This window comes from Hibiscus syriacus, unplaced genomic scaffold, assembly GCF_006381635.1.
Source record: "Hibiscus syriacus cultivar Baekdansim isolate YM2019G1 unplaced genomic scaffold, ASM638163v2 tig00110415_pilon, whole genome shotgun sequence".
NCBI lineage: Eukaryota > Viridiplantae > Streptophyta > Magnoliopsida > Malvales > Malvaceae > Hibiscus > Hibiscus syriacus.
This window is the reverse complement of record NW_024062729.1, coordinates 193428-264774: the sequence shown is the minus strand read 5'-3', so window position 1 is coordinate 264774 and position 71347 is coordinate 193428. Positions and strand designations below refer to the sequence as shown.

General features: G+C 33.4%; 7 protein-coding genes and 2 pseudogenes across 11 annotated transcripts; 4 read left to right on the top strand and 5 right to left on the bottom strand.

The window, feature by feature from the left end:
- Nucleotides 1-1124: 1124 nt before the first annotated feature.
- LOC120124266 (casein kinase 1-like protein 3) lies at nucleotides 1125-6283 on the top strand. Its single transcript, XM_039142968.1, has 13 exons — nucleotides 1125-1426; nucleotides 1516-1556; nucleotides 1697-1766; nucleotides 1871-2019; nucleotides 2118-2284; nucleotides 2405-2466; nucleotides 2551-2614; nucleotides 2696-2780; nucleotides 2870-2996; nucleotides 3389-3529; nucleotides 4451-4578; nucleotides 4791-4975; nucleotides 5569-6283. Exons 1-12 carry the CDS (start codon nucleotides 1351-1353, stop codon nucleotides 4965-4967), a joined length of 1287 nt encoding a protein of 428 aa, XP_038998899.1. The 5' UTR covers nucleotides 1125-1350; the 3' UTR covers nucleotides 4968-4975; nucleotides 5569-6283.
- Nucleotides 6284-7570: 1287 nt separating this feature from the next.
- On the bottom strand, nucleotides 7571-10876 carry LOC120124265 (probable lactoylglutathione lyase, chloroplastic). The gene is made up of 11 exons (XM_039142967.1): nucleotides 10710-10876; nucleotides 10131-10320; nucleotides 9869-9993; nucleotides 9632-9696; nucleotides 9291-9503; nucleotides 9149-9196; nucleotides 8821-8928; nucleotides 8538-8678; nucleotides 8373-8410; nucleotides 7830-8000; nucleotides 7571-7724 (listed from the first exon to the last, which is right to left on the bottom strand). Exons 1-11 carry the CDS (start codon nucleotides 10837-10839, stop codon nucleotides 7613-7615), a joined length of 1341 nt encoding a protein of 446 aa, XP_038998898.1. The 5' UTR covers nucleotides 10840-10876; the 3' UTR covers nucleotides 7571-7612.
- A 4510-nt stretch (nucleotides 10877-15386) lies between these two features.
- On the top strand, nucleotides 15387-16335 carry LOC120124200 (ethylene-responsive transcription factor TINY-like). Its single transcript, XM_039142921.1, has one exon. The coding sequence runs from the start codon at nucleotides 15546-15548 to the stop codon at nucleotides 16329-16331; it is 786 nt and encodes a 261-aa protein (XP_038998852.1). The 5' UTR covers nucleotides 15387-15545; the 3' UTR covers nucleotides 16332-16335.
- A 15509-nt stretch (nucleotides 16336-31844) lies between these two features.
- LOC120124260 (dolichyl-diphosphooligosaccharide--protein glycosyltransferase subunit STT3A-like) lies at nucleotides 31845-39455 on the bottom strand. 2 transcript variants are annotated; one of them, XM_039142960.1, is made up of 23 exons: nucleotides 39219-39455; nucleotides 38899-38961; nucleotides 38731-38786; nucleotides 38559-38630; nucleotides 38338-38443; nucleotides 38193-38243; nucleotides 37884-37979; nucleotides 37629-37688; nucleotides 37436-37549; nucleotides 36859-36945; nucleotides 36266-36369; nucleotides 35759-35854; nucleotides 35276-35396; nucleotides 35098-35178; nucleotides 34876-35007; nucleotides 34539-34766; nucleotides 33751-33894; nucleotides 33184-33370; nucleotides 33010-33107; nucleotides 32751-32830; nucleotides 32570-32657; nucleotides 32253-32342; nucleotides 31845-32138 (listed from the first exon to the last, which is right to left on the bottom strand). In XM_039142960.1, exons 1-23 carry the CDS (start codon nucleotides 39357-39359, stop codon nucleotides 32070-32072), a joined length of 2364 nt encoding a protein of 787 aa, XP_038998891.1. In that variant the 5' UTR covers nucleotides 39360-39455; the 3' UTR covers nucleotides 31845-32069. The 2 variants fall into 2 exon arrangements, with proteins under 2 accessions (XP_038998891.1, XP_038998892.1); XM_039142961.1 differs by having other exon boundaries at nucleotides 31845-32135.
- A 1508-nt stretch (nucleotides 39456-40963) lies between these two features.
- On the top strand, nucleotides 40964-42090 carry LOC120124213 (SNW/SKI-interacting protein A-like; the record flags this gene model as incomplete). Its single annotated transcript, XM_039142928.1, has 1 exon — nucleotides 40964-42090. A coding segment is annotated over one exon (1038 nt), but the record flags the coding sequence as incomplete, so codon positions are not given.
- Nucleotides 42091-43125: 1035 nt separating this feature from the next.
- On the bottom strand, nucleotides 43126-45648 carry LOC120124263 (protein phosphatase 1 regulatory inhibitor subunit PPP1R7 homolog). 2 transcript variants are annotated; one of them, XM_039142966.1, is made up of 7 exons: nucleotides 45283-45648; nucleotides 44748-44978; nucleotides 44408-44554; nucleotides 44173-44315; nucleotides 44000-44114; nucleotides 43323-43450; nucleotides 43126-43283 (listed from the first exon to the last, which is right to left on the bottom strand). In XM_039142966.1, exons 1-6 carry the CDS (start codon nucleotides 45577-45579, stop codon nucleotides 43370-43372), a joined length of 1014 nt encoding a protein of 337 aa, XP_038998897.1. In that variant the 5' UTR covers nucleotides 45580-45648; the 3' UTR covers nucleotides 43126-43283; nucleotides 43323-43369. The 2 variants fall into 2 exon arrangements, with proteins under 2 accessions (XP_038998897.1, XP_038998896.1); XM_039142965.1 differs by having other exon boundaries at nucleotides 43126-43450.
- Nucleotides 45649-48465: 2817 nt separating this feature from the next.
- LOC120124262 (senescence/dehydration-associated protein At4g35985, chloroplastic-like) lies at nucleotides 48466-50450 on the bottom strand. 3 transcript variants are annotated; one of them, XM_039142962.1, is made up of 5 exons: nucleotides 49805-50446; nucleotides 49583-49683; nucleotides 49305-49471; nucleotides 48712-48796; nucleotides 48466-48617 (listed from the first exon to the last, which is right to left on the bottom strand). In XM_039142962.1, the coding sequence occupies exons 1-5, from the start codon at nucleotides 50420-50422 to the stop codon at nucleotides 48479-48481; spliced, it is 1110 nt and encodes a 369-aa protein (XP_038998893.1). In that variant the 5' UTR covers nucleotides 50423-50446; the 3' UTR covers nucleotides 48466-48478. The 3 variants fall into 3 exon arrangements, with proteins under 3 accessions (XP_038998893.1, XP_038998894.1, XP_038998895.1); XM_039142963.1 differs by having other exon boundaries at nucleotides 49583-49680; nucleotides 49805-50444; XM_039142964.1 differs by having other exon boundaries at nucleotides 48511-48617; nucleotides 49309-49471; nucleotides 49805-50450.
- A 369-nt stretch (nucleotides 50451-50819) lies between these two features.
- Nucleotides 50820-53050, bottom strand: LOC120124212 (annotated as a pseudogene).
- A 3680-nt stretch (nucleotides 53051-56730) lies between these two features.
- On the top strand, nucleotides 56731-58203 carry LOC120124210 (annotated as a pseudogene).
- The last annotated feature ends 13144 nt before the right edge of the window (nucleotides 58204-71347 follow it).

Here is a 71347-nt window from a genome sequence, read left to right as displayed (position 1 = left end):
ATATACACAAGGACTCAAACTCTATACCATACTCAATCGATATAAAGCTATTTATCACTTAAACAAACCCTTATTGGTTCTATTTTATAATATTTAATATGGTAAACTATGCATTTTAGTACCCTATTGTTAAAAACTTGAAGCTTTTAGTACCTAAACTGTCAATTTTGATACATTTTAGTACCTAAACTTTCCTTTTTTTCAAAACTTAACATTAACTTTTGAATGAGGTACTAAAATGAAACAAAATCTAAATTTTGCGTATGGTTTTGAAAAAAAATTTAGTACCAAAATGGATAAAATTAATAATTTAATTACTAAACACGTAATTTACCCTATTTAATAAAATACAAATGTAACGAAAAAGTATACTATAAGGGTGCGTTTGGTTCACGGAATGTAAAATTACCAGTGGGAATAAAAGATTACCAGAGAATAGGATTACTGAGAATGTTGTATTTTGTGTTTGGTTGGATTAGCAGGAATGTAAGATTATCGTGTTTGGTTAAAGGAATAAAAAATTATTGGAATGTATATTTGACTAAATTGTCCTTATTATATATTTGTATAATATTACAAATTGTAAAATATATATATATTTTCTTTAAAAAATTAAATTCATAATATTTATATAATTTTTTTACAAAATTAAAAATATAAAAAATATTTAATGAAAGATTAAATTTTTTTAACTCCTGAACTTCATATAAAATTTTAATTATAGATTTTTTTTTTGTAAATTTAAAATAATTTAAGGATAAATTTGTAATTTAACCTTCGTAGAATTTTTATTATTCAATGACAGAAGAATGATATTTTTGAAAAAAATAAAAATTTAAGGGCATTTTAGTTCAAAACGCCGGTAATGTTACAATACGTAAGGGAAGGGAGGTAATGACATTCCCGATAATATACCAAAAACATCTACTATTGCTAAAAAAACATTATCGGAAATGAAATTTTCGACCAACCAAACATGAAAATATGAGATAATACTTGAAACAAATACCCTAAGTATAATTAAGCTGATATCGAATAGTTTAATTTTTTTCGCATCACGAGAAACCCAGGACTTTACTCAACAGGCAAACGTTCTTCTTTATCACATACGATAAATCCCCGAACTACCCTCCACACATTTGTTTATCTTTTGTTTATCCGTTCTTCATCATTCTCAAAATCCACGCAGTTCCTTTCTGGTGTTTGTTGCGAGGCCTCTCTTGTTTGTGGTTTCAGATTTTTCACAGGAAAAAACAGAACAAAAAGTCATTATCAAAGCCCCTTCTAAGCTCGAGCTCTAGCTTTAATGATCTGAATCTGATCTATCGGAGTCTTCGGTCCTGTTGAAGCATGGACAGAATCATCGGTGGTAAATTCAAGCTCGGCCGTAAGATCGGTAGTGGATCCTTCGGTGAAATTTATCTCGGTTCGTCTCATCCGCTTATTTTTAGTTCTTTATATTTATTTTTTTGTTTGTGTATGTTAAAGTGATTTTTTATGATTTTGTTTTGGCAGCTACGCACATCGATACGTTTGAGATCGTCGCTATTAAGATCGTAAGTGTTTCTTTAGATTCGTGAATCATGATCTGGTTGACGTTTATAGTTCTTAGCCTGGACATGTGAGATTGAATTGATAATTGCTTGATTTTTAAAATTTAAAATTATGTAAATTATTTTAATTTTGGCTCTTACAGGAGAACAGAAGAACAAAGCATCCGCAGCTGCTTTACGAAGCCAAACTGTACAATATTCTACAAGGAGGAAGTACGGCGTACTACTACTTAGAATATATTTGTTTATTTGATTTTTGAAGCTTTTAAGAATTGTGAATTGACGAGTTTGTTTCGATGATTTTGATTTATTCCTAGGTGGAATTCCAAGCATAAAATGGTCAGGTGTTGACGGGGAAGAAAATGTACTTGTTCTCGATTTGCTTGGACCGAGTCTGGAAGATCTTTTTGTGTACTGTGGCAGGAAATTTTCGCTGAAAACTGTCTTAATGTTGGCTGATCAAATGGTGAACATAAATTTGTGGCATTTTCATTTTGATTTTATTTTGGATTGGTTGTGTAATTTTTTACTTACTTTTGTGTTTTAATTGTTTAATGCTTTTAGATTACAAGAATTGAATATGTTCACTCGAAGGGATTTCTTCATAGAGATATAAAGCCTGATAACTTCCTCATGGGACTTGGTCGCAAAGCAAATCAGGTCTACATAATTGATTTTGGGCTTGCGAAAAGATATCGAGACTCTGTTACTAATCGCCACATTCCCTATAGGTATAGTTTTCTAGTGTATTTTGTTATTTCTTACCTTTGTGTTTCTTTGAATTGCTGAATATATTCAGTTTAGTTATGCAAGTATTAAATTGCTGTTATGACAACAAATTCTTCTCACAGAGAAAACAAGAATTTAACTGGCACTGCACGTTATGCAAGTTGCAACACACATCTTGGAATAGGTAATCCTTTTTGGTGATTCATCAAAGATGGATCAAGAACTTATTCATTTGCTTGCTTATTGATTTATAATATTTTTGTTCCAGAGCAAAGTCGGCGGGATGATTTGGAGTCACTTGGCTATGTACTTCTATATTTTCTTAGAGGAAGGTAGAGAATCTTTTTTTAGTGATTTTATGAATTGGTATATGTTGCTGTATATTAAATCAACCAAAATGTTTCATGCTATAGCCTTCCATGGCAAGGTTTGAAAGCTGCCACAAAGAAGCAGAAATATGATAAAATAAGTGAGAAGAAAGTGTCCACTCCTATTGAGGTGTGTTTGCATCATTTTTTCTTTGAGTTCCATGTTGTTCAATTATGATTTGATTAACATGGTTTCTGTTTACTCCTCTGTTTATCAAGGTTCTTGGTAAGTCTCATCCGGTGGAGTTTGCATCCTACTTTCATTATTGTCATTCTTTGACATTTGATCAACGACCTGATTATGGATTCTTGAAGCGCCTGTTCCGTGATTTATTTGCTCGTGAAGGTAGTTTTGTATACATTCTACCTATTATTTCTGTAAAATGCAGTTTTTGTCTTTCATGTATTCCCGTCCCCTTGCTTGGAATTGTCAAATGTTTATATTTCTTGGCCATAACATTTATACAGTTGACATATGCTATATTCTTACATCTTATATTTTCATATAAGGACTCATTGTTTCAAAGTGCAAGGTTTAACTAATTGTAATGAGCTAAAAGATAGTGAACTAAAGGGATGACCTTTGACATTTTTGTTTAAAATATGCTAAAAGCCCTAAGCAATTTGGCTTGTTGGTCTAAGTATCAGGATGTTGAACTAGAAAATGATGATGAGTATAGATCAAAATTTCTGTATATGCTTTGCTACAAAGTAATTTGTTGTTCTTTTTTGTGTTAGGTTATGACTTTGACTACATATTTGACTGGACAATCATCAAGTACCAGCAGGCCCAGAAAAGTAGATCTCATCGCCAATTACAGTCAACTCCTGGAGGTAGCAGTAGTCGGCCATTGCCGGTTGGCGCAGATAATCATCAAGGTTAGCTCCTGCTGATGAGCTTTGTGCTCAAATGACTGAATGATGTTTTGAGGACTTTATCTATTGGATAAAAGAATCCTAGAAGACCTGTAATAAGTCAAAATCAGAGACCTCCTAGGTCTTAATTCGAGGAGTATGGTGTCTTTAGTAACTAAGTTACATCTTCATGGTTGAAAGAACTTTAATATCGTGGTCACCTTCTTTTTTCTTTTCTGCTTCGTCTATCAAAAGTATGCATTTGTTTCTTTTTCAGTAAAGAAATTTTTTAAATGGTATGGGTTTATTTTCCCTTTTGGAAAAAATATTGAAAAGTTAAATCTTGGACATAACAATTAACTAAATAATTCACCAATATTTACTATCCCTTACATTGTGGTTATCATAGCAGTTTCTTTACAAAAACCCGTACAATTTCAATATCCCTCTCTTTCTTTCTCAGAATGTTTGTCCTTTAAACATCTTCTTCATCGTTAGAATATATATATATTCTAAATTCGCAAGTCAATGGGTCTAGTCTAATCCGTAAAGTACATTTTTTATTGTCTTTCTTTGTGGGAACTGAATTTTATATATCCATAAGATTACATTGGTTAAAAAGATGACTTAAAGAACAAAATGGCACACTTCCATGTAGTTACTATTTCTGTTTTTGGTTACTGAAGCTAGGTAACAGTATCTGATGGTTTTGCTTTCTGTTGGGGGCAGAAGGTAAGACACAACACAAGTTGCCTGGCCACTTTTAATAATGGGATTGTTTGAATGTTGTTGAAGCACGTATCTGATAATTTATGAAATTGATAGATAATATGAATCATTTATGTATATATCATTATCTTTAGAATGATTTCAAAAATTCTACTATTCATGATGTTTGTTTTGGTTGGAAATAACATTAAGAGTGGGTCATTCTTTAATTGCCAGGAGGCATCAGTGCTACTTATTCAACGGACATCAATCGATCAAGCAATGTTTTGGGTCATGGTGTCCATATGCAATTTAAACCAGCAACAGGAAAGAATTTGATTTCTGATACTACTCTTGATAAAAATGTAAGTGTGGCCTTTCAAATTAATATGGAAAATCTATGCTACCTACTCTTCTTTACATCTTAACCAAACTCTTGTTTGTGTAGATATTTGTCGATATACCTCTTTGTTTTCGATTTGTGTTATTTAGGAAATATTTTCTTACTTCTTAATTTTGTATTGCATTGCATTATAGCGTCTTTCCGTTGTTTAAATTTTAATGTTTATTTTGTCAGATTTTCCCCTCTCATTCTCCCTCGTCCTCATTTTCACCTGCTGGCACCTCAAAAAGAAATGGTCAGAAATCAACTTTGCCCCCTGATGCTGCTAATTCCGGCCGTGGACAAGGAAACAAAATCGGACCTTCAAGTAGTTTGATTTCATCATTGCAGCGCATTTCTTCTGCCAAATGATGAAAATGGTAATTTATTAGCTCATAGATCAGTTTCTAATTAAATGGGACATCTATCCAAATGCAGTTAATTCTGGTATTCTTGCATCATGACCAAACATGCAAAACATATTTCAGCGACCTTTGTATCTATGGTGGGGAAAGTTGGGGAAATTTATATGATATGATCTATTTGTATCTAAATCATCAATTCTAGATATTGAAAACAAAAGGCGAAAGTCTTTATTTTGAAATACTTTGATATAAGAGATGAAACCGTCTACTTTCATGTAAATTTAATCATGTTTAATGGATTATATTGCTGCCCCACGGGATATTTTTGCATGATTTATGGTTTTATCTGCTGCCTCCGAGGGACTCGTTTAGTTCGTGGAGTTTATTGCTTTTCTCCATTACAAAGTCTTTCCGATTTCTATTTTGTTTGTGCGCATAACTTGAATATCTTTGTGTTTGAACATGAGAAGACCAGAATACTCTCTACGTTGTCGTATAAGAATGATGATAAGTTAGCTGTTCTGTGCTGTCAATGTGCATTACTTCAATATCTTTTGTTTATGTTCAGTTCCTACGTTCTAATTCGCAGTATGCATTTCTGCCTACAGTGCCACCACGAGGGAAGATTAGGAAAATCACAATTCAGGGACGCATTTGAAGACCTTAAGACAAATATTTATCTACGTGTTAACCATGGCAGATCTAGTAAAGGCTGCTAAATCCCGCCCGGTGAACACTGAAGACGCTAGTGATGGTAATATCTTTCCCTAAGTCCTTGATTCTGCTACTATCTACATTTGAGCCGTGCCTTCGGTTTCAACTAGATTGGGTGGGATTGGTTAGTCTAACAGGGTAGTATGCCGACAATATGTAACCACCAAGCTTGTCGTATCATGTAAAACCCCAATAGAAGTTGTTCAGGATAGTCGGAGAAGATAGACAGTAAACTACAATTTGCTTTTCACTGTGGCCACTCGGATTTCAGAGGTCCGAGGAGCTCTAAGTGGCTAAGATTGGACTTTAAGCAATTTCATGTCGTGTATGAAGTTCCGAACCAGGTGGGGGGATAAAACATTCCCCATTCACCAATTGTCAAATTTAAGAATTCTTTTTTCTGTTTATTGACTCAAGTATTAGTCAGGTCTCGATCCTGTGCAACCGAAACCGGTTGACGGTAGCATTTGCTTCAAGCTCCTTCAGGTATGTAGAACTACTGAAACCACCGGTGATTAAATATGCTTTCTCGAAAACTGATGCAATTTATGCCTGTAGTTGGTCTTAAAATGTCGGGAAAACTGGCTAGCTTTGTAATTAGTATGAAAAGGGAATGCTGGGAGTATTGTGCGTGTAAATAATATTTATGAAAGTTGTTAATTCTTTCAAGAATATATGTATATATGCATGTAATACCTGTTTTTGAGTTGTTTTGAAATCAGTTTGCCGTGTGAAAATTAATCTAAATTCTACCCATCAGAATTGAACCTAATTTCCAGGTTAGCTGAGGTCTACCCATGTGATTTGTTACCGGTAAGATTCTATTATGGGTAAACAACGCATTTAGTATCTAAACTATCAGTTTTGGTCCGTTTTAGTACTTAAACTTTCAGTTTTTAAAAAAATCATATTTAAAGTTTAATTTTTGTTTCATTTTAATATCTCGTCGTTAAAAATTTAACGCGTTTAGTACTTAAACTATTAGTTTTGGTCTGTTTTAGTATCTAAGTTTTTAATCTTTTCAAAACTTAATGTTAAATTTTGAATGTGATACTAAAATGAGACATAAATTAAAGTTTTTAATGGCAGAAACTTTAAGTATAGTTTAGAAAAAATTAAAAGTTAATGTATAAATAGACTAAAATTAGTATTTTAAATATTAAACGCATAAGTTACCCTTCTATTATTAATCTCTATACTATGTGAAAGTTATGGATTTAGTCGTCACGAGGTCCCGAAGTTAGTCCTATGCAATTGCGGACTTCCTTCACTCGTTGATTATTGGTCCCGATACTAGTTTGTTTTGTTTTGGACTTTAATTTCATAGTCTTTACGTTTTTTATATTTTGAAATTTCAGTTTTAATTTAACTATGGTCATTTTATACTTTTTCACAACGTTTTTTCACATCATTTTTGTTTTGGAAAATGTTCTTCAATCCAACCCCAAATGGTTCATGGTTTTTATTCTTCAATTTATTATTTTAAATCTCAGATTTCTATATTTTAATTATATTATTTAGATTAAGATTGAAATTTTAAAATTTGAAAGGTATAAGAATGAAAATGATTAAATTAAAATATATAATTAAAATATAAAATTTATGGATGGAACACAGATTTGATGAAAAAAATTATTAGTCTAACCGATACGATGAACCAAGACTTGGAAAGTGCAAGCATGTTATATTCCACATGGTATCATTTGTTTGTACTTTTTTGTTTTACGATGTACTTTTTTTCTTCCTATTAATACTTGATTATAATACTTTCAGAATATATACTTTGAGCACGTTTATCATTATCTTAAGACCACTAACAATAATTTTTAATGATACTATATCAGACATACTAAACCCTAAATCATTAATATTATAGTTTTACTTGTTTTATCAGACATACTATCTTAAAAATCTGATGTATATCATCAAACCACAATATCATTCTTCAGATTCATCAAATTCCAAAGCTTTGAAGTACTTACCATCTAAAAGATAGGTGCCAATAGCCAGACGAACAGCCCATACATCTTTGGGTTTTCTTGAAACAATTCTGCAACACACAAAGGTTAAAGTAGCCGCTCTATTCAATACAAGCGAGGCATTAAGTATTTGTTAAAACAGCTTATACGTACTCACATACGCAAACATACAGTACCTTCCAACATCTCCGGGCTTGACGAGGCCCGAGTTAGCTCTGAGGCATGGAACCGATGCTGCAGTCTTTATCACCTTGGGCGCTTCGACGACGATTATCGGAGACCCTATCTCGAGTCTTGAACTTCTGTTCGGTGCCGGTACCCTTAACTCGGTCGAGGGTGTTTCACACCTTGTCCAAGTATTAGAGCACAGAATCAGAGCACAGAAATGTCCAAGTATAAGAAAGGGTGACATGCATGAGAATTGAGGTATGAGGCAGATTGTTTTTATGGCTCCTAAGAGACGGAGTGTCCTACATACTGCTGTATTTTTATAGCCGTTTTGTGAAATAATTAGAGGAAAAAACAAAAATTCCGATGAAATAATAATTTTATATTATTGTTAACTATAAGAGAGTTGAATTTGACTGAAACAAAAATAGAAGAAAAACTAAACTGAAAATGGACCTGACAGAGTTATAAAGGAAATTTCTTCCACAAATCGTTTGAGCTTTTGAATTTCAGTGTTAAGAAGATCATATGAGAAAATGTTCAAAACTCACTCCAATTCCTTGAGAAAGTCGATATTATCAACAAAAACCTGAAAAATTAAAAAGCAAAATTAATCGATACACAAACATTCTTGATATTCTTTCTTTCTATATACGGCGGTGATACTGTCGAACGATAAAGAACTGAAAAGTGTATAAATGCTTTGAGAGGCATACCGTCTTCCAACCATCAGGATCTAAGCATGCTGTGATCTGGGTGTTAATACCAGGTAATGGCCCAGGTTCCCGGGTAATTTGTCCACCAAAAAGTTTGACTCCCTCTGCAGTTTTGTAAACATCATCTGTGCCGATCGCAATCTGTAGAGTTGAGAGTAACGTGGCTTTAACTTTTTGTTCCCGTATAGAATAAAAAAACATACTGCGTGCTGTAATATGTTGCAAACGAAAAATGAAAAATCCTTTCGACATATATGTGAAAAGAAACCATAAATATTTGTACCTGAGCATAGCCATTTCCTTTAACATATTCAGTGACACCATAGTTGTAAGTCAACTCAAGCACAGCATTTTTATCTTCAGGCCCGTAGCCCATCATGGCTATCGTATACTAAATGGAAATTCATAAATGTAGGTCAGTGCTATATCCGACATACCAGTTATTACATGAATACTATCGTCAATCAAACTAATCAAGACAAAAAGCACACATAAAGTATACGCACTTGAATCCTTAGTTGCAACCCTTTAGACCTAGTCTTCCCAAAAAAAGGAATTCTTTAATTTTTCCTATTCTCTGACCGGAATAAACATAGAGGATAGTTACTTACCTTGTACTCTGGATTATCTCGTGTGCGAAGAAGCTCCATGCCAAAGGCCTGCAACAAAAGAAGATAGAGACTAAGACCCATTACAAGACTCAAAATGTAGTAACCCTCAAAGAAAATTGCATTGCTTCTGCAGCAATCTCACCTTCTTGTAGTAGTTAATGGAACGCTCAAGATCACCAACACGTAGCATTACTTGGCACAAAGCTTCAGGAGTAGGCCACCTTTCAATCAGTTCAAACTTGTAACCATCAGGATCCTCAACAAATGCAGTTACAGTGGAACCACCTTTCACTGGACCAGGTTCTCTGGTTACTTTTCCACCCTTAGCCTTTATAAGTTCCACAGTCTTGGTAACCTAATCAGAGGAGAATATAAGCATTCAGCTTTGAATACTCGAACCTAGTGGTTGATACAGCACATCCTATCATCTTCATTAAAAATGTAAAAAGGTAAAACAATTTGGGAAGCAAAGTTCAAACTTACATCCTCAACAGCAATACCAAAATGACCAAATGCAGTTCCAATATCATACTTGTCAACTCCGTAATCTGGTGTCAAGTGTCAACAGCAAGGAAAATGAATATCCAAAACTGAGCTCATATCTAATACTACTCTATGGGTGAGCAATATTTTCATAAATAGCAATCATTTGCAAAATTCAAGACTTATCAAAGTTTAGAAGAAGAAAAAAATAAAGCAAAGAGTAGTATGATAGGTTACTGTAAGTGAGTTCAATAACAAAGTGAGAATCTTCTGGCCCATATCCAAGAAACGCATTGGTGTATCTCTCGTCCGGTATGTCTCGTTTCCTCAGCAGTTTCATTCCCAGGCACTCTGTATGGAATCTGCAACCACATTACATTCGAGTTTGGTTCAAAAATTCTAACCACAAGATTGTTCACAGAGAAAAATGGATTCCATCTAGCAATCTGCTAACAAGCTTAACAAATAAAATGAAACAATATATCTTGAACAGACATACTTGATAGTCCGCTCCAAATCCCCAACTCGGTAGACAACATGAAGCATTCTTCTTTTGTCCTTTTTAATCCACTCCAGGGCAGTTTCTAGCGCCACAGCCGTGCTTGCCTGTACAGCATGAGGCGCCCTTGTTCCTGCGGTTTTCAAAAGCTTTGAAGCTTTCAAACCAAAGAATTGCGCCTGCGGAACCGCTGGATAAAATTTCAAATAAAAACATATACCGTATCAAATCTATCCGAAGTCATTTCTCCAATACTATAAAATTCAACGTAATCTCCAAATATTGGTACTTACTTTTACAAGCTAATGATATTTTCTTCCAAACAGATATTATAATTGCATTACATGCAGAATGCAGATGCCTCCAAATTTCTCAAGAAACTTATATATAAAACTATTCAAAATAAAATCTAAAATCAACTCCAGAAATTCAACTATAAACCTCAATTCGATCTAATTCTTCTCTCGGAAGTTAAATTAACTTTAAAAAACAACAATTACAATATAAATAAGTAAATTCCAAGGCATATAACGGAAACGAATTGATTAAAAAAAAACTAAAAAAGAAGAAGTTTCTTACAGCTGAGATGCGAGAAAAGGAGGTGCCGATGAAGGCGAAGGCCGTGGCGCGAAGCCGTTACGCTATCGGAGAACCTAAACGACGAGAGCGAAGGTCGTATTGAGGATGCCATGGGAATTATCCTCACCATCCACGTGAATTGGTGAGTGACTTAGAGAGTGAGGTGAAGTCGTTAATTTGCGATGATTATAAATTGATTTTTTATGGGTAAAATACACCTAATATAGTTCTATTATTAGTAATGTTACAAATGATTTATAATGTAATAATTTCTTTTGTCCTTTTGTATAGGTCGGTCCATAATCAAGAGTGATAAATGGAGTTAAAAAGCCCATAAATTGGCTGACAAATCTAACTATCCAACCAATAAATTTGGTAGACCCAAATGTGTCCCAAGCCTATTAATTATCCATCTCTTGAAAATGGCCTAATTCAAGCAGTAAAATGGAATGATTTCAGTTTTAGTCCCCCTCAACAATCAATAATATAATTTAAGCCTTCTGAAAATATAAATTATAGTTTCGGCGCACAAAATTTTACAATTTTATTTCGGCCATCGACATTAATTTATTGGATTCACATCTACGTTTGTGGCACACAACTTGAATTTTGGTCTATGATGTCAACGAACAACCATTTATGTTTCACAGACGATCAAACCTAACAGTGGAGTATCAAAATTACAAAAAAACGTAAAACTAAGTATGATTTTAAAAACCAAAGCAGTTAAATGACCAAAATAAAAATATTAAAATAGGTGGAATGTCAAATAAATAATTCATCCTTAATTTTTAATAAGAATTTTGAAAGCATAAAAAAATAAACGGAATAGCCTTATGGTATCTAAAAAAATCTAGGCATGATGTCAAAAAATATCTTTAATGTTTCACTAAATATTTATTTTGGTTTCTATTTTTCCTCTCTTTTTTTAAATTATTAAGAACCAAAATACTTCAAAATTAAAAAAATTAAAATTAAAATGATTATTTAATTATACATTAAATTATTTTTTATTGAAAAAAAGGCAAACAAACACTAGGGCACGGTATTTGACAAAATGAGGCCAGCTAAGTTGTCGACCGAGAACGTGTTGCAAATGTGTGGATATTGGTCAAAAAATCTCTTTGACGATGGAAAGTTGCTTTGGACGGACTTATTGGTTTCACCAAATTCCATTAGACACCTCACAATTATACTATTGCCATACATATAATTTAAAATACTTTATTCGTGATTATTTTAAATAATTAAATTTTATAATATATATTTAAAAACTACTTGATCGAAGATTTTTAAAATATATTTTATTAATTATAAATTTTAAATAATTATTGATAAAAATTTTAAAAAAAATGACCAAAAAAATCAATAATGGATAACTTTTATCGAACAGAGCGAGTGATATTTATCAAGGACGGTCCCGACTAAATTCAAGTTTAATACTATAAAATTTTTAATAAATTTTTTATTTAAATTAATTGAAATAAACCATCACGAGTCGTTGATTTTTTTTATCCACCAATAAGTAAAATCTTATAACATTTTGTTTTATATGAAATAAATAAATAAATAAATAAAGTTTGAACTTTAATAAGAGAGTATATGTCATTATTATTTAGGGTAAACTACACCAATGGTTATTAGTGCTCCTGTAAGTTTTCGTTTTCCCCATTAAAGTTTTAAAAGTGATTGATTTGTAATAAAATAATCACTAACATTATCGATTTGTAATAAAACAGTCATTCCACTGTTATCTCTGGTTGATTGATGCCGTGGCGTCGTTAATACAAAGGTTAATATTTAGTTTTACTCTTAAACTATTGCTAAAACATCAAATAGATCATTGAACAATGGTTTTGTATCTAATTTACCCGAAAAAGTTTCTAATTTTCCTTTTTTTTAAACACCCCACCATCTCAATTATATTCTAACTATTTTACTTGCAAAATGAAAATCATCCCAAAAGCATTATTTTTTTTCATTAAAATTAATCAAATATATGGTTTTTTTTGAATTAATCATTGATATCCGATTTATTGACCGACTAATCCAGATCGGGTATTGTAGCGGCGAGGGAGACCCTCCCAACCCAGTTTGCTCCATTTGCAAACGCCAGGATTTGAAACCCTGACCTTACTTAAGGGACATAATGCCTCATCCCATTAAACCAACTGGTTGTTGGTAATCAAATATATGGCTTTAAACACTCATGTATTTGTCTTTAATGGAAAAAATCTATTTATCTATGCGGTCTGACCAATTATATATGAATAGTATTAATAATAAATTCTTTACTTTAGAAACATAAGTGAAAAAAGAGAAATTTTCTCGTACTTCAGTCATTATTTGTCCAGTTTACCGTTCTATTTTGATAATATTATTTTCATAGGAATAAGGCCAAATTGGACATGTGAAAAGGAAAATTCGGAAAAGATGATTATTTCTTATAGTGATACTTTCCCCATACCATACGCTGTATGATAATCAAAGTCCAAAATTCATAATTTAATAATATTAACATATGTTACTATTTTTGAGTTGGTGATGACTTCAGAATTTATGAATAAGTTCGAATATCCATCACGTCAAAAATGTATATTAAAAAAATAATCTTTTTGAAAAATGATTGTTAGAAAATAAGTTTAACAATCAATGTTAATATAATAAAGCATTTAGTTTAATATAACCATCGAACTAACTCTCGCCGATTTTTTTTTTTTAATTTTATTTCATTTATTTCAAAAAGCCTCGTACTCAAACATTCGTACTTATATTATAACTAATGTTCAAGTAAAAACCTAAGTACCAACGACTAGTTGATCTAGTGGGATGAGGTACTTGATTATTTAAGTAAACTTATAGGTTCGAATCCTGACAATTGTGACTGGAGTAAACTGGATTGAGAAGGTCGACTTTGCTCCTACAGTACCCGATCCAGATTAATCAATCAATAGATCGGATAACGGTGGTTATACAAAAAAAAAACCTAAGTTAAGTACTCAATACAATCTAGCCATCATCTAAAGGATTCCCCATCCTTTGTTGTAATTTATTGAGTTAAAAATGAGATCATCATGTGAGGAGGCTTACTCAAAACTTTGGCTCTTTTCATAAAATACGCCAGAAATAAACCAGGAAAATTTCGAAATTAGCAAAACCCTAATTTTTCCTCAAACGGACCATATATTACTTGCAAGTAATTTCGATTAAATCAAACAAGCGACCCTAGTCTTCCTTTAAGAAGCGCTGTAATGTTGGAATAAACAACCCTAAATCGTAAGTGCCAAAATGGTGAGGAGGCTAGGCGTGGGGTCAATTACCCTTGCGTTTAGGGTTGGTGAGGAACAAGAATGGTGATATTCTTGTCAACCTACTCATCAGATAGGACATAACAGAGGTAGCAACCAAGCAAGGTGGACAAATATCATCAAATCTCTTTTACTATTTAATCGTTCTCATGCATGTTTTGCCTTTCATCGTGTTTCCTCGTGAAAGTTTAAAACGACAGCGTCGTTGTGGATATATATTTGATCTTAATTTAACGGTTTCGATTCGATTCTATAAGATTGAGTTTTTGTTCTTTAAAAAATAAATTTTTCTTAAACTCGCATCGAATCGAATAATAGGCGATAGATTAATGGATGTTATATTCGAATTAGCATCAAAATCTGACTTGACCCAACACATGATCATCTCTACATATCAACACATTGTTTTAATATTACAACTAAATCAAAGTCTATTTTTATATAATTTAACTAATTTCAAATTTTAAAGATAAAATAAATATAAATCTTCAAATTTAGGTGAATTTAGAATAGGGTTAACTACATGATTAATTGTTTTTGTTTGTGTTTTATCAATTTTTCCACATTGATTAAAAAATAATATATGGTCACATTAGTTTTTATTTAATTAAGGACCACGTGTTAACTGTCATTAACAGTTAACAAATTTGGTAACATTATATTTTGGTATAATCATATATTTGATCATTGTTATTTACATATTCTCTCAATTTAGTCATACTTTTAATAAATTCAATCCTCCAATTGAATGATGCCACATTTCACTAGCGCCACATGTCATGCCATGTATCACCATTCAATTGGAGGACTAAATTTATTTTAATATAATATATTTATTTTCCAACAACTAAAGGGTAACACATGTCACCCTCTGATTGGTGAAAAATAAATATATTAGATTAAAATAAATTAAAATAAAGTTAGTCATGCAACCGAATTATGATACATAGACTATTCGGTTAAAAGTATAATTAAATTGCGATAATATATAAATAACATAGATAAAATGTGTGATTATAAAAATATTTAACAACGGTTAACTCGCACTGATCACATTTTAATTAAATAAAAATGAAAATGATTATATATTATATTTTTAAAATCAGCGAAGAAAGCGGAAAAAACACAAATTTAAGTGATTGGTCGTGTAGTTAATCAAAAGTAATGTGAAATATACAGTATTTAGAAGGCTATAACAATGAATAATAATGGAATAAGAAAAGGGCAGATTGGTGGTGTTCGTACGTGTATCAGTGTGGCCTGTAGGGCATGACTTAAATAAACACGTTTTCCCTTCGGCTGTTATTCTCTCCGTATCCTTCTTCCTGCTTTTTCCCTTCATAAAACCCCCACTTATCCTCCCTTCCCTTTTCTCCTCAGATCAAACCTCCCTCTCTCTCTACAACAAAATCCCTTTAAGCTTTCTCACTGCTCTTTCTGTTCATAAACTCGGCTGCTTCTTTTGCACAGTTAGCTGTTAGCATTATTGTATTGAATAAGAGAACTCTCCGAGCCAGAGAACCGAGCAATGGGTGACTCGCTAAACTCGGAAACTGAGTCAAGCACTGTTAGCAACAGCTCGTTTACTCTATCTCCGCCATCACCGTGCTCTTATGGAGGTAAAAGGGCATCGGGTAGTACTGACCCGACACCCGATTCGAAGAGGCAGAAGCGTAGTAATAGTAGCAATAGCAGGCATCCGGTTTACCGTGGAGTACGAATGCGGGCGTGGGGTAAATGGGTATCCGAAATCCGAGAGCCCCGAAAGAAGAACCGGATCTGGTTGGGCACCTTCTCGACTCCCGAAATGGCGGCGCGTGCCCACGACGTGGCCGCCTTGAGCATAAAAGGTGACTCGGCGATTCTCAACTTCCCCGAACTCGCCGACTCGATGCCCCGACCGGTTTCCAACTCGCCACGAGACGTCCAAGCCGCCGCGGCCAAAGCTGCTTCCGTGGAGTTCTCAAGTAATACTAATACTACTACTACTAGTGACAACAGCAATAGAAGCGCCACTTCATCTTCTTTGTCGCTGTCGTTATCCGATTCCACGTCGTCGTCTTCATTGAATGTGGACACACCGGAAGAGCTGAGCCAGATAGTGGAGCTGCCGAGTCTTGGGACGAGCTACGAATCGGCCCAGTCGGGGAACGAGTTCGTGTTCGTGGACGCGGTCGACGGCTGGTTTTTTAACTCTAGTGGCATGCCTTGGTATTACGAAGAAAGCTGTGGGTATTTTGGGGAAGCGATTTCAATCCAAATGCAAGAAAGCGATATTACATCTGGTTTCGCCCCTTTACTATGGGATCACTAGAAACAAAAAAAATAGTGTGTTTTTTTTTCTCGCTTCAAAGAAAATATTATAATTTTATTTACGAAACTGCCCTTTTACAATATTTTTTTCCTCGATGAAAAAAGGCAAAAAAATAGTAAAATAAATTGCATGGATTGTATTTCGTTGTGCTTAGGAGCTCCCGAGTGGCATGGACCGGTTGGTCAAATCTAATTAGGTCTCTTTTTTCCCCTAGAGAAATATGAATAATGGTTTTTACTTGCATTATGTTCTCATAAACTAAAATTAAAGGACTAATTTCTCATCTTTTGAAAATTGGAGGACGACATCAATAATTATACCTTGAGTATTATACATCCATGGGCTAAAGCAAAGAATTTTCACATGGGGACGGAAGGGGCAATTTGCTTACTACACCCCTGATTTTATGGAGATAATTTTTATATAACAATTTTAATTTGACTGAATAAATTTTTCGAGTTCGAATCAAATTTCTGAATTCGAATCACCCAAAGGGAGAGCAGGGGCAACAGGACCAGAAAGATCCAAGCAACCAAACGCAATTATTTCATGATATGTCCTAATCCTTCCCATGGAAAAGAACTCAAATAGCATAAAAAACAATGGCCAGGGTTTAATTATGTAAATTAAGGAATTATCCCAATCCACATTCTCCTTTTAATAGCATAAACATGACCAAATGAGGAATTCAGGAAGTATATTTTTATTTAAGAAAATAGGAAAATAGTATAATAGATGGTCTGTTAGAGGAGAGGCTTATTCATTTTGACAGCTGCATGTCAACTACCATCCATTGTATGTATATATATATATATCAGTGATTGTAATAAATATCTGTTTTGATTTATTTATTTAAATTTATTTTGTAATAATTTAAAAAGGGTTTGATTTGATTTTTTTAATGATTTCGAGCAAATAAATTCTATATAAAAAAATCAAAATTGAATCAAATTATGAAATTATATATTTAAATCAAACTAAAACCAAATTGCATAACCAAAAACAATTAATTTATTACAAATTTCAGCTGCTGACATCATATTCCATTACAGTTTTCTAACAGGTTTGTTGGGATTTCATTTTTGTTTCTTTAATTATTTTCCGCTTCAACTGATCTGGCTGTTGGCCTTTAAATAATATAAATGGTTGGTTGTCCCTTGTTCTCATATGTAATGAGGTAAGGGGGAGGTAAGATAGTAGGTTGTTCCCAACACCAGGTTGAGAGCAGCTTCCGTAGAAAACCTCCAAATTATGAAATGCCCTCCGTGGGACTCGATCTCACGACCTCAAAGTTAAGAACCTTGTGCTTTACCAACTAAACTGGATAGTCATCTCCCTTTAAATAATATATATAATATTCACAAATATATATATATATATATCGAGCATTTACATTATAGTTATATGACATTTAATAAAATAAGATTACACTGATAATGGATTATACACAAATTATCATGTTTGATCATTTTTAATAAAATCGAGATAATTTGATTAAAAAATTAAAAGCCATATTTAATAAAAAATGATTTAAAATATTTATATTTGATATATTGAATTTCAGTGCATTGAATTTTATAATCTCGATAGGGTTGGTTTAGATAGAGGAATTAAATGATTTAATCAATTTTATTTCTTACAACAATCTTTGTGTTTGGTGAGAAAATTAACAGGCGAATGCACAACTATGAAAATCATGTCCTTTAAATTTTATTTTATTTATTGAAATTATTGAAGTCTGGAAATTAGCCATTTATCCCTACATGTTCCATACCTTCCTCACAGGAACCAGCTACGGCATTAAATATTTTTGTCACTTCCTATTTGGAATGAGCCCCAAACAGTTTATCCGAAGAAGAAGAAGAAAAAAAAAAAAAGCAGCCAAGTTTTGGCGAAGTATTACCCTACTTCTCTATTTTTCTCTCATTTTGTGGGTGTTATTTATACTTTTTTTAATCTTTGTTGATCGACGACGTTACTAACATTAACGTTAGTTGTTGAACTCTGATTTTTTTATATCGTATATTTTTTTTAACTTTCACAATAAGTTTATCTTTATGACATTTTTTCTCTATTTTTTGACATTTTTTTGGTTGATTGGTCATTGTTTTTCATTTATATTTTTTAAGGGTTGATTCAAAATCGTCATGACTGATCAAGATGACGTTTATCTATTATCATGTTGATCTTCCCTACTTTGGACTCTTGGCGTTTGATTTGGATACTTGATTTGCGTCCGTGAATAGTTTTTTCACGTCGCTCGTCTCTGATTTACGATTTTGTCGGAGATATCTCAATAGCTTAATCATCGTTTGGGGTCCTTTTACTGATGCGATCAAATATATTTGCATCTATCCTTGTTCGAATTTTGGTTACTTTTTTTAAATATTTTATTGTATGGCCCGATCCTTATGTGATCTTAAGTTACTAATTTTATGTCAATGATTTAAAAAATGTCCTAATTATATATTTAATTTGACTATGATCGTAAATCTTTATTGTAATTCGAGATATTTTATTCTTCTAATAAATGAGCGGCTTCTATCTAAAAATCATTTGATTAGGAAACGAAAATAAATTAACGTTATGATTCAATCATTAAACAATATTTAAGAGGTTTAATAGTTTATTTATATTATATATCTGGAAGATTAATTAATTAATTAATTATATTACAATGTGTTTCATGTGGTTGGGAATTGGGCAACCTTAAATCTAGCAATAAGGCCACATTATTTTAGTATCGTTTTTACAGCTAGAGACAGCAGAAAATTCGGGGGAAATAAATAAATTAGTTTAAATTTAATTAAATAAATAAATCGTTTATCCATGATCAGTGTAGCTTAAGAGGAATGATTATGAGAGGCAAATTAATTATAAATTATAAATATAGATTTTCATAATAATTGCTGAATATGATTTCCCCCCCCCCCGTCACACACGTGCATGAATCCGTTGTTTTTAGTTAAAAATTGAAACCGCTGACCTTAGGTGAACGTGGATTTACTTGGAATCACGGTTGTTTTAATGTAAATTTCGCTCCTCTGTTTATGCAAATTGAATATCCACTCCCTCTATATTTGATAAATTAACGTACATGGACGAACTTTATAATTTGCGAAAAGTAGAGGCATTGATTCGTAATTACTTTTATTTTTATTTTTATATGTTTTGTTCACACGTCCATAGAAAAATTAGCAATGTACTATGTTTCTTCCTTATTTGTTGCGTCAATTTGCGCCTTAAAACATGAACCGGCCGTGCTAATCACGTGCTTCGTTATAATATAATAACAAATTAATCAGGTATTAGTTTAAGGGAAACGAAAAGCCTAGCTTAAATGGTTGTCCATTGTTCCCCTATGTAATGGGGTAAGGGGAGTAAGATAGTAGGTTGTCCCCAACACTAGGTTGAGAGCAGCTTCCGTAGGAGACCTCCGAATTATGAAATGCCCTCCATGAGACTCGATCCCACGATCTCAAGATACGTATAATCAAAGAGATTCGTATCAGCTTTAATTAACATATATTTTGTACAAATTATAGCGAGGTTCCTCCTGCAACCTTTGATTCTTATTTTTAAATGGGCAGGTTTTCCATGTTATTCTTTTCATTAATACTTATTTCAAAAACAGATATTTAGAGTATATTATTTGGGGTCCGGGATAAAGTAATTCACTTATTATTGAGTTTTATCCGTTGACTCGTTTATAGTTTTTTTGTTCAATAGGATAAACAGGTAAATTATTTAGAAAAATATGACAATCATAAGTTTATTTTGGGATTTGTGATATTTTCTATAGTAGTAATAAAACTCGTCACGTGGATGTGACGAGTTCTGATAAAAATATTTTTTATTCAAATTCGTCAGCTTGAGGTGACGAGTTTTAATAAAATATATTTTTTATTAAATTTTATCACATCGAAGTAAAAAGTTTGAATACAAAATAGTTTTTATTAGAACTTGTCATCTCGACGTGACGAGTTTCATGCATCGTAAAAAATGTCGTAAATCCCAAAATAAAAGTGTTTGTGCCCTATTTTGTAATTTTTTTGGACTGCCCTATTGGACCAAAAAAAACTAGTTCATATCACATTAACTTCCAATTTTGCCAATTACAACGTTGAACTTTAGTTTACATTCAATTATATCGATTTGTCGTTGAGTCAGTAATGTGACAATGACATGATTAACGATTGCTGACTTGACCTGTCAGTCGTCACACCTAAACGAAGTTGTTCTGGTATGATTGTTATGATGCCTAAAACGACATTGTTTTAGACACTGAACATTAAGGGTGTATCAATTTTATCACTAGACTTTTAAATAATTTTTTAGCACTGTACTTTCCGACCGTCGTCGACAGTTAAGCGCTGCCCATCATCGGTCATATCTCGCGAGTATGTCAATACCAAAACATTCGTATTTCACTCCTTTTTTTTCTTCTAGGACATGTTTTTCATGAAACCCACTCAAAATCAATCTTAAGTACTTTATATATTCTTTTATTAAAATAAGTATTTAAAGTATAAAATTTTCATCTAGGTATCTAAAGTTGACGCATGATAAAAATACTTTACGTACTTAGATAAAAAAAATATTTTAAGTACTTACTTTGACAAATAAAATATTTTAAATACCCATTTGAAAAATGTAATATACTTTAGATAGTTATTTTACCTAAAAATGCTTTAACTAAATGAAAAGGATTGTATATTATAAATACTTTTTAGTTAAGCCTTTTATTAATGGAAGAGGTTTGCAATTTAAGGAATATAAAAAGAAATATTTACGTCGCAACAAAGCAAGTTTCGTATTGGATTTTGGGATAACTTGAGAGCTACATGTAATTTAATTAAAAAATGCATTTTGCACCTGAATTTGATTAGTTTCTCCCAATTTGATCCTTAAATGTCCTTTATGTAATATTAACTTTTAAATTGTTTTAATAATGTAACACTTTGACATCATATCACTTTATTATCTGATATTTAATTATGTAATTTTATAATAATAAAAACTATCAATCATAGACACGCGCTAAATGAAAAGGTTAATGTTATAATATATTTTTAAATAATTAAAAAAAACTAAATAAACTTTTAATGAAAAGAATCAACTCGTTTAATTTATAAATTGATACAGACTTAAAAAAATATTTAAACCTAATATTTTAATTCAACTAAGTTAGATTAGATTTTTAATATTGAAATATTAGTTTTTTAAATATATAAAGTATGGTAAAATATATAAATGGTCCCCCAGTTATATGACATTGCTATGATAAGTCACTTGAATATTGAAAGTTATAAAATGATCCACCGACTATAAGGCACTATTCTGTTGAGCCTCTCGACTATTAAAAGTTACAAAATAGTCACTCGACTATCCACATAAACTCATCATTTTCCATTAAAAGTGGCAGTCGTTTGAATTGAACTTTAACATGCTTTTTGGGATATGATAAAAATCTTGTTACAGAAATGTTTGAGTTATATTTTATGGATCGAGTCTATGTTTATATTATACCATTAAGGCAGTGTTTGAAAGTAATGTATGTGCCATTAGAGATCATTAAAGTATGATTTTAATCATATATCAATCAGTAGATTAGAGTTAAACTTAGACGTTCCTCAATTTTTTTTAATAGAAAGGGTTGAGTTTGGAACATATGAATAGTCGAGTTACAATTTTGTAATTTTTAATAATTGAGAGACTCAACCAAATAGTATCCTATAGTTAGAGGTTTATTTTATGATGTTTAATAGACTGCGCATAACAGAGACACTCCATGTGTATTTTACCCATGATTAAAATATTTTATTTAATTAAATATTATTATAATAATAATTTAATTTTTGGTGAATCATAGCTTTTTGTGTTTTGAAAATAATTTTTTTTTTCATTTGTCCAATGGCTATGGGCGTCAACTTCACCGTTAAGCAGTCGCTGTCATCTTTTTGTGACATCCACTTGAAAACTTTTAAATTAATTTGTATAAATATATACTAAATTTCGATATATAGTATCAGTCTTGTCGATAATAAGGTGTCATAAAGATCCAAATCTTCTAAATTATTTTGGGTAAATTACGTATTTAGTATCTAAACTATAAATTTTAGTCTATTTTAATACTTAAACTATCAAATTTTTTTTTCAAAATCATATATAAAGTTTAGAGTTTATTTTATTTTAGTATCCCGTTCAAAATCTAACGTTAGGTTTTGAAAAAATTAAAAGCTTAGATAATAAAATGATTAAAAACAGATAGTTTAGGTACTAAATTGATATTTTAAATAAAATTTTGAATTATTAAAAATTGAATTTTGGGGAACAAAGTTGTGGCGACTACTTTTTAATTTTCTAATTCCATGAAAAGAGAAGATATGAAGGCAATCTATCAAAGTCGGTCCAAAGACAAAACATAATAATTTATAGCGAATATCAAACAAATACTTGGTGCTATCGAATCATTGGAAGCTTGAAAGGTATGAAGAGTTAGTCATCAATTTTAAAATATTTAAAAAAAAAATTATTGTTCCCTTTTTAAAGCATAGTACTGGCAATTAATTATTATTATTATTATTATTAATTAGATGACCAAATCTTAACGCCTGTTATTGCACCTAAGATAGTATATAAATAAATAATAAAAAAAATAAAATAGATAATGATTAAATTTAGATTTAATATAAAAATAAGTGCATGAATTATACCTCGAATTACGATTATGTTATAGAATTAAAACACGCATTAACCTAAATAAAATGGGAGAAACTTTAAAGAGAATTTCATATTTGATATCTACATTTTGATAAAATATTCAACGTGGTATATGTATTTTTAAAATATTTTAAGTGAACATACTTTGATGTGATAATTGAATCACCATACTATATATTATTTCGATACATATAAATTTTTATTGATCGATTTAATATTTGCTAAAAATGTTAATTTAGACGCCATAATAATACATCAAATATTTTGTTCATGTGCTATATTTACTATTAACCTAAGTATCATAATAATATATAAAATCATAATCTATTAAACATTTCAACAAAACATAGGTTTCATATTAAATATTTTAAAATAAATATATCATCTCATCCATTTTATCAAAATACGTATATCATATATATGAAATATTTTACCGAATGATGATTACCGTATTAGAAATTTTAAAATAAATATCTTTTAATAATAATTTAGTTAGAAGACATTGCTCGAACCCTAGAGAAGAGAGCATCGGTACCTTATACCACATTGAATATTTTATTTATAGTACATACATTAAATGTGATATTATATACAATGATTTCTATGTTTAGTACCTAAATGAACAGTTTTTATCCATTTTAGTACCTAAACTTTTATTTTTTTCAAAACCATATCTAACATTTAGTTTTTATTTATTTTTAGTACATCTGTTCAAAATTTAACGTTCAGTTTTGGAAAAAAAAAATTAAAAGCTTAGGTACTAAAATCGATAAATATTGATAATTTAGGTACTACTCGCGTTAAGTTTTTAAAGGCGAGTACTAAAATAAAAATTAGTTATAATTTTAAAAGAAATGAAAGTTTAGGCACTAAACGCGTAGTTTACCCTATTATGTAACATTAGATGATTGTTTATACAATACCTTAAAATACACGAGAAGAATAAAAACAAGGAGAAGCAGCGCCACCGCTGGAGGAGCCGCGTTTTACGGCGGCGACCGATACGTTGTCGCTATCTAGAAATGACTCAAATTTCCAGCAGATAACATGAAAAATAGACTGTCGGCACGCCGTTGACTCACTGCACGTGCAGATTCGACTGGACCTACCACCCTACGCCGGCCCCTCATCTTCAGACCACCGTCGCCCCTATTACTGTTCCCCTTTAATTCTTCACTGTTTCAAACTTTCCTGCCCCTCGTTGCCGCTAGGGCATGGTGGAACAGGGTTCTGTCTGGGAAGGGCCCCACTCTCTTCGCTTTGGCCTTTCTTCAAGATTTGCGGCTGTCTGAAAAAGTCGGCATAATGTTTCGAACACTGATTTTAACTTCGGGTTGCTTTACCTTTGGGTTTTCATTGTTTTTGGCTTTACAAGGCGAAAAATCAATTTAATTTAATTATCGTGGGCTTTAAAAGTCGGCATAATTTAATTTCATTATTTGGACTTTAATCTGACAATACGGTGTAGCATAATTCATACATTTCAAGCAAGAGTAAATCACGGTCACAAACCCACAAATTATAATTAAGGATAGATATATGTCGAATCAAATTAGAGTTTTAGGTTACCTGAACTTAATCTGAGTGAGTATTATATTCTTAATTCGTCATTTAATCAAATTTAAATTTAACGAGATTTTATATGATCTCAAATTTGATCTGATTTTTTATATAAATCTCGCACCTGATCCGACCTAATATATATATATATATCGGGATCTAAGTCTCATATAAAAAGATTAAACACTAAATTCAATTTTAATTTTAATTTTTGTGGACACTTAAAAGTTAACAAAACCCTTAAAATACTTATAAATAGAAGAGAATTGGTTATTACAGTACTTTCTTAATAAAGGCAATAGCTATGATTAGTGTTGGTTTTGACCGATGATAAGTTCGGTCTTTATGAATAAACTTAAAAAGCACTTAATAATCAGAAGTGTCATCTTTTATATACATATAGTTATACTTTTATTTGATCAAATAGAGTATATGTATTTTTGTTTACATAAAATTTAGGTCAGGTGTGACTCCTCGGTCTATGACTAAGACATACTTAAGACCCAATTGAGATTTACATAAGAATTTACAGATTACTTACCAAAAGTGATGGTGGTAAGATTCGAACTTGACCTTATCAACTCAAATTCTTGAATCACAACCACTTGTGCCAACACTTGTTGACATAGTATACGTACTTTTTACATTTTATAATTATGATATTAATTTAAAAGACATATTAACGGCATGATTAAATTATAAGAATTTTAAAAATCAGATTAAAAAAACATGAAGTAAATCTATAATTTATACAAAACTACTAATAGCATACTTTTATTTAATAATATCAACAACTACTGTTAGAATCGTGATCAAAATAAACAAATTTAATAAAATGTAAGAACTAAAAATGACTATGTTTAGGGACTAAGCACACAATTTAAATATAGTGTAGGGATTGATAGAGGAATTTGGTCACAATAAAATCTAGAACCTGTCCTGAATGAGTAACTCGAATTATACAATGATGAGATACATGTACACAAGATGGGAAAAATCTTAGTTTTCGATAAATAATAATAATAATAATAATAATAATAATAATAAAAGGTCGTTGGGTGGTCCTTCATATGAGCATGATTTGTTCGTATGACACGCACTTATTTTTGCCGACAAATTTATAATTATTCAGAAAATGGAAAATTATTAAAATATGATATATCAATTGATTAATTTAAATAAATATTAAAATTATTTACTATATTAACTATTATTGGTGCTACATTATTATATTAAAGTAATGTAAAAAATCCACCTTATAATCTTATTACAAAATATAATTTATTTTTTTGAACGAACACGCTATAAAAATATTATGATAATTTATGCGTCATATCTCGAATTATATGATTATATAGACAGACAGGCATGATCGTTGTTGCATTTGCCTCAAAAGAGAATTCGACCTACAAAAGTAGACACTGCCTGCATGTCCCAACTCATAAAATAAAAAGTGGATTGAACATATGAAAATGGACCGCCACTTTCTCCCCTCTTTCCGTGGGTACCCTACTACCCTATTATCTTCCACATCAGTGTCCTGCCAGCATGACCCTACCGCCCCTCCACGTATATAAAACAATGGTAAATTATGCATTTAATACCTAAATTATCAATTTTGATTCGTTTTAATACATAAAGTTTCATTTTTTTCCAAAACCATACCTAGAGTTCAATTGTTTCATTTTAGCACTCTGTCTTCAATTCAATATCCCGTTCAAAATTTATTTTTAAGTTTTGAAGAAAAATTTAAAATTTAGGTATTAGAACGTGCTTAAACTGATAGTTTAGGTATTAAGTTTTTAACGAATGTTACTAAAATGAAATAATAACTAACTGTTGGGTATATTTTAAAAATTGAAAGTTTCGGTATTAAAATGGATCAATCGATAATTTAAGCACTAAATGCATAGTTTACCCATAAATTAAACTAATCATTCTAAACAATTGTACAAGATGTACTAAAATACTATTCAACTTTTAACTAAATTCTTAAAATATTAATATCATATCAATTGATTTATTCCGATGGTTGAAACATACAAATACATATTCAAAAGTTTAAGAATTAAAAGAAGATTAAGAAAATATTAACAAAGAGATGAGATGAACATTAAGCATAGGAACACATGCTTTTATTGGGGACGAAAGTTTAAAATTTTAAGAGAGAATAAATTTATAAAATTATATGAGTAAAATAAATAAATTATTGATAAAATAGGGTAAACTATCCATTTAGTACCTAAACTATGAGTTTTAGTCTGTTTTATTATCTAAACTTTCATTATTTTTCAAAATCATACCTAACGTTTAGTTTTTGTTTCATTTTAATATCCCGCCATTAAAAACTTAACGCGTTTCGTACCTAAACTATCAGTTCTTGTCCATTTTAGTACCTAAACTTTTAATTTTTTTCAAAACTTAACGTTAAATTTCAAACGGGTATTAAAAGGAAACAAAAACTAAATTTTAGGCATGATTTTAAAAAAATTGAAAGTTTAGATACTAAAATGAACAAAAACTAATAATTTATGCACTAAACACACAATTTACCCTTAAAATACAATTATTTCTCCTATCCATCCCTAAATAATCCAACACATTGATCCAATGAAGAATCTGTTAACCATGGATAGATCTAGGCGGACATGTACAGTCGTTCATTGAAATTTTAAAATTATTATATATTTTAGGTTTATTTTTATATTTTTTGTTGAAAATCTGTTTTTGCTCTCTTAAAATTTATAAATTTAAGTTTTTTCCCTTAAAATTTTATAAGTTTAAATTCACTCCTAACATAAAATCGTATAAAATCGTATGTTAACCCTCCTATAATCTCTTAGCCCTTCACACGTACTTTTACACCCTTTCGGCTAATGATATCGAACCACTTTTGTCTTGGGTGGCAACAGATTCATCAATGGTGAAAGGAAGGTACATTTGATGTTAGGGACAAACGCAAGATTTTATATTAGGGGTGAATTTAAGCTTAGGGGATGAACTAAAATTCTAAGGCCGAAATAGATTTTCAATAAGAAATACATAGAAAAATTTTTAAAATATATAGTAATTTTAAATTTTTAGGGGACGACTGCCCTCACCCGTCCTCTCGATCCACCCCTACTTGGAGTCCTGGTGGTGGGGTGGCTGTCCCATAGCCCATAACTTTTCTTGCATTTTGATTCCCTTGTGAAAAATGGGTTTCATGATTTTCTTTTCTTCCTTTTTTCTCTCCATTGAAACAATATCTGCAATGAATACAAATTTGTATGGTTGGAACGAATACAAGTTTGAATATAGTTTATCTCAAGATTTGTTTTTTAGTAGAGGTAGAGTAGAAGACAACATGGCAGGTTCACTGGCTTTATCCCACGCTGACCTTACCATTTGCATTTGACTGCATCTATGGCGTATAGGGATTGTAATTTGTCTGATTTCCGACTAATCCGATCTTACTCGATAATTATATCCTTTCATTTGAATTCGATCTCCATGTGGGTTTAAAAAAGTTCCATCCAATCTTAAACTCGTAAATTTTAATATAAAAACTCGCATTTGTCTACACCCGATACAAATATATATAGTATTTTTTTCTTTTGGCTAAATATGTATCTAACTGACTAATCCGAATAGACCTGTGTCCCATACTTGACTTTGGTAGATGAGTCTTCCGACGAAGATTTTCTGCAAACACATAGACTTGAACCAACCCATTTATAATAGGCTGATTTTAATTCTGGTTTATTATGGTATAATATTTTTTAGATTTTGCTACAATTATTCTTGGATGGGAGGCTGGAATTAAGTAGGGGAAAGAGGGTTGATGATGGTGATAATGGCACTAGAAAGTAAAGGGATTTGATTTTGACTGTGATTAAAATGATACGCTAATTATACTAATTACCACCCAAATTTGTCAATTTTCTCGAATTGATGCTTAATTTTTTTGTCTCAGATTAGTACCTAGTCCTGAAGTGGCACTTCAACAATGAATCACGTCATGACACATGTACATATCTGAAAATATTTGCCAACTTCAAGGACCAATTTGTATAATAAACATTTTGAGAATTCTTGATCCAGTCCATGCAACTTTTGAGTCGCAACTCACTAACCAACAAGAAAAGCTACATTTATTTTGTGATCAAAATGTTGTACATAATACCAACAACCAGTTGGTCTTGTGGGACGAGACATTACATCCCTTAAGCAAGGTCAGAGGTTCGAATCTTGGCGATTGCGAATGAAACAAACTGGGTTGGGAGGGTTGTCCTTGCCTCTGCAGTACCTCATCCGGATTAGTGGATCAATAGATCGAATACATGTGATTATACAAAAAGAAAAACATGTTGTACCTAATATACTTTGTAGTTGAGGCTTGGCTCACTTGTGCTCTTTACCAAAATGGGCCAATCCAGCCCATCCCAATATACTTTTAGAGGCCCATAATAACTTGCTAAGAATCTGCTGAAATTTCCGGTTGAACAAAACCCGACTCATCTCGGAAAAAAATCGAATTTTCCAACTATTGCTAACCAGTAATCCTTGCAGGAGCAACTTCCCATCGACGAAATGATGGAAGCTGTTTGAATCTCTCAACATGTTCGGCCTCCCTATAACTTTAGACACAAGCTTCATGAACAAATGGATGCGAAATTGCGAATTTTTTTCTCTTCTACCACATTATGAGTTGCATCTTCTGCTACAAACTTGTGAACTTCGTTATCGATCTCGATCCAACTGTATGAGAGATCTCACTGATTGGACATCTTCCCATCTTCCAAGGGCGGCACACGTATTGGAAAGCATGATATAAGGTCCTGCATTAAGGGGGTCCGATTCAAAGAGACGCTTAGCAGCCATCTCCGCGTGTTCAATGTCGCCATTTACTGCACAGACAGAAAGAAGGGTTGACCAGAATATTGTTCGTTAGATCCATTCTCTCGTGCAACCGGAACGGCCGAAGAGATTGATCATGCATGCATAGTGATCAGAAGAGGGCACTAATGCATGCCGTTTACTGATAGAATCGGAATATCGATGTCCTTGAACTAAACCAGCATGGCTACAAGCAGATAGAACAGCCACAAACGTTATATTATCAGGTTTCAACTTTTCTTGCAACAATTTTTCATAAAGAGCCAGTGCCTGTAAATCCTGTCCATAACCCCTAATCATATTGGTTTCCTACTGGTTTTACTTGCCGGAGGCCCTGCTTGTGTTTTCAGCCTGCAAGATCACGAAGCAATAGCAGAAGATTTTAAGTTCTTGAAAGATTTATTTTGGTCCAACGGTGATGGACTTCCGGCTGATTTGATCGAAAAGTTTTCAACCACAGTTAAGGCCATCCTCCCATTATTTCATACTGATACGGACAGCCTGATCGAACAATTCAAATACATGACTACAGAGTTACGGTTCTTCTGCCAAATCCAAACTTCCACTGCCACCAACCTCTGGTCAGTGGAGTTCCATGGAACCGAACACACTCTTGCGAGTTTTCTGTTACCGGAATGACGAGTCGGCGGCCAAGTTCCTTGATTACAACTTGTCAAAGAAACTCTGACAAATTCCTTGATTCCGGTGAAAACCATCGAATGACGGTATTATAAAAGGCTTGAGGTGATTCATACCTGGTGTGGGGCAACCTCATAAGAAGAAAAGGATACAATGCTCCGCCGGCGACAGTCAAGTGCTTCCGAGCATTATAATATCGATATCCATGGAGGGTGAGGATGATGGATGAAACATTATGAGTCAATACAACCAAAACTGCAGGGTGAAAGTTAGGTTTGATAATTTGTTGTTCTCGAATGCCAATTGCTCAATAGTGCATGGTGGAGCTCAGCATCAAGGCTAGCTTTGCTGATGGTGAACTTAACAAAAATATTTCCAAATATTAAATTGAGAAAAATTATTGAAGGTTTACGTCAATTGATATATTAAATCAGTGTCATAAAGTCCAATTCAGTCGATACCTAAAATATTATGTCCCAAATTTGATGTGTTTTAGATCAAACATGTTATTTTATTATGCTTTTAGTCAAAAATACACTTAATCTGTTTTAGTACATAAATTTTTAATTTTTTTTCTTCAAAATTATACTTATTGTATAAATTTTTAATTTTTTTCAAAACCATACATAATGTATAATTTTTGCTTCATTTTATTATTCTACCGTTAATAATTTAACGTGTTTAGTATATAAGCTATGAGTTTTAATATTTAAACTAAAAAAACAAAATTTAATGTTAAATCGTTGTACTAAAATGAAACAAAACCTAAAATTTAAGTATGATTTTAAAAATAATTAAAAATATAAATATTAAATAAACAAAAACTAATAATTTAAATATTAAACGTATAATTTACCTTGAAATGAGTTAAGAGAAAGACGAGGATCCATGGCTCATAGCATTGAGTTGAATCCATATAAATCTCACCGCATATTCAATCCGTACAAAAATATATTTATTATTAGGGTAAATACCTGAATAGTCTCTTAATTATAAGATATTAATTTATTTAGTCTTTCAATTATTAAAAAAATTATAAAATAATCCTTTAATATAAAATGTTACTTTATTAAATCCCTTGACTATTAGAAATTACAAAATGATCACTCGAATATTCATTATGTTTTAAACTCATCATTTTTCGTTAAAAAATTATTAATTTTCTGAGTTAATTGTTAACATAATGATTGAAATATGATAACCATATGAAATTCTAAAGTCAGATTTTATCATATTACATTAAGTACTTAAATAATTAACGTTCAACTCAAAATACCATCAAAATTTAACGAAAAATAATAAGTTTAAAACATAATAAATAGTCAGGTGATCATTTTATAACTTTTAATAATCAAATAACTCAACAAAACACCACTCCATAATCGGATGATCATTTTATAACTTTTTAATAATAATAGAACTCAATAAAACAATACCTATAATCGAGGAACCATTTGTGTATTTAACCCTTATTATTAAATATCTTTAGAATTGTTAAAGGATCTTGTAATGACGGATCTTTATCATTTCATTTATAATCTCCCTTCTACCTATGATTTTTTATTCTTAAGATATTCATACAAATCTTAACATTCTTGTTTTCTATCTTTTAATTTACTCGTCATTATCTCCCCAATTTTCATAACAAAATTAAACCAAACAAATAAGTGCTACAAAAATTGGTTGGGTGCTGACTTTGCCAGAAAACCGACGTGATAAGACATTTTGATCATTTAGAACAGTTTGCAAAGATCCAAGTTTGAGTGTTTCGAAAGTCCTGTTTGATTTGATTGTTTTGTTTGTAAAACTAATAGAGGAAAATAGCCTACCGTTGCCTCAAAAAGAATCAAATCATTCTCTCTAAAAGGCCCCATCCCGCAAACAGTTCTATATAGGGTTAACAGATACTTCACCATTGTTGTAAAATGTTTCTGTTCCTCAGTGCCATGGATTCTTCTTTCCTGTTCCACTTCTCTTAGCCCTGTTTGATGTTGAGCTAGTCTTCTGCAAAAACATATAAAGTTAGAATTAAAGAAAAAAATATATGAAATGTTCGTGCCTCTCGGTGTGCTCGCGCATCCATGTGTGTGGATCATGGAGATAATCTATGATTATATGTACCGATTTCGATTTCTTCGATTTTCCTCGAATCCTGTTCTTGGGGGGCTTCAGTTTATAAATCCGAACCATCCAATGATGAGTTGTGAATACCTAAATTGACCAAAGACCAGAGAATATCTTATCATGGCTATATGCTTGAACAGGGGAAATCATCCGCCGCATAGGCTACACTATCAAATTGCCAAACGATCCGAATGCCAGGCAGTAAACGAAATGTTTCATGGAGAAATTATTTGAACAAATAGTATTGGTTAATTTTCATGATTCGTATGTCTGAGGTGCTATTCGAATATAAATGAAAATTATGATTATCGTACCTCCTCAAAATGAGTGAGTTTAAAATATTTCTTTCCAATTTCTGTCTGCCGAACTCTATCATAGCCTTTCCCATCGGTTTCTACGAACCTGTAGACATGTAATTTAAGGGATGAAGTACTTGAACTAAAAGCAAAAACTGACCAAAAGCACATATAAACTCGAGAGTTGACAGCAGCAGACCTGTAATAAGAGAGTTTATACATTAAACAGTTCAGCATGGTTGGAGTGGCCTGGGAATCAATCCGATACTGACCATCTCTCTGTAGAGAGCAACTTACGTAACAGTTAATAATTATAACAAGTAAACGTGCGGTAACATTCTATTACGAGAAACCAAGAAAATATTAGACAAGCATGATTTGGTCTCCAAGAACGAAAGAGAAGCCAAATAATGGAATAACGGTGGATTTTTACGGCAGTGCTAGCAGAGCGAACTTACCAGGTAATCAGGTTCCTTGATATGGGGAAACACACCTCCTCCAATTCGAACCATCCACAGGAACTTGTTAATATCATCACTGGGGTAGCCAACGAGACCTAATGAGCGAATTAGATGTCAGAATGATAATAAATTAAGGCAGTGCATTTCAAGTAAAGAAAGAAAAATCCGAACCTCCAAAGACGACTAGAACATATTTTACATCCAAAGAGTGGAAAATTTCCCAAGCTGCCTTTTCAGGTGAAGACATGGCAGTACCAACAGTTGCAATATGAGTATTGTTCCAGGTGTTATTGTCAACAATGACAGTGCGGTTAGCCATAGCGGTGGTTTGGTAACCGTAGTCCCACCAAGATGCAACCTGTGAGGAGATCCACTTGGCACAGTCAAACTAAACTTCGTTTCTCAGACAACTTATTTGATAAAATATGTTACAATCAACAAAAAGCAAGCCACTACAGGCAGAAACAGTTCATTCCTAAATAAGAAGAAAATACATAAATCTGCAAAAATTATCACTGATAACAAATCAGAGCCAACCCATTATATGCTCAACTTATCAGCATATATCATACAGCTCGAAATATTCTCTTTTTTTTACATTATTTATTCCACAAAAATAAGTGTGAAGAAAAACATCAAGCCAATAAGACTGGATGCCTAATCAGAAATTTGAATGCTGGAAAATAGAATGTCTGAAATCTAGAAAATCTAAGTGGAGAATTACCACAGAGAACTTACTTTATCATCAACATCAGTATTATGTCGCAACCAAGCATAAGCCTCTCTAAAATCATCAAAAACATGTAGACCATCATGAGAACGGGATGTTAAAACTATAGAAGGGGCTGAATAAGCTTCGGCTGCTGCCCATACACAATGAACCTGCAAAGGGAAGTGCTTTAATGTGGAGGAATGCAATTAAATCAACAAGAAAGGAAATTCCAGTTACAGGAGAAAAAAAGAACTAGTAACAAAGTTTAATTCTATTTCAATATATAGATATTTCCAACAGAATGACTTTTAAATCATAGGCTACATTAATGTCAGCCACATTGTTGTCAAAAAAGGAGAGATCACTAGCTTTTAAATGCCATAAGAATAATCATATTAACTATCATTTAGGGACTTTTGTATGACACGTTGAAACAAGACTAAATATCAGAAGGGAACAAGTATTCTATATGAAAGCAGCACTGCAGCATTTGAGAAGAATTCGACAGAAATTTACGATTTTCTTATATCTTAAAGCTCATTGAGATGGTGATATTGTTCCTAACAGTTTAAAAAATAAAATATATTTTCCGTACGAATAGTTATCATTCCTCTCTCTTTTTCTTGTCACATCCTTTCAATCATATACCTAATGCAGCCATGCAGGTTCTAGACCCAGCAGATGATAACATAGACAAATCCTTACAACCAGAACAACCTCTCAGAAGTTACAGATTACCATCATATTAACTTCTACAATGAGGAACACTGGCAAAAACAAGAAATTAGAGGATATAAAAGGGAAACCAAAGTACCACATAGAAGGCACCCAACAAGATGAGTAGAAGAAGAGAAATCACAGATGAATCCAAAGGTAAAGCAAGAAGCCTCTTCTTCTCAGATTTGGCTTTGGTTGAAGGTTTTTCCTCCTTTTCCTTCTTCTTGCTCTTCTTTGAGGGACGATTCTTTGACGTCTCTTCAGATTTTTCAGTTTTTACTGCATCATTCTGTGCTTTAGCGGTAGCAGAACTAGTTTCTGCAGCCTTATTGTTCAGAAGCAGCAGAAAATAATTTTAGTCCTGTGGCTAAATGAATTCATCAAATGATTGGTTGAGAACAAACTTTTAGAATTGATAAACAGAGCCTGCTTACATCAACTTCTGTATTGCTTGATATTCCAGGAAGCTGAAACTTAATTGATCGGGTGAAAACATCAAAAGCTTGGGAGAGAGCAATTCCAGATGTGATGCATGCAGCTGGAGCAAACACAAGCATTAGACGCACCTGTATAATTAGACCATAAAAGGCTCCACACTATTAGCATATAAAAATATGGAGTGATGGCCTCAAATTGATTGTCTATATTCCTCTTACCATTACTCCAGAGAAATATACAGATGTTGCAATATACAGGACCACGAATGAGCTTGCATCTGATAAAGGAGAAAAGCATGCCTTCAAAAAAGGACAAGAACAATTATTGATCATACTACATGAACTTCACTTATAGGAATAAAGGGCAACATGGTCCATTCAAAAGCTTGCAACTTACAATGATACCAGCTGGAACCAAGAATGCTAAAACATTAATGTCCATGAAATAAGATGGCCATGTTGGTGGTTGATGTTCACTAACACTAGCAATGATTGGTATATATTTGCTTGCATAAGTCCTGTCAAGAAGCAGTAAAAAATGGAAAAGAAGTTACCCAGCTCATTTTGAACGACTATTGGCTGAACAAATGACACTAAGGTATCTAAGCAAAAATACTGTTTGAATGTGAAACCCACTTAATGCTAACAGATTAGATAGTTTTCTGGTATGTCATTCAGATCCAAGATTTAAAGAATTTGCACAGAACAAAAGGCCCCTACAAAGTAGATCCATACCAAACCAAGATGTCTGGATAACCTCAGTTTCAAGGTGCTTCAGACTGCACCAACCTTTATTACAATTCCTGCCACCATCTTTTCATTCACAGTTTCACCCAAGAGCAATTAACATGGAAGGTAATAGAATGAAATAGGTACTTACGGGTCAAGTAGACTTAAGCTTCGTCCACTCCATCCCTTTGTTGGACTGGAAGCTACTAGTGCTATAAGAACAGCTATAACAGCACAACATACTGCCCTGAGAACAGAAATTATATGAGATAATTTAATCCTCAATCTAATTCAAATGCTTACCAGTTACTAAGAAAGTCCAGACACAATATAATTTCCGTTCAATGCATGCCAAATTGATTAATAAGAAAGATTAAATCATAACAATTCACTACATTTTGCTCTTAGTTTCCATCCGTATATCAATTCATGTTTCCCTGAAAATATTACAGGAGGAGAATAGAAGGAAAGCTTACAGGCCAATAGATACAACAAGTATCACAGCAACTTTAAATAGTAAATTATTGTTCAATGTACACTGAATAGATTGAAAGTTTAAATCATAATATACTACCTATATATTGTTGTTAGTTGCCGTTAGTATGTCGATTCATGTTTCCCTGAAGAATTGCAGGAACAGAAGAGAAGGAAAGCTTACAGGCCAACAGATACAACAAGTGTCACAGCAACTTTAAACATTTTGGGGGTAAGAATCCCTTTGATATAGTACGCAAAAGCAACCACATGGAGAATAATGAAAACCTGCAGTTGGGAAAACACTAATAGATCAAAAGGCAGGGAGTAGCATCATAGGAACCAATAATCAGTAAAAAGGGAGGGAGGGAGAGAGGGAGGGAGGGGTAAAGGGAAAATACGTGAACTATGTCGGGTATCCGAATATGATGTGAGAAATTTGGGAAATTCTTGATTCTATTACTACACTCTAAAATGATCTTCAAAAAACTACCGTCTTTTATTTGTCACTTGTTCTAAAGCACACAAATACCTTTTTGAATCGTTACTGTCAATGAGCGTTTAAGCACAACAGTTGGTCACATAACTATAACTCCTCAAATGGAACAGTTAATAAAATGAAATGTTAGCAAGTAAAAATGACTAGGACAGAGGCGATTAGGTTATTGACAGGCAGGCTAAACCATTTGGGGTTGACTATACAAATGAAATGCAAAAAAAAAAAAGATACTACAAATGGCAAGAGAAAATTCAGTGAAAATAGAGGAAAAAGCTCACCAAGAATGATGCAAAATGTTCCGATGTCATGACAGCATTAAACCCAACTACTGGCACCAAAGCAGCTAGCAGTGTTCCCAAAACAACCTGCAGTTTGAAGTAAAATCAAGAAAGCCAACTAGAAATTTCCATAAAGTTTGGGTCTTCTATTCAAGAAAAATAGGTGCATTTTCTAAACATGCCTCCCTCATTACTAGAACAAACCATTATTAGTAGAACGACCTTCTATCCACAGAAAAAGTGAAGGTCAAGATTAAATATAAAGCATTTATACAACCTCCTACAAGTTCAAGTATCCATAAAATATATCAAGTTCGAATTATTAGGATTTTGATAAAAAATATTATAGTTTTCTGCACGTTGCCAATCAGTCTAATGCCTCTTGCAAAATGTATTTATTTTGTTCAGGTTAACCTCAACAAAAGCCCATCCCTTCTAGTTTCTCACAAAACATCAGTTTTTGCAAAATGATAACTGTAGTTGATAACTGTTAGCATGATTCTTCAATAGCATACTGAAATGTTCCTACTGTTTATTGACTTCGTAATGAAGCTTCCTAAGCCATGTAGATACTTACAAGAGGAGCATATGCAATGTACAGTCGAGAAGAAAAACGACCAGTTACAATGCATAGAAGCACGTGCATTGGAATGAGATTAATAATGAACGTATATCCTCCCCAAGAGCACACCTGAAAAACAAATCAACTGAGAAACATAAACATGGAATGAAAATAACAACATGGCTATAGATTAGCATAAGAAACCCACCATATAAAAGTATGCAATTGAATTTAAGGTAGCATAGAACAAAGATCCAGTATTTAGTGTCTGCAAATAACCAACAACGAAGAGAATATCAGACATGAAAATAATAAATGGAAAGGAATTCCCAGCAACATAAATAGCAGGTCACCTATAAAACATTAATACTATTCGCCAGTACGTTAAAATCAGATTTTACCATAAGCATTAGAAGGCAAAATTATAGGAAATTAAATAAATTCACTTCAATCAAAGTCTTACCTTTATATAAAGATAAAAAGTGAAGATCAAGGCAAATATTGCTACAGCTTCATTGTCATAGCTACCAGCCACAGAACGAGATATATATGATGGAACCTAGAAGGAAGTTCATAAGGCATATTAATACCAAGTTAACAAAGTGGCATAGCCAAATATAGTGATAAGATACATATACAGGCAGGTAAAAGCAAACATATATGTATCCAAGTATGAAATGAGTCTTAACCACTGCTGTTCAAACCTGAAATTCAAAGTAACTATAATGAATGAATCAATTCTAATGCTACAAGTATCTCTTGCATGATTTACCATGGCCAAAAGAGCAGCAGCTGTCAGCCCAGCACCGGTACCCTTAACTTCCTGTGAAAAAGGCAATAGAATATCAACAAAAATAAATAAATTGAAGTGAACAACCAATATAACAACCAACTTCACATTAGGAAAAAAGAAAGACCTTAGTCAAAAGGTATGTTGCCCATGAAGCAAAAGCAGAGAATATTGGTGCAGTGAAAACACAAACAGTCTCCACGGACAGTGGAATATTTAAAGAATTTAACAACCTGAAGCAACACGGGTAGAAAAACAAGTGAAATGCAGGTAATGCAAAATTTACATGAAAATTCAATAAAAAAATGTTTCTTCCACTATTAAGTATTGACATTCAGGAAAACATACCACCATATGGTGCCAGCAGTCAAAGTTAATCCAGGGTAAACAGTTCCACCTATCACACGCCCAAGAGGGTACCTTGATTATACCAAAAACAAATACACGCTATTCAGAAATCCTAAGTTATGACATACTTAAAACCATAAACTTCATATATTAACCACCAAGTGATGAATACCAGGTTCGATCATCAAACCAGTTCCAGAATTCGTATATGCCATTCTTTGCAAGAAACTGAAAACAACAAGATAACTTAATCTTGGCATGCAACTTAAGCCAAATAGATATAAAGGAATAGAAAACAGCAATAATTTGTAAACGAGAGAGGAGACTTGAGTCAACTTACCTGAGTGACTCTATAATTAAAGTAAGGATCGAACTCGTGAATGACACTCTCGTATTTTATAACCTGAAAACATAAAAGTGCACAAGCGTTTCGAATAATTAAGCAGCTCATTTGCCAAAAAGAAAAAGAAAAAAAATATAGCTTCTTTTTTTCCTCCAATTCCTCCAACTTTTCGACCATACAAACAGGAGATTCAAATTAGGAAATCAATTAAATATATAAAAAATAAGTCAATCTTCAGCTGCAATTCACTAATTTCAAAAGCATATCACAGATCGGATCTAGAGGGTTCTTGTAGCGCGAGGAATGAGAGATCTTACGGAGAATAAACGGATCGAGAAAGCCATAACACCGATAAGGAGGAGGATGAAGAAAGCGAGAACGCCGCCGAAAGCATTTCTCAAGGCGTTGTTGGTGTACAGCGTTGGAACGGCGGCGGTTGAGATCTCCGGGGCCGCCATTGACGGCGTTTACCTTGTTATAGGTCTGTGCGTGTATGTGTTTTGAGTAGACTGAAGAAGAAGACTTCGGAAGAGGAGACACCCAGCTAAAGACACTGTCCCAAAATGACTATAAAAATGGAAATTTGACCTTATGGTAATGTTGTTTCATCTAATTGGTTAAGTGCTACGTGGTTTTGCCACGTGTCTTAACATTATTGGTCAATGTATAATATTTCATGATCAACAAATTTTTCTTTCTATTTTCTAAAAAATAATTTACCGTTTAATTTTACTTAAGTCATTTTCTAAACACTTCAAAACATAAATATTCAAAATAATATTATTTTATAAATTTAATATTAATATAATATTTTAGTATCATTTTAATAAAAATATTAATTATTAACATATTTAAAATTTATTTATTAATATTTTTAATAATATAATATAATAATAATATTATAATATATACTCAATTATATTATAATGATATATGATTATTATATTCTTATTTTAATAATATATACATTATTAATAAAATTATATTATTTATTAATTTCTTAAAAATAATATTATTGAATTATTAATAGTGAATACTTTTATTTATGTATTTAATATTAATATAATAGTCTAATAATATTATAAAAATTCCTTAAAATATATTTATTAATAATTTTAAAATTTAAAATTTTATTTTTTAGGATATTCAATATAATTTATCATATTTTTATTTTAATAGAATATACTAGAGTTAATATTTTTATTTATAAAATTATAGAAATAATATTTTAATAATAATATTGGCATAAATAGTATTAAATAAATTATTCTAATATTTTTAAAATAATGATATTAAGTTTTTATAATAAATAATATTATTTATTATATTTTATGTTTACAATAAATAATTTCTAAAAAATTATAAACTAGTGAAAAATTGTTTACACAACATCTTCCAAACACCATAAAACATTTTCCAGAAAATGTTTTTCAGAAAATGTAATTCGTTTCACGGAAAACATTTTCAGTGAAACAAACGGACCCTTAATGAAATACGATGTTTTTCAATTTTTGAGATTTTTTTTAAATAAATAAATTTATTTTTTACGATAAAACAACATTGACATTTATCATGTTTATGTGGTAATTTATGTTTTTAATATGATAATCTCAAAATTAACGTGGTAGTTCATGATGATTTGATAAAAATAATAATATCTGAAGTCAATTTATATAAATATTTTAATTTTTATTATTTTATTTATTGAAAATAAAAAAATATTTCACAATATAGTTATATATGTAAATTGACATGCACTTGAAAGGTGTGTGTTTAACATCAATAGGTTAAGAAAAAAATTGTAGAGATATTATCGTCATAATGGTTTCAAACTATAAAAGTGTTAATTGATGTAATCAAATGATCTTAAATATTAAATTTTACCACGACACCGTTTACATTTTTTTATCTTTGTTTGACACGCGATTACATTAATTCTGGTGATGGCCTATGATATTTTTTTTATTTATTTTTTTATATTACATCTTTATTTTATTATTTATTTTCTTGCATCACATTTTTTTTAATTTTTAATAACTCTATTAAATGGCACGCTTTAATATGTCCTTTGAACTGGAAGAATCCAAAAGGATATACAATTCCACTGGATAAACGTCTTGCTGCTGATGGAAGAGGTTTACAGGAGGTTCAGATTAATGATAACTTTGCTAAACTGTCTGAGGCTTTGTATGTTGCAGAGCAGAAGGCTAGAGAAGCTGTGGCAATGAGATCAAAGGTGCAGAAAGAGATGATGATGAAGGAGAAGGAGTTGCGAGCTTTAGCTGTTAAAGCTCGTTCTGAGAGAACTGGGACTGTGGCACCATCAGCTGCTGTTCCAATGTCGTCTGAAAGAAGTGCTATGGATACTGATTCAAGAATGGATTATGAGCCAGTGAGGGAAAGAGAACGAGAAAGAGAAAGGGATATGCCAAAGGAGTCAAAGGAAGAAAGGGAGGAGCGGTTGCAGAGGGAGAAAATACGTGAAGAGCGTCGGAGAGAAAGGGAGACAGAGAGAAGGCTGGAGGCCAAAGATGCTGCCATGGGTAAAAAGAGTAAGATTACGAGAGATAGAGGTAGAGATATTAGTGAAAAAGTTGCTCTTGGTATGGCTTCTACTGGTGCCGCAAGAGGTGGTGAAGTAATGTATGATCAGAGGTTATTCAACCAGGAGAAAGGAATGGATTCTGGATTTGCAACGGACGATCAATACAACATCTACGACAAAGGTCTATTCACAGCACAACCTACTCTGTCGACACTCTACAAGCCGAAGAAAGACATGGATTCAGACATGTATGGTGGTGCAGATGAGCAGTTAGAGAAGTCAATGAAAACCGAGAGGTTCAAACCAGACAAGGCGTTTACTGGCACTTCTGAGAAGAGTGGTCCAAGAGACAAGCCACTCGAGTTTGAGAAGGAGGTTGAAGAAGCTGATCCATTTGGTCTTGATCAGTTCTTGACGGAGGTCAAGAAGGGCAAGAAAGCAATGGACAAAGTGGGTTCTGGAGGGACAATGAAAGCAAGTGCAGGCTCTTCCATGCGAGATGGGTATGAAGGAGGCTCTAGTAGATCTCGCATCGGTTTCGAAAGAGGACGTTGATAAACATGGCTCTGTATCTCGTTAATTTGGACATGTTTCTTGCTGAGTGAAATCTTAACCCCCGGCTATCTTGGGTGAGATATTTTCTTTATTTCTCGTTGATAAGCATCTTTATGTTCTTTATTGGTAAATTCATGCATGGTTACAAGGAGTCGCACCTGTTATATTGGTCTTACATTCATCGATGCGTTTATGTGTTACATTGTGGGGATTGGCTTGTGGCGGGATGGGTTGGTTTTTTTTTGCTGTTTTGACTCACACCCAAAATTTAAAGGCTTTCATCCTATTTGTCCCGAATCTAAACCAAGTTTTGAGATAAAAAAAATTGGGTAAATTGTGGTTTAGTACCTAAACTATCAGTTTTAGTACTTAAACTTTTAATTTTTTCAAAATCATATCTAAAGTTTAGACTTATTTCATTTTAGTACCCGTTGTTAGAAGCTTTAGTTTTTATTTCATTTTAATATCCTGTTCAAAATTTAACGTTAAATTTTAAAAAGATTGAAACTTTAGATACTAAAATTGAACAAAACCGATAGTTTAGGTGCTAAATGCGTTAAGTTTCTAATGGTGAGATACTAAAATGAAATGAAAATTAAATTTTAGGTATGATTTTGAACAAATTGAATGTTTATGTATTAAAACGAATCAAAACTGATATTTTAGGTACTAAATGTATAGTTTACCCTAAAAATTGCCTCCGATTCAACACGAGTGATATTTTTCTCATTTTATTGGTCAGATAAAGAAAATAATTGAAAAATATAGAGAAAGGGCATTATTTTAACTATCTTAATATATAAAGGAATTATAATAGCTGAGTCAGGAATTTTTTACTCATTTGATTTTGTCCTCGTTCTCTCCTTCACAAAACCTGTTTCAAACTCAAATTAAGAAAACTTGTTTCGAACTCAATTTAAGAAACAATCTTAGCGGATTAAGTTGGAACCTCTAAATCGATCATCCTAATATATTGCCTTCTCCTCGTATAACGCTAACTGCCCGCCACCATGAATCAGCAAGACTCGATTCGAAAAACCGAATTTTTCGCCTCGAATTGACTTCGAGTTATAATTTTATAAACTCAACTTGACCCTAATCCCCTTTAAAGGATTAACGATTCCTTAAAAAAAGGTTACAATTCAATAAATTTAGAATGTTCAAAACAATGATTAACGAATCATCTCATGATGACCCTAATCCCCTTTAAAGGATTAGGGGGGTCACTTTCAGAACCCTGTTTTCCTCCAGCAAAATATGCAAACTCGGCAACTCCACCCGACGAGATTCCGAAGAGATGTTACAATTAACACACTGCTCGCATGACTGCGAATTTATAACTAAAACAGTTCAGAACCTCCATAACATCTAAGCAAATACTTCAGAATCAATTTGCTGAATATTGGGGAAAATTTGTTTCAAGGTAACATTGTAGTTAGGAGACTTTGCCTGCAATAAAAAAGGTTGATCAATTAAGAGAAGATTAGGATCGAAGAATGAATACTAAGCCAGAAGAGGCGATTACGAAAAGTCAACAAAATTGATAACCAAGTGTGCACGTAAAAGATGTTGATATCAATAACTCTGTAGCTAAACTGAATGCAATAAGCCAAGGTAAGGATGATGGTATAGAGTATTGAGTATAGACTTCACTGAACTCCGCTAAGGAAGTTTAGATAGAAGCGACAATACAGCATGCACTAAAGGCATACACTGTCAGTAATTAGTGTTTTCAACCAAATATTAAATTAGGAAACATAATTGAGAAAAAGATTATGTATAAGAAATCAGGGAAACACGACAAGAAACACAGCTCCATAGCATACAGATTAAGAATGAATCATGTTCCAACGACGACTTTGAGCCATATAGAGAACCAAACATATAAAGATAACCAACCAATTAGCCACAAGAAAACATTTGAATCATATGAATGCTGCAATCATTTAAAAACAACAAAAGCTGTAGGCTCTAAGGATTGCAAGTTGTGAACCATACACATGGATTGTTTTCAAGGTAGATGGTGGTGAGCTTTTCTCTTGAACCAGAAACCGCCTCAGCTAAGCCATCAAGTGATTCTATTTTGTTGTCATTGAGCCATAAGTCTTCCAACCTGCAGACAAAATTATTCAACAACTTATGATAGACCCAGAGAGAGAAGAGGAAAATACCTTGTTAAGTTTTGAATGTCATCAACTGATGTTAGCTTATTTGTTGAAACATCTAATACTCGGAGGTTGACCAATTTTGATAGGCCTTCCATTTTTGAAATACCATTGTGGCTCAGGTATATTTCTTCTAGGGCAATGCATTCCTTGAAAACAAAAAATCCAAAAGAAAAATCTCAACCATATGTTATGAAATACATAAATCTTTATGAGAACCTACATTTTTAAATTGCTATACCTCCAACCCTCTCATAGAAGTTAACCGGTTACTTTGAAAGCTAATCTTCTTGATGCAACTAAGCCCACAAAGATTTATCACTTTGATTCGATTCCTTCCTAGCCAAAGTTCTTGTAACTTCGAGAAATTTTGCAAATTTTCCATTACCTAAGATGTCACGATCGAAAAAAGCAATTCAAATATTAGACTATGCTAGAAAAATTACTAATATGATAACTAACGAACCTTATCCTTCAACACTGAAACCAAAATTAACAAAAAGATTATGCCATGCAACAAAAGAATTCCATCTACCAGCTACAAACAATAGATGTTTGGTTCACATTATTTAAGTACTAACCCGTAGCCTGTTCGAACCAAGTTCAAGAATTTGCAAGTCATGCAAGTGGCCAATCTCCTCCATCTTAGAAACTTCATTTTTGGAGACATAGAGTTCCTTGATTGTGCTGGAGGCCTCCGACATTCCTTGAAGCGAGGTGATTTCATTGAAAGAAACATCAAAAACCAAGAGCTTTTTGAATATACCAACATCTGGTATTTTCGTCAGTTTATTATCCCTTAGTATTAACTCCTGCACAAAAAGGGAAATAAACCCAAGCTTCTTCACTAGGCACTTATTTTTTTCATTTTTATTTAGCTTTTAATTCCAGAAAACTGCTAAAAAACTAAAGCAAATTGTAAAAGAATAATTACAAACATTTTTATAAAGAATTAAATAATAAAAAAAACAGACATTCAAGAGTAATTTGTTCATACAAACATAAAATTGTGCATTAAAAAAATTAAATTCACAAGAGGTACATAAATTTCACACAAACACACACATATAATTTTAACAAATTCCAATTAAATTGGAAAAAAATGAATAAGATAACCTCAAGACCGGATAACGAGTCCCAGTGGGAGATCGGCTCGATAGCAGCATCGTTGAAGAGATTCTGTCGAAAAGAGAGCTTTTTGAGATGAACGAGATTCGCAATACGATGGTCCAAACTCGTTAAGCGGTTCGTAGTCAGGTCTAACTCGGTGAGATTTGGCGGCAATTCCACCGAGTCGAGATCGCGGAGCTGGTAGCAGGTGAAATCGAGGGAGGTGATGGAGGATAAATCCATCTCCTTTTGATCATCTCGTTCAGCGTTGGCTTCTGACGGTGGTTCGGTTTGGTTTTGCATTTTTTTTTTTCTGGGAGGCGGGGACGCAAGCAGCTTCCGTCGATCGCTCGTGCTGCGGAAAATTGTTTTGGTTCTCTGGTGCTTGTTTTCCCACTTCGACAGAATCTTACTACGCATAATAAGCAACGACGCCGTTTAGGAAAAGCCGGTAAATTACTGGGTATAGTCCCTATAAGTCCTCTAAATTAAGAATTTGGATTTCATTTGCAAAACTTCAAACATAATGATGTAGTTAAACATGATGATGATCAGGAAGAAATCTATACAACTGTTGGCATCTCTGAAGCTTCTTGCTCAACTTCAAATGGCAAGCTTCTCAATGAGAATTCTTCGAACGTTCTTGTGGAGCACCCTTCTTCCCTTCTAGCTGCCAAAGATATTGAGGTTGATAGTGAAGATCATTTAGGTGATTGTGGTCAAAATATTGAATCCCACTATGCAGATGTTACTTCAAAGACTGATCAAGAGAGATCACAACCTTTAGTTGCCGATTCTCCCGTTAACATTGAAGCTCAACTAAAAGAAGATGATATAAAAGTTGAAACTCCTGCAAATCAAAAGGAGCCACGGGAACAAAATGCCGATACTCATCCAATGGTAGTTCAGGACCAACTTCCGGAGTTGGCAATTGCTCTTGTTCATGTCCTTGAATCTTCTCGAGTGACTCCACTTTAAAAGCTATATTCACTAGTTCTTTAGTTCTTGTTCAGGCTCAAGGACTGCTTAAAACCAGCAATTCAACAGGTCAATCAAAAGAGGCTAGACTGGCTCGGGTAAGCTCTCTGAATTTAGTGTTTTTCCCCAGAGATATTGAGACATCTGGAAAAGACTAGTTCACTATCTGACCTTAAGGGATATGTCAGTCGGATGATAAATGATGGATTGTCTCCTTCTAAGGAATTGCTCAGAGATTAGACATGGGGCTATTTCTACTCTCTCCCTCTCTCTGAAAAATTGTAATTTAGAATTTATAACTAATTTCTACATTGTTTTATAGGTTTGTGCTGGACTTTCATCCCATCTTCGAGAATACAAATCTGAGAATGCACAGCTTGAGGAGCTTCTGACTGCTGAAGTGCATCGTTCTATCTTCTTTCTCCTTTTGGATATAGTTTCAAGGTTTAGTCATGCGTAATCACCCGTCGGCATGTCCGGAAACAAACGGATGACCGTACGAGGCGTGGCTCCGGGATTCTGCGGCATAACAATGGCGGCGTCGAGGTCGAAACATCGCTGATCGAAAGGAACCAAAACAGCTTTATTTCCGGAGACGACGGAGTGACACTTGGTTGAGCCGGCCGCCATTAGAAAAATAATAAAGGGAGCTTTTCTCTTTGGTGGTGTTTTCGTAGAGGCTTTGCAGATAAGTTTAAAGCAATCTGTGCAGTTCCATTTATAAAGGTGTGGGGGGAAGCCGCCTGCATGTTTGACAATCGAAAAGGTATATATTTTTTTAAGAGTAACATACACTATAAGTCCCTAAACTACGGCCAAATAATTATTTTAATCACTTGATTTTTAAAAATGGTCATTAAATTTAATTTAATTGTAATAAAATTATAATTAAATTTATCAATTATTATAATTAGGGATGATAATGGGTCGGATTGAGTTTTTGGCTCACCTAAATCTGAGACGAAAATTAAAATCTTCCACTTACGCTTGACTCAATTTTTTTTAGGTCAAAATCCGCACAAGGACCTCACCTAATCTAACATAAATATATATAATCATTTTATTAATTAAAATAAAAATCTAATTGAAAAAAATAAAATATAAAGGGTTCTAATTGTAATTATTCATAAATATACAAAAATAATTATAATATTTTGTCATATCGAGTTTTTCACCCTAAACCCGACCCAATCCACTCTTAAAAAAGCATGATCTAACGTGATCCAAACTCAATTTATCAAAATAAAAATTGATCCGACCAGATCAAATTGAGTCGGATCAAAATCTGTCGGCTCCGGATGAAATGATAATCCTTAATTATAACATCACAATGACCATTTTATAAAACTTTAATGAATTTAGTGATTATTTTATAATTTTTAAAAGTTTAATGAGTAAAATGACTTTGATCATAGTTTAAGGACCTTTGAAATACTTTATCCATTTTTAATCATATCTAGTTTTCTTTATATCTTTAGTCATATTTGATTCAAATATATTTAAATTTATTTCATGTTTAAATAATAATAAATTTACGTCAAAAAGGTATGTACTTAATGTGGTTCTTCTATTATTATTTTTTTCTTAACGTGATCCTTTAATTCATAAAATAAATCTAATGTGACTCTTTGATCGATATTTTTTGTCTTTTAACTGTTACGATATTGATCGTGATAGTTTACGATACTGACGTGACGATTCACGGTACTAACGTGACAGTTCATCTGCCATGTTTGGTTACCAATTTAGCCCATGTACCATATTATCTGTCATATCATCAACCACCGTATGTTGTCACGTTAGTACTGTAACGGTCAACAACGAAAAACGTTAGTGAAAGGATGACATTGAACTTATCTTCTGAATTAGAAAACCACGTTGAAAGATAAAATAATACGAGGATTATGTTAATTTTTTTTACGTACGAGACCTCTCATGCATTTTTGTTTAAATTTATGAGTTTAACTATATTGGAAAATGCGTGCCTTGCAATACTCTACATGCCGCGGGGTCGGTGAGCATTGCATGGAGTCTCAATGTCGTCCATCCATGCAGCTGTACATGTGATGCATTAACATTAGTTAAACAAGATTTGAGCCTTTAATATTTAACTCATAGTTCATTTTGATGAAATTACAAGCATAAACATACATTAATAACTAAAAAAAAGCATTTTAAACCGTCTTTTGTAGACGATGAGAATCACTTGAATACAAAGAGTGCACTAACGTTTCCTTCCAGAAGTAGCAGTTTTGGTAGGAGCCATGGCCTTCCTTATCTTGAAAATATTCCAAACAGCGCTTGCGCAATGCCCTGCACTTGCTAGCACATCTTCAGTAGCCTCCCCAGCCCTTTCCCCGAACCTACGATCATTAACACAGATCGAGTCGAGTTGAATCAGATCCTTAAACCGACACAAAACTCTCCCAAAATAGTTCTGTTCGTATATGATGTTACCTATCCGTCATCATTCTGGTTGCTGCAGATGACGTTGCAGAAAAAGCTTGCTTCTCAGCAGCTTCAGCTGCATCAATAACCTTATCTACCAAACACAGAAAATTTCTATCATACCACAGTTTTAGAGAAACTCAACAGACACTGAAATATATGTATATATACAGGGGACCGGGTCCTGTTAAACCAGAGTAAAACTAAGAGTTTTACATTTTTTAGGACCATTTGATGAGAAAAATCAAAGACTTAGATTAACAGTAGGAAATGAGAAGATATGCGCTTAAAAAAATAAAGAGTTAATTTTAGTATTTGATTTTCATCAATCCAATTGTAATGTAAAACTCTTAATTTTACACCGAATGTAAGAAGATCATAATCTATATATATATATATGGGTTAAAATCTATTTACACAGATAGATCGAAAATAGACAATTGAGATTATATACTTTTTCTTGTGAATATATTCTCGTTTTCTACCGTTAATCTCAATCATTTATTTCCGCTCTTTTAACAATCTTAAAAGTATATAACATCAAAAAGTTCTACACAGTTTGAACAGATGTTTTATATATATATAGTTTTTGGTATACTCACTAACAGCATCAAGAGAAGCAAGAAGAACTTGTCCAGGAACCATGGATAAGAAAGCTTTGCCTGGTTTGGAATTGACTAATGGAGCCATCACTGTTCCACTAGCCCCACCAACCATCCCCACCATCGCTTTGCTCATCTTTTCAGTCATTTTCGACAGCTTTCTCACACTACACACACACAGCATGTGCCTCGCAGTCAATAACTTTTGACTTGGATGCACAACTTCACATGATGAACTTGGAAAATATAGACTAAAAATCTCGTTTTTTTTCATATACCGTTTGAGGCTTTTGCTAGCTCCATTACTCTTCCTTTTGCAACCATTTTTGCTTGCTGGTGGAGCTTGCATTAATATGGTTTCTCCTCCTCTCTTAACCTGCTTTTTAAAATTCAAGTCTTACAACTCTAACCTAAACAACATAGAATTAAACAAGAAGGAACACTAGACCATATAGAATGGAGGGATGTCAAGACTATTACTAGAGGTACAAAAACCAAACCTGGTTGGTATAACTATTGCTGCACTTGAATATTCCCTTCACAATCTGTCCACTCCCACCAGCAATGGCCTTCGCCAAAACATTGTTATAATCCTCAACCCTCGGAGCATACTCCTTCCAATCAACATGTTTTTCTCCGGTCGACGTTTCACCGGAAAAGCACGAATGCTCCTTCAACAACGAATCCAACGAGCTCGACCGGCCGTCGAACCTCCCCGTAAAGCTCACCCCATAGCTCAGAGGATTCCCGTCTTTCATCGGCAACGAAAACAGGTAGTGAAACGAACCGAGTTTGACGACGGGCTCGTCTTTCGTCAAAGGCCATTGAAGATCCTCCCCGACTTTGACGATGGTGGCAAGTGGAACGTCGTCGTTTAGTACACGAACGAGTTTGAACTCGCCATTGGTGAGTACCATGGCTTCACCTTCATCCATTAGGTGAACCGTGCATCCCGGGATGTGTATGAGAAGCTCTTGTTTGAGGTTTTCGTTATCTGGGTACGAAGGAGAAGGTTCAGTCGTGGGGGGTTGCATGGGATGCCAAGTTGTGGAACTCTTGGACCTGAAACACCCCATTTTTTTCTGTTTATTTTTCTTCAAGGGAACTAGTTTGGACATCAAAGGGAAAGGAACATAGGCAAGAAGGAAAGAAAAAGGATAAAAGTTCCATACAGTTTAGTACTTCACTTTTTTAAAATTGATTAAAACGGTCCTTACATGTAAGAAAAATTGACTCGGATACTCACGTAGTTAATTGTTGTTTTCAACTTTATTCCATTCCCCGATCGCTTTGAGTGTTGCTTTCGGCGGACGCCAAAATGATATTTTGAATTAGTTAAATTTGAATCCTAATTTAATTTTAACCATTATAATGTAATATTCTTTGCAATTCATTTTGGGACCAAACAGGTACTTTAACTGCTACTATGATGTTCCATATCCAATCATCGGGGTTCATTGTCTCATCAACTTCACATCTCTACGGACCACTTATATAAAAAAAAATTAACCCAATCTAGAGCTCGTATTTCTTCGGTTGATGCCACTGACATAAGCTTCTGGCCAGTGAGCTTAAGAATGAAGCTTTTGGAGGAGCTCCCTTTACCATATAAATGCTTGCCTCCCAAGTCTCTGAACTTTGGACCCTTATCTTTTTTCCTTTCAATCTGCACATTAGCACGACCCGAATATGAAGCTTATCTTAAGTGTCGTGTCCAACCGACTTACTTTGCTTATTTTTCCATCCTTCAAGTGATATTGGATGCCCGACCAATTGATAGATTGAGAGGAATGGGATCGGAATGAGGAGATAGGGTATAGAAAGTTATCAACCAGCATTGCAACAAAGATCTGCTCAATCAGAAAACACATGTAAACCTAAATTTTCTTTTAACCGAAGCCTTGAGTACACACAACTTAACTCCAATCCGGTGGAGAATATTTCAGGCTTTTAAATTTTCAGATGCGGCATGGAAACAGACAAAAAAAACAGACATTTTCGACATCGTTCTAAACATGGAGGATTAAGAAATATACAGTTGCGGGGGAAAGGAAAATGTGTAGATACTTACCATGCTCCAGTTGTAATAATCAAGCGAGAGCTTAGGTGCCTCGGGAGATAACATGTTGCATAGTTGAACTTCAATCCTTGTTAAGTTCCACATAGAAAGTAGCTCCGTAAAGGTACATATAGCTAGTCAACTTGTCAGTAACAATCCTGTCGAAGATCAGTTTGTTTAGTTGCAGTGGCTATTACGAACTTTAATATCATAGTATACTTCTCTAGCCTCCATTTTATTAGATCGAATAAGGTTCTTCTGAAATGTGACAAGGAATACTGCCAGCATTTCTAGTTGTGGAGGGAGAACAGTTAATGCATCCCTGAATACAAGTCTAAATTACTAGAAAACCAATATGCTGAGGGCCAAGAGGAACCTGTAGATTATCGGTATAACTTTGTACGGTCTCGGCCAAAGACAAAACAAACTCCTGTTACTCAAAATGCATCAAATAGACGGGCATACAACAACACCTGAAATCGGTGTGCCTAACCTAGCTGGAATGGAAAAATAATGTGCTCACCTGTAGTAGTACAAGTTGTTTCCCCATATGAATAACCCTTGATATGGATTTCTAATGCTGCTGCAACATGAATTGCAGCCATCAAATATGGCGCTACAAATCCCCATGACATATAGCTATGGAATGAAAATAGTCCTCTGTTCATTAGCAAATTAACCCTGCTTATGTATGACTCCAAAACAAATGTTTGCTTCCTCAAGTAACATATACCTGGATAAGAAGTCAAAGTCAACTAGGATATAAATATAAAAGAAAAGCTTAACGGGTAAAGATCACAAACCTAGAGAAACTAAGGTCACTTGCAAGAGGATGAGGAAAAACAGCTACAGGAGGAGAGGTAATAAGCCTCTTGTTGGCTCCTGAGAAGAGACAAACAGTAAAAGTGCTGCAAGTCTTTTGAGTATACAAGTAATTCCATATATCAACAGAAATATTAGTATGCTAAAACATTTAACTGAGAGTAGATTACCAGCTATTGCAGCTAGTGTCATATCATCAGAGTATCCACCATTTCGAAGTTCGGAGACCACACCATAATTGTCCTGTCTAAAATCATCAGCGTGCATCTGCAAAACAATATAGAAGAATCAGAAATAATCCTTCAATTTTGTATAAGACGCACCTAGAGCAATAGGGTGAGCTACGTACCATCATACACCCTCCCCAAAGAAAAATGTTTTCCCACCAGTGGCAAATCCCATTGAGCAAGGCTGTAGAAAAGAAAGTACATGAATTAAAGGAGACAACAACCAAGCTATAGGAGAGAGATTAAAGTAAGAGAAGTAATATCAACCGCTTGAGAACAGTTAAATAAGCAAAAACTTTCACCTATTCAACACCTCTTGGCCAAATTCAAATAATAGAAAAAGATTTGGCAATCCACCTTATGCTCCAAATTGACAATCTATAGTGCTCTATTGTTGTTTAAACTTCGGGCTATGGTATATTTGACACATGAGAAACAGTTATTTCTCACCATGTTGCTGCCTTATTTCAATAAGATGTGCTTGCCTGTTGATGCATATATGTGTGTGTATTTAATCTTTATGGAGGGAAGCAGAGTTGTTGAGCTAGCATATGCATCTGTACCAATAGAAATTGCAGCTTATCAACAGGTTTGCTGGTAGATTGTGCAGTAGGAATAAATGAAACAATAAGCCCCATACAAATGAGTTATAAGAATGTCTGACTCCCCCATTAAATTCATGGTTTATGAAATAACTGGACAATTGACTTGGGTAGTGATCACTAATGGCTTTGTTTCTGGTTGTACTGTTGTTTTGACGGCAGGTTTTCACTGCTCACTTGTATAAATACAAAGTTATCCAAAAAAGGATTAGCAAAAGAGGGCATTTTGGCTAAGGGCTAAGGCCTCAACTTAAAGCTTCACTAGTACACGTGAGATTGATGCATAGTTTAAGCAAAAAGTGAGATCAACTGCAAAATTTGTTAAACTATATGGTAAAGTCTTTACATATCAGTTGATTATGTATTTTCTGACTACATGTTGTTTAGTTTTGGGTAATTATAAGATAATATATGTTCATTGTTTTTCTTAAATATTGACAACTCACACACCATGCAGATGCAGTTGTTCGAACCTATGACTTTTAGGAAGTACAATATTCTCTTTAACTAGTGAGACCACTTGATGAGTTCGAATAATGACAATTTTTAAGAGCGACTAAATATAAACAAAAAATCTTAACGTTGATGAAGAAGGTGATCAATGAATTAAAAAAACAAATTTTTATTTCCAACCCAATGTTATATCGATAACAGATTATCATATCATCGTGTGATTCGTGTCAATCATAGGTTAACAATTTAATGTTATAATTGAATTTAAGATGAAAGTAAATGTTGCAATTATAATGGTTTAAAGTTAAATGACGAAATTGATATAAATACAAAAGTCTAATCGTATCTCAAGTAGTTTATCCTAAAATAAAACTGAGACCGGCTGGTGAGGAGGAAGATGCTGCGTTTAGGATCCAATTGTCCGAGTCTTCGACTGTATTTTATTTTTCTGGTATTTTCGGGTTTCAAAATCATTAAATTAAACAATTAATTATAATATAAGATAATCTTATTAGGTAAATGAAGAATTTCAAAATCATTAAATTAATTGAGATTTAATATAAGAGATAATTATAGCGGTTTCGCTGACGTTAACTTTTAATATAATTATAGTTAACATCAAGGGTAAACTACAAGTTTAGTACCTAAAATTTTAATTTTTTTAAACTCATGCCTAAAGTTTACTTTTTATTTCATTTTAGTACATTGTCGTTAAAAAGTTAGGTACTAAAATGAAACAAAAAGTTAACAATGTGGTTCTAAAATGAAACAAAAGTGATACTTTAAGTACTAAACTTTGTAGTTTACCCTAAAATCAAGTTGAATTAGAATTAGGCTTAATGCCCAAACAAGTGCCCAAACTATGCCTTTTTTGCCAAATAAGTGCCTACGGTTTTTTTACCCATCCGGGTTCCTAACATTACAAATGTTACTCTTTTAGGTGTCCAGGTCGTCAACACTGTTAGTTTTCCTTGTTAAGTGCCACGTGTCAACACCTGGTAATTTTGAATTTTATTTTTTAATAAAAATATAAAAATATTATTATGTTTATAAATAAATAAAAAAACCTAACTTTTCTTATATTATAAAACAACCCCAAAATACTAAATCCTAACCTTAATCCGCCGTCGCCTTCTCCAGCCACCACTGGCATCGCCGACGTAGTCCTTGACATCATCCTAGTTATATGATATCTAAGTTGTTGCCACCGTCGAAATCGCGTGGGATCACGATTTTCATCTTAGGGTTTGAGAGATTTAATAAGAAAATTCGTGGTCAATTGATCTTCAATTGGTCACGATTTCATAGGGTTATGGTCGTCGGGGGAGGGGAGGCCATGTGGAGCTTATTCAACGGTAAAGGGTAGCGATCGATGCGGGTTTAGGGGTTGAAATGAAAGTTTTCAAAGTTTAGGGTTATTTTGAAATGTATGTTTTTCCTTTTTTTAAATATATAATTTTTTTAATTTTATATAAATTTTTAAAATTACCACGTGTCACTTAACGGAGAAAACTAACGGCGTTGACGACCTGGGCACCTAAAAGGGTAACGTTTTTAATGTTAGACACTTTGATGAGCAAAAAAAAACCGAGGCACTTATTTGACAAAAAAAAATAGTTTGGACACTTATTTGAGAATCAAGTCTTATAATTATAAGTATTAGTTATATCACGACTATCGAAATTAATTACTATACCATACAAATAAATTAACAATTAAAATATATTTAGATTATTATTACACTTGATACACTATTAATATGATTATCCAACTAAATGAGCTGACAAATACCCTAAAAACGTAAATATGTAGGCCTATAGCATAATCTTTGTCAAATAAAATTTAAAATTTACATGTCAATAAGTTTTAGAGTTAATGATTAAAAATTCTCGGTTAATCCTCCTTCTCTCTTTTTTATAATTTATGTCAATTTTATTGATCAATCTAATTTTTTTCTTTTTAATTTTATTTAACTGATAACGACACATGTTTTGACGTTGATTCTAAAGTTTTGATACCGGTTTCTTCTAGAGTTGATAGAATTATGGATATGAAGCCCAAATTCAAACAACATTGTCTGTAGGTATGGCAAACGGGTACAGTTTCATGGATTCCGCACCGTATCCGCTCTAATTAGAGCGGGGATGGGTATAATTTTAGCGGATAATGGGTGGGTGTTGATTTATAAAGTGGTACCCGTCGTGGGTGGTGGGTTGGTAATAGGTTTGAGACATTACCCGCCCCGCATCCGCCCACCCCACATCCGCCCACCCAGCTAAATATCTATTAAATTTTGGACCATTATGAATTTATGTGTAATTTTAGAGACTAATTTATAAATTTAAATATTGTATAATATATAACATATAATTTATCCAAATATTAAGGATATTTAGTCTTTAATCTGGTCTTTAATTAGGAAAATAATCGGCTCTTTGATTAAACACATAATCCCACTAACCACGTCACTTTCCATGTTCTTTAGCTCATGTTGCCAATCCAAACACAAATTAGTCGTACTATAAGCATTAACATCAAAAGCAGCAGTTTCTATGTTTTTTAGCCCATCAAAACCCATATTAGGCGCACTATGAGCATTAACATCGAAAGCAACACAACAATCTAGCTCTGCGACTACATGCTCCCTACAATCTGTCTCCATAACATTCGTAGAGCTACTCCTCTGACAAATTAAAGCATGCGCTGCTACCCCATTACGAACTGTCTGGGAACCAACTCCAACATCCCATTAGTTTGCTGTCAGGCGGGTCTAGATAGGTATGTCGCTAGTGGGTAGTGGGTGTGGGGATGGATTTGAAAATTTACCCGCGTGGGCGGGTATGGATTTGAAAATGTACCCGCGTGGGCGGGTGTGGATTTGAAAATTTGTACCCACCATGAGCGGTGGACGGGTGGTAGATTGAAAAATATTAAATGGGTATGGGGATGGGGGAGGGAGTATCCGCACCCGACCCACCCGTTTGCCATCCCTAATTGTCAGTCTTTCTTGGGCTCATATCATCAGTATACTTTAGTTCTAACAGTTTAATCAATCTTTGAATTATCAATAATTTTTTAATTAATTAAAACATTATATCAATTTAATCGGTCAGCAGTCTTAAAATTAAATGTCATACTAGAATTAATATAGATATATTAAAATACGATGATTAATTTAGGTTTGATGTATTCCTAATAATTTGTTGGTTTAGTGGAACGAGACATTAATGTATTTTAAATATTTTATTTGTTTTTCGTTTGATATGTACAGTTTAAAACTTCTAATTTCTCATAACGAAAACGACCGACTTTATGAAAATGTCTCCATATCTCGCCATCTTTATACCCTCACGCGCCGCCCTCATGTTGCCGGCTCCGAAGCCAACGCCGAGGCTGCATCCTATGTTCTTTCCACGCTCTCAGCCTGCAACATGAAGGCACACGTAGTCTCCTGTGAAGTTTTACTTTCTTAACCGGTTTCACGTTCATTGACTCTCACACCTTCTCCTTCGGAGCCGCCTGTGTCTTTTGATCTGAAGCAGGAAATATACGAGGGTGATCCCTATGCGGATGTGGCTCGTCAAGTTCTGCCTACTTTCCACTCGTACGCCAAGTCCGGTTCGGTGACCGGACGGGTGGTTTATGTGAACTATGGGCGGGTGGAGGATTACGAGACGTTGAAAGAAATGGGAGTGAACGTTACGGGTACTGTTGTTTTGGCTAGATATGGGAAGATTAATAGAGGAGACATTGTGATGAATGCTTTTGATGCTGGTGCTGTTGGGGCACTGGTGTATACGGATAGGAAAGGTTAGGGCAGCGGCGGCGGAGGTGATGCGAAGTGGTTTCCGGATGACAAATGGATGCCGCCGAGTGGGGTTCAGGTGGGAACAGTCTATAACGGCTCCGGTGATCCCACTACGCCTGGATGGGCTAGCACAAAGACTCTGGAAGCTGCAAAGAAAAGGCTGGAAACCGAGACGAACAATCATTTTTTGCAATTGCGTTGCCGAGGAGTATGGTTTGGTGCGTCCGTCTGCCTTTCTCTGGTATGCATCTATCTTAATTTCCCTCTTTCTTAACTGAAATCTAAACGGACTGGTACTTCCAGGTAGGATCGACAGAATGGGCAGAAGAAAACCGAGAATTGCTGGCTTCGAGGGCGGTCGCATACATAAACGTCGACTGTGCAGTAACAGGAGCAGGATTCCATGCTTCTGCCACTCCACAACTCGATGATCTGCTCAAACAAGCTGCTCGACAGGTATGTGTAAAGTCCTAAATCAAACCAAATAACAAGGCAGTACCAAATAGTTGCCAAGTCTCCCTTGACAAAACCATTCTTCCATTTGATTTTCCAAGGTTCAACCCAGATAACTCGTCTACGAACAATGGGTTCGGTCCAGTTCCTCTCCATTGGTGAGCATAATGAAACTAAAATGATACAAAAGAACATGTATGGTTCAATGCCTACATCAACATAATATATTCATTATCCTGCACATAAACTGTGAAGATCGGGCGATTAGGAGGAACAGGTTCCGATTATGCGGCTTTTCTTCAACATATAGGGTGTTCCGGCAGCGGACTTGCGGTTCAGATCAGGTAATGAGTAAACATATGATAGTATGGAGTTTTTCCGGTTTTCGACTAATAAAGAGTAATTTTGATCATGCAGGATACCCTGTATATCATTCACTGTACGACAACTACGTATGAATGGAGAAATTTGGTGACCCCCATGTTTCGTAGAAACGTTGCAGGTACATAACAGTCTCTCATAATTAGACCTCCTTGAACTAATGGTAGCATCTAAGGTTTTTCCTCGTCATTACTCATTAAAAATCAACATTGGGTACTAATTGAAATTTAGATATTGAAATAGATCAAAATTGATAGTTCAGGTATTAAACGTATTAAGTTTTCAACGGCAAAATACTAAAATGAAACAAAAGTTAAACATTATGTATGATTTTTAAAAGAAATTAAAAATTTAAATACTAAAACGGATAAAAACTAACAATTTAAATACTAAATGTGTAGTTTATTCCTAAGGGTGCGTTTGGTTCACGGAATGTAAGATTATCAGTAGGAATGTAAGATTAACATGTAATAGGAATACTAGGAATGTAGTATTTTATGTTTGGTTGGTTAAGCAGAAATGTAATATTATCGTGTTTGGTTAAAGGAATAAAGATTATTGGAATGTATATTTGACCAAATTATCCTTATTATATATTTATTTTTTTAACAAGTTGGAAAATGTTTATATATTTTCTTTTAAAAAATTAAATTCATAAAATTATATAATTTTTTTACAAAATTGAAATATAAAAATGTTTAATGAAAGGGTAAAATTTTATTTTAACCCCTGAACTTTATATAAAATTTTAATTATAGATTTTTTGTAAATCTAAAATAGTTAAGGATAAATTTGTAATTTAACATTCGTAGAATTTTTATTATTCAATGACAAAAGAATAATATTTTTTAAAAAAAAAATAAAAGCATTTTAGTCCAAAACGTCGGTAATCCAATAATACCTAAGGAAAGGGATGTAATGACATTCCCGATAATATACCTCAAAAAATCTACTATTGGTAATCTTACATTACCGGAAATGAGATTCCCGACTAACCAAACGGAAGAATGTGGATTCTATTCCCATAAGAATCCCACATTCCCCACCCCAAACGTCCCCTAAGAAAACCACACTCACCGGGATTGTCTCAGGAAAGGCGGGTTAATATACGGCTAATATACAGCATTACCGGATACATTAAAATGTATTTAATAAATTCGGTTTAGCGGTACCTATTATGTTGACAACTAATAATGTTTTAGGTAGAAAATATGAAAAACTATTAAAAAATTTGGTAACCGGTAAACTTTGGTTATCGGTAAGTATCTATCCTTTTTATAAAAGTGTTCATACGTTTAACATATCAAGTAAATTTTACCGGTTTTGTCATAATGAATCTGGTTTTGTCATATTTTTACCTGTTATATTGTAAATTATCTATCCTTTTTATAAAAGTGTCCATACTTATTTCACTGTGAAAATATATTTATTATTATCTTTAGTTAATATTGTTAAATTTAAAATCTAAATAATATTTTATAAAATATCAAAACAATCAAATAATTTTTTGTGTAAATTAAATTATTAAATTAATATTGTAGGTGGAAAACATGAAACACTATTAAAAAAATTGAAACATAAATTACATAACTTTCAAAAAGTATATATCATTTTTATAAAAGTGTCCATACTTATTTCACTGTTGAAAACATATTTATTAATTATTTGGTTAATATTGTTAAATTTAAATTCTAAATAATATTTTATAAAATATCAAAACAATCAAATAAAATTTTGTGTAAATTAAATTATTAAATTAATATTGTAGGTGGAAAACATGAAACACTATTAAATAAATTGAAACATAAATTACATAACTTTAAAACCAGTTTTAAATCCTAAAAAGTGTCGATACTTTTAAAAAATATATCGATCCAAAACGATATACCAGGTAAAAATATGATAAAACCGGTAACAAAATGATAAAACCGGTAAATTTAAAAGTGTCGATACGTTATATAAGGATCGACACTTTGTGAATTTAAAAGAGAAGCAGTTATAGCGCCTATAATGTGTCGATACTTTAAAAAAATATATCGATCCACAACGATATAACAGGTAAAAAATGATAAAACCGGTAACAAAATGATAAAACCGGTAAAATGATACCGGATATATTGAAAGTGTCGATACTTTCGTAAGTACGTGTAATAAATTATCGACACTTTCAAAGAAATAGGTAATTATCCTTTCGAAAGTATCGACACCTGACATAAAAGTATCGACACTTTTGTATTTGTATCGATTAAATATAAATAACATATCCGATGAAAATATAAAGGCCATAGCTAAATATCCTCTGAAAAAGATAGAACAGACGAGTTTTTGAAATCGAAGAGTAATTGTTGCTGCATTTCAGAAGGCGTTTCTAAAGCGAAGTTTGTTTGTTTGTTGCTGCAGTCGAATCGAAAAGTATGTTTTCGAAACCCTAATTTTTTATTATTACAGTAATCGCGATAGGGTTTTTTATGTGTTGTTTGGGGTTTTGGAGTAAGGAAGCATTTGGGACCGATTGCAGGTAGAAATAGATATTCAAGGAAAAATATAAATGTCGATACTTTATTAAATATTATAGGTAGAAAATGATATTATAGGTTGTATAAATGTGCCGACACATTTTGGTGTGGCCATTCAAATTCTTTTGAAGAAAACCGTTTTACCACAAGAGTAGTTATCTATATTTGTATATTGAAAAGTGTATGTAACAAAATAATTTGATTTGCGTAAACTGATATATGAAGGAAAAATGGAGTCAATGGGTTGGAAAATTGTTGGTGGAGCAGATGACTTTGAAATTGAGGCCGAGACTCGAAAGCAACCAAAGGGTGGATATATGTACTTCTAGTAAGTATCAATGTCTTTTTGTTATTATTGTTGAAATGGTAATTGGATTAAAGTATCGATAAACTTTAAATTGATTACAAATTTTAAATGTTAACAGTATGGCCGAATGCAAAAGGATGAAGGGAGATGGCACACAGAGCGGTTCGGTATGTAAAATGAAATTGACATTGAGTAGTATTAGTATTTAGTGTTAATGTATTGATTAAGAAACGTTTATGTTTAATATTAGGTGAAAAAAGATGTGCGGTCCAAATGGAATTCAATGAGTGATACTGAAAAGGAACCTTACATCACACAGTCAAGGAATGATAGTAAAGAATACAAAGAACGGAGGAAAGCCCCCGAAAATAAGGTATTCATTAAACTTGTAAATACGTTGATACAAATATATAAGAACTATAACATATATATTGTTAAAAAATGTAGGAAGTGTCGACAAGATGCAGCATTAAAAGGGTGAATTTATTAATTAAACACCTTAAGGAGAAGGGTCAGTTGAATGTGCTGGGAGAAATAGGTTTTGGATCGTTGATCGGAGTAAGGGATCGACCTATTCGGAGGGAATTGTGTCGATCCTTGATGGCACAATTTGACGTCAGTCAATGTATGGCTAAGTATGGTGATTATTCATTCCCTCTGGGGGTATCGACTGCTGCAGCCGTATTGGGGGTACAAAACAAAGACAAAAGTGTTATAGAAGTCTGTAGGAGTAAGAACTGGAAAGCACTTGCCTCCAAATATGGTTTGAATCATAAGGTGACATATACTGAAGTTGAAGAGGATATCAAAAGTGGATCTTACTTGGGGGATGAGCTGAAGGCCCGAGTTCTATTGTACCTTGTCGGGATATTTCTTTGTCCAACGGGTGATACGTCAACGAACAAGGAATATATGAAGCTCATTTGCGATGAAGGCTTGAAGGGTGAATTCAATTGGGCTGATATATCCATTCGAGATTGATTGAATCAATAATCACCTTTAAAAAGGGCAGCCAGAGATACCTCAAAGGGTGCATAGCAATCTTAGAGGTAAATGAGTTGAATCACTTTTTTGTGTTTTTATATAAAAATATAAATTTTATTATAAATGCAGGTTGCACTGTTCGATTTTTGGTCGGGCTGTGAGGCAGTGCCGGCTTATGAAAGAACCGGAGTGGCACGCATCCGTGCATGGGGAAGGAAGAGGTGGTTAGAGTGATGGTGAAGTTGAAGTTGGATAGAGGGAAGAAGCAAGAAATGGTAATAAATGTAATTAAATAATATTAAGAATATAATCAATGTCTTAATATTGTAATTTAATTTTTTGAAGGTTATTGGCAAGGATGTAGAGGAGGCAGTGGAGGCAGAGGAGAAGAAAGGAGGGATGGTTGTATTGGGGGATGAAGGTGAGTGGGACGACGGTGAAGCAAAACAGAGTAACTTCGACATTTTGATGTCTGAATTGGCTGATATCAAAAAATCCAATTTGAAATCATGCAAAGACAATCAAGAGTCGAAGAGAAACTTGATCAAGTCGTAGAGAAACTCGAGAGAGTCGAAGATACACTCGAGAGGCATAAGGGGGTAGTGGAAGGAAAAATAGATGGAGTGGTGAAAGAAGTAGAGGTGTTGAGGGGTGAAGTGGTGAAAGAAGTTGGGGTGTTAAGGGGTGATATTAAGATGGTGACGGGAGAAAAATTTGAGGGAGTGGTGAAGGAGGTTGTTGATTTGAGGAGTGAACTTACGGGGGTGAAGGGGGTGGTTGATAAATACTCGGATGAAGGAGCTCAATTGAAGGGTGAAATAAAGATATGAAGAGCTATGTAGAAAAAAAGTACGATGAACTGAAAAAATATGAAGAAGAAAAGAGGGAGGAGGAAGAAGAAGAGATGGAAGAAATGAGGAGGAAGGAAGTCGATGTCATTTATACACCGGAGAGTGTTATAGCAGCAGTTTTGGATTCGGAATGTCCTGCACCCCAGAAGAAGAAGCAGAAGGTAAGTTTAATAAAAGAATACTTAATTTGATTTTTATTATGTTGTTGTGACAAAAATTTGTATGCAAAATTGTAGGTTGAAAAAGCGGATATTCCAACCGGAATTGATGACATCGAAGCTGCAATTTGTGATTATTTATGGAATAGCGAGTTAGAATCGGGGTAAGTGAAATATATTGTTTTGTGAGTGATATTTAAATATTTCATGACAAGATATTAATCCTAATGATTCATACAAATATTCTGTAATATCAATGGGAAATCAATTCGCTACTGTATACGACGTTGCAACGTTGAAGCCTACGGAATGGGTTGGCGGTGTGGTAAGTAGAAAGTAGAAAATAAATAAAACTTATTGAATATGTTCTGATTGTGTAATTAATTTTGTTAAGTTATCGATTTGCTCACCTGGACCATATGCTACGATTCTCAAAAGTCACACCGGAGGATTGGCTACCTTCCATACCTCTTAGTGGTGAGTTAAATTAATAAACATTGAAAAGTAGTGTTATAGACGGTAAATTAATAATGTTTGTTGCGTAATTACAGCAACAGGCGTTGGAAGCCAACAACAAAGAAAGTGTTGAGAATATTTCTACCTTCTGGGGTGTCATATTGGATAACTATGTGAAATTCACCGACTGTGAGAAGGTAAGACACCATACCAATTGCAAATGATGTTTTTGGATATAGAATGTTGAATTTTGTCAAATTGGGTGTGAAATTTGTTGCAGATAATGATCACAATAAACTACCATAATTCACATTGGTATCTGTTGGTGTTGGATATGGTAGATCATGTTGTAACAATATATGATAGTATGTTTACAACTGAAGCAGCTAAACAGAGAGTGAAGGATGCTAAGAGATTGGTATGTATGTATGTATGAAAGGACATTATGTAAATTATAATGCATAATTTTTTGGTGCATAACTTCTTCTATTTTAATGCAGATTAAAATATAGATCTTATAATAAGAAACGCATTTGGGTTGAGTCATGTGGATCTCTAGGAAAGTATCCCTTGAAAAATTTCAAATTTGTGGAGCATAAGAAGAATAAGCAATTGAATGGGTATGAGATGTTATCACAAATAGAAAGCTTAATTTATGCAGTATTCATCATAATTGACATGTGTGGTTTTCAAATTTTGTAACAGATATGATTGCGGCATGTATGTGATGATGTGGATGGAATCGATCGGTTCTACAGGGGCAACTGGTGATTTTGTAAGTGGATAGAAAAAATTGTTTGTGGTAAAATTGTTAAAAGTCGTAGATTGAATGCTGTAGTTGACAATACTTAACGTTCTGACAATTTGAATATAGGTTGTTGGAGACTGGGATCGATCGCGAGTATTAAACGATCTCGTAAGCCACAATCAAAATGAACGAAGACAGGAGATAACAAAAGCTGCAATATTACATAAGAATAACAAAAGGATGCAATGATGTAAATGTCGAGTTAATTTTGTATAAGATTTATAATTTTGTATACGATTTATATTTTTGTATGTGAATATAATTATGAATGAGATGAGAAAAGTTAGCAGTATGTTGTTGTACATGTTTCTTATACACATTAAGGGTCATGTCGATACTTGGAAGTAAAAGGCAAATTTACAATATGGCCAACAGGGTGCACCCATAAAGTGTCGATCCATATATAAAAAAGTGTCAATCCCAAAAACATCGAAAACCAAAAGTATAATGTAATATGTAATTTTTCAATCTAACCGGTACAATTATACCGGTTTTATGAGAGAATATGTCTAAATAATGTGTCGACACTAATATAGTTTGTGTCGATATTTTTTTTCCAGAATGAATTAAAAACAAGGTGCACCCATAAAGTGTCGATCCATATATAAAAAGTGTCGATCCCAAAATCATCGAACCCAAAAGTATATTGTAATAAGTAATTTTCAATCTAACCGGTACAATTATACCGGTTTTATGAGAGAATATGTCTAAATAATGTGTCGACACTAATATAGTTTGTGTCGATATTTTTTTCCAGAATGAATTAAAAACAAGGTGCACCCATAAAGTGTCGATCCATATATAAAAAGTGTCGATCCCAAAATCATCGAACCCAAAAGTATAATGTAATAAGTAATTTTTCAATCTAACCGGTACAATTATACCGGTTTTATGAGAGAATATGTCTAAATAATGTGTCGACACTAATATAGTTTGTGTCGATATTTTTTTCCAGAATGAATTAAAAACAAGGTGCACCCATAAAGTGTCGATCCATATATAAAAAGTGTCGATCCCAAAATCATCGAACCCAAAAGTATAATGTAATATGTAATTTTTCAATCTAACCGGTACAATTATACCGGTTTTATGAGAGAATATGTCTAAATAATGTGTCGACACTAATATAGTTTGTGTCGATATTTTTTTCCAGAATGAATTAAAAACAAGGTGCACCATAAAGTGTCGATCCATATATAAAAAGTGTCGATCCCAAAATCATCGAACCCAAAAGTATAATGTAATATGTAATTTTTCAATCTAACCGGTACAATTATACCGGTTTTATGAGAGAATATGTCTAAATAATGTGTCGACACTAATATAGTTTGTGTCGATATTTTTTTTCCAGAATGAATTAAAAACAAGGTGCACCCATAAAGTGTTGATCCATATATAAAAAGTGTCGATCCCAAAATCATCGAACCCAAAAGTATAATGTAATATGTAATTTTTCTATCTAACCGGTACAATTATACCGGTTTTATGAGAGAATATGTCTAAATAATGTGTCGACACTAATATAGTTTGTGTCGATATTTTTTTCCAGAATGAATTAAAAACAAGGTGCACCCATAAAGTGTCGATCCATATATAAAAAGTGTCGATCCCAAAATCATCGAACCCAAAAGTATAATGTAATATGTAATTTTCAATCTAACCGGTACAATTATACCGGTTTTATGAGAGAATATGTCTAAATAATGTGTCGACACTAATATAGTTTGTGTCGATATTTTTTTCCCAGAATGAATGGAAAACAAGGTGCACCCATAAAGTGTCGATCCATATATAAAAGTGTCGATCCCAAAATCATCGAACCCAAAAGTATAATGTAATATGTAATTTTTCAATCTAACCGGTACAATTATACCGGTTTTATGAGAGAATATGTCTAAATAATGTGTCGACACTAATATAGTTTGTGTCGATACTAATTTAAATATCAAGAAACCGTTTACGATATATAGTACTCTTAATCGAGAAACCCTAACATAAATGCAAGCAGGCAGATCTTCCTCTTTCTTCTACCGTTATCATAAGTGACGATCAGATATTCAGGTAAATTTATCGATATTTATGGGTTTGATTGATTTCTATATTGGAGTTTTTATCCTGAATGTGTTTGTGTTCCATTGTAATAGGGGTAGCATCCAACCAAAATGGCTCCAAAACGTCAGCGTCAGAAGCGAGGTCTTTCACAAAGCTCTTCTCAACCCAGTTCTTCTCAACCACCTCCTTCTGTAACAAACGATTCTTCTGAGGAAATCAGGTCCTTCGAAAACTCTGAACTTTAGATCCGACATGGAGAAACAAAGATGGCAGACGAGTTTTAAAGTAAGGAAGATTCGTCCGAACGTGTCATTGACCTGGGTTTCTTGTTTGATGATAAATATGCATTTAGTTTTAAATCCACATTTACATCTTGGGGTTGGCTTGAATTCCTTGGTGTAGAACCAAGATATTATCCCAACCTAGTTAGAGTCTTTTACAACAATGCTTCCTTACAGCACGAGCCTAATAAGACTAATATAATAGGAATTAATACACATGTCATGGGGAAGGATATATATATATCTCCAGAAACTATTGCGGAGGGTTAGGTGTAGCGAATACAGGGGATTCAGATGAAAATGGTGTAGATTGGTCTACAATTAAACGGGTTACTAGAAATAGCCCAATTCACCTCGATGTAGAGTCGAGAGTGTTTCACAAAATGCTCACATGGTATATCCGGCCTAGTGGGGGAAAACATTCAACGCTTCGAGACAGCGATTATTGGTGGATAGCAAAGTATAAATCCAAAACGGCTCCAAACATTGCAAAACTCATATTTAATACAATTGTATATATGGTCACAAAGGGAGCAACAATTTCAACTACACTACCATATGGATGTGTCATCACCCATCTGTTGAAGAAGAAGGAAGTTGATTTTTCGCATGACGCCCCTGTTCGATTAACCCGCAAGATTGACATGGTATTTATTAAAAAAGCGGGATATGATTTTGTTGAAAAACTCAGTTGGAAGCGTGTCAAGGAGGTCGGATTAGATCAAGAGAGGGAGGAAATGGACCCCGTTGGCCATGAAGAAGAGCAACCAAGTGGAGACGCAATGATGGAAGAAGCTCCAGTTGCAGAGGATGTCACAATTAAGACCGTGATGGAATACATGGTCAATTTTCGGGAGCATATTGATTCCCTTGTGAGTGGAATGCGATCCGATATTCATCATTGCAACGTGAAGTCTCCATATTGCGTAACGAATTACGTCAACGACATCAAACGAGTTAGGTAATTCATTATCTATGTTTCTTAACATTTACACGTTCTGAACTTTATTTTATTTTCTTTTAACAGATGTGGACAACCAAGCGGTCGCAGAAGATGAAGCTGACGATGAAGATGACGATGATGATGATGATGACGATGAAGCTGGCGATGAAGATGATGACGATGATGATGAAGATGATGATCCAAACAAGTATATCGTGTCTGCAACGCCGCCTTCAAGAAAACTTTTAATTTTTGATCTCAATGGTGTCCTTGCCTACATCCCAAGACTGCCGGCAGGTTTTAATTCTATTCTTTTGTATCCATTATTTTAACATATAAGCGTAGAACTTTAATCTCATTTTCTTCATGTTGTAGATATTGTCTCAGAAGAGGATTATTTGAATTTATACAATTTTGTGTCGACAATTTTGTTGTTGCCCTTTGGTCTTCAAAGATGAGGTTAGAACATGTTTGAGGAAATTGAATTACTGTAGTCAAAATCGTTAATATACATTTGAATGTTAACATTCAAACTTGATTACAATCTCAGGCATAACGTCGACCGTGTACTTGAGAAACTACCTGTATTTTCCGAGCATTTTCTATTCGTGTGGGTAAGATGAATGTCATTACAGTTTGCTGCCTTTCGTTGTCTATGATTCCTACATATTTATGTTCGACTGTTTGTGAACAGGATCAAAAAAAATGCAAAACATACGATTCTGTTACCTACTGTAAAGATCTCAATGATGTTTGGAACGCGTGTCCAGATTTTAACGAGCTAAATACACTTTTGGTCGATGATTCAGCGGAAAAAATGATTTATAATCCGGTAAGTTGCATTTATGCAATATGTTTTTCCAGTTGAACAGGTGTTCAGACATTGATTATTTTAACAACTTATGTGTTTATATAGAAATACAATTACATATGTCCACATACCTTGACGCTGCTTCCCATTCGAACGACAAAGCTCTAGGTATGACACAAATTTATTCATGCTTATGCGAATTTAATTTATTGTTAGTAAAATTGCACCTCATTAGTTTGATAATTGAAATTATTTATGTATGTCCTCAGAAAAAGGCGGAAACATACGAGAGTATTTGGAAAAATTGTTGAAGGCCTCTAATGTTCCGGACTTCGTTAGAAACAACCCTTTTTCATCAGATTAATTTTGTTTGTCGGTACATTATTGAACATTCTTGTGTATTTATATTTTGGTGTGATTATATTGTGTGTATATTTTCATTAATTATTCCATATTTGCTTCTATGTGTACATACATTTGAGTGTCTATACTTTTTTAATATATTGTAAAGTATCTATCCTTTTATAAAAGTGTCTATACTTTTTTCACTGTGGAAAACATTAATTTAAGGTTATCTTTTGAGTGAGTTTTAAGATATTAATTTAGTAATTATAGGGTCTAATGATTAATTTTTACGTTACGGTATATTATTATTAAATTAAAAATTCTTAATATATTTTATAAAATATCAAAACAATCAACTAATTTTTTGTGCAAATGAAATTATTAAATTAATATTGTAGGTGGAAAACATGAAACATACTTAAAAAATATTGAAACATAAATTACATATCTTTAAAAAAAGTATCGATCCTTTTTATAAAAAGTATGGACACTTTCAACATATTATAATAAAATAGGTAAATTTGCAATATAACCGGTATAAATATACCGGTCTTATGCGCGAATAGGTCTACAACCTATATCGACACTTTTTAATATTGTGTCGGTACTTTATATCCATATTGGAAGAAAAATGTGTCGATACGATTTAAAAAAGTGTCGACATTTTACACATCAGAACCCATAATTATAATGTAATAGATAATTTTGTAATATAACCGGTAAATATACCGGTTTTATGAGCGAATAGGTCTACAACCTATATCGACACTTTATAATATTGTGTCGGTACTTTATGTCCAGATTGGAATAAAAATGTGTCGATACCATTTAAAAAAGTGTCGGTAATTTGAAGTAACGCGGTTTTTCTTCCTTCATTCAAAATATTTATATGTACATACAATAGGAGTCATGTTGATACTTACGATATATTATATGGAGATCGTTGTCATTCCATTCCGTCTTCGAAAAAATCAGTTGATGTAGGCTGTGTGCTTGTACTCAAACTAAGCTTGACTTGAGGACATGTTAGTTTGTTATGCCCCTCACCGTTGCAGTACCCACATCGCCTAATTTTCTTCTCGACCTTGTTCTTCGGCACTTCTTTTCGCTTGCGTTGTTTTCGTTGAGGGTCACGAACATTGTTTACTACAATGCTCTGGTTGACTGAATGATTCAAACCAAACGAGTTTTCTAATTCTTCTATTAGTTTTTTCATCTCATCTCTTGCGGTTTTGAAAGACTCGTCTGTCTTTGATGCAATGTAGCATAACCTACTTGACGTTGAACGTAGAGCAGCGAACCTTGCCATTTGCATCACTTCTGGAGACACATTCAAATCAACATAGCTGGGTGCAGAAGCCTTCGCATCATTAGTCCACCTACTTTGAATCAAAGTCCCGGGCAAATATGTGTAGTCCAATTGCTTCAAAATGTGAAGTTGATGGCGACACGGAAGTCCAACGGTCTCGAATTTTTTGCAGGAGCAAATTAGAGTTTTCGTACGAGAATCAAAACTAATTTCAAATTTCCTATTTTTTCTGCGTACTTTGACAAAATATAATGTTGACATTCATCTGATAAGGACTTAATCTCTGCCTCAATCCGGTACAATGTCTCCCGTATAAGTTCATCTTGGAACACACGAAAAGATTCGCGGGTAAAAATCGCAGCGGCATGGCTTTCAAGGTCGACCAGTTTTGTGATCTGGAAGGGCTTCGTATGGGAACTTAAGTAATCCGCTTTCAACTCGTTCATACGCATTCTACTAATTCCATCTTCAATTGCACGAACAACATCTAAATATGTCTTCTTGTGTTTCAGTGCAATAGCTAGTGAAGCATTCATAGACTCGCACCTTTGTGTTGAGCGAATATTGGCAAAGAAATGACCGGTTAGATATGCTTGTGCCCATAAGTGTCGTGTATTTCCCTTCTCAATCACCCATGGATGCTTTTGGACGTTGAATTCTGAAACAATCGAAAGCCATTGAATATCAAATTCCTTGGTTGTCCACCAGGAAGCCATGCATTTTGAGAATGCTGCTGTAAACTTTGGGTCACCAATGTTAGCTTGTGCATTGCGAGAAAGATGCCAAGAACATAATCTGTGCTTAGCATAAGGGATAACAGATTTGATAGCCTCTGCATTGCCCTATCCCCATCGGTTACAACAGAAATAGGTGATTTATTCATCATGGCTTCTAAAAAATTCTGTAGCACCCACTCGAAAGATTGAGACGTTTCGTCAGCGATTATGGCAGTGGCAAACACAATTGTGTTATGGTGATGATTGACACCAACAATAGGCATAATTGGTCGACCATACAAATTATCTTTGTACGTTGTGTCGAACGCAATTACATCACCGAAGCATGTGTAATCCGATCTCGATGTAGAATCCGACCAAATAAGATTATACAATGCCCCGATTCGTCTACCGAGTATGTCATAAAAAACCCGGGATCATCATGTTTCTTATAATCAAAGTAGGCAATAAGCGCATTCACATCCCCATCGACGATTTCCTTTGCTTTACCTCTTTGAAGTGCATTGTAGAGGTCTTTATGTGTAAATCCAACATTATGATAGCCCCTGCCTGCTGCGTTAAATAGTTCATTACTTGTGACGTGCCAACACCGACCTCTTTCAATGTTGTTGCCTCATCGATATCAGCCTTACTTACAGCTCTATTAGAACGCATAAATGGTGTCATAGCAGATGTGCACA

Coding starts and splice junctions, on each gene's coding strand:
- LOC120124266 (XM_039142968.1), top strand. CDS start 1,351: ATGGACAGAATCATCGGTGGTAAATTCAAGCTCGGCCGTAAGATCGGT. Junction 2,020..2,117: donor TAATGTTGGCTGATCAAATG/GTGAACATAAAT, acceptor TAATGCTTTTAG/ATTACAAGAATTGAATATGT. Junction 2,467..2,550: donor CAACACACATCTTGGAATAG/GTAATCCTTTTT, acceptor TTTTTGTTCCAG/AGCAAAGTCGGCGGGATGAT.
- LOC120124265 (XM_039142967.1), bottom strand. CDS start 10,839: ATGGTGAGGATAATTCCCATGGCATCCTCAATACGACCTTCGCTCTCG. Junction 9,197..9,290: donor CCATTAACTACTACAAGAAG/GTGAGATTGCTG, acceptor CTTTTGTTGCAG/GCCTTTGGCATGGAGCTTCT. Junction 8,929..9,148: donor GAGATAATCCAGAGTACAAG/GTAAGTAACTAT, acceptor ATTTCCATTTAG/TATACGATAGCCATGATGGG.
- LOC120124200 (XM_039142921.1), top strand. CDS start 15,546: ATGGGTGACTCGCTAAACTCGGAAACTGAGTCAAGCACTGTTAGCAAC.
- LOC120124260 (XM_039142960.1), bottom strand. CDS start 39,359: ATGGCGGCCCCGGAGATCTCAACCGCCGCCGTTCCAACGCTGTACACC. Junction 35,008..35,097: donor TATATTTCTCTGGAGTAATG/GTAAGAGGAATA, acceptor CTAATTATACAG/GTGCGTCTAATGCTTGTGTT. Junction 33,895..34,538: donor TGTTGGGTGCCTTCTATGTG/GTACTTTGGTTT, acceptor TTCCCTTTGCAG/GTTCATTGTGTATGGGCAGC.
- LOC120124263 (XM_039142965.1), bottom strand. CDS start 45,579: ATGCAAAACCAAACCGAACCACCGTCAGAAGCCAACGCTGAACGAGAT. Junction 44,979..45,282: donor ACTCGTTATCCGGTCTTGAG/GTTATCTTATTC, acceptor CTTTTTGTGCAG/GAGTTAATACTAAGGGATAA. Junction 44,316..44,407: donor CTTCTATGAGAGGGTTGGAG/GTATAGCAATTT, acceptor TTTGTTTTCAAG/GAATGCATTGCCCTAGAAGA.
- LOC120124262 (XM_039142962.1), bottom strand. CDS start 50,422: ATGTCCAAACTAGTTCCCTTGAAGAAAAATAAACAGAAAAAAATGGGG. Junction 48,797..49,304: donor TGCTTCTCTTGATGCTGTTA/GTGAGTATACCA, acceptor TGTGTTTGGTAG/ATAAGGTTATTGATGCAGCT. Junction 48,618..48,711: donor ACCAGAATGATGACGGATAG/GTAACATCATAT, acceptor TAATGATCGTAG/GTTCGGGGAAAGGGCTGGGG.